The sequence below is a fragment of the Neomonachus schauinslandi genome, chromosome 1, assembly GCF_002201575.2.
Source record: "Neomonachus schauinslandi chromosome 1, ASM220157v2, whole genome shotgun sequence".
Taxonomy (NCBI): Eukaryota; Metazoa; Chordata; class Mammalia; order Carnivora; family Phocidae; genus Neomonachus; species Neomonachus schauinslandi.
Window position 1 is genome coordinate 129,232,032 of NC_058403.1, and position 72,089 is coordinate 129,304,120.

Genomic DNA, 72,089 nt, shown 5'->3' on the forward strand with positions numbered 1-72,089 from the left:
GCAGAGGGAGAGGGAGAGGGAGAAGCAGGCTTCCCACTGAGCAGGGAGCCCAATGCAGGGCTCGATCCCATGACCCCAGACCATGACCCGAGCAGAAGGCAGATGCCCAACCAACTGAGCCACCCAGGCGCCCCTTGGCAGCTTATTTTGAAGGAAACTACAATGACTACTTTCCTCAGGATCAGTTGTGTGCCGGGCCAGAATTACAAAGACCGAATTAAAGAGCATTTTCGCAGAACGGATATTTATAACCACCTCCCAGGCAACAAGCCTATGAGGGGGCTCATTCTTTATATAGGGTTTAGTGCTTAGCTACTCACCGATCCTTCCCCAGGGACCACTGAGTCTGACTGTTCCCGTCCAGGTCTAAGCACTTCGAAGTTAGCTGTGCACACGGTCTCCTCGAACTGGCTTTCCTCTTCTACCCGCCGGAGACACCGCAGTTGTATCTCCCATCCCACGTGCTCTTACGCAATATTCCCTTGCGGGTTCTTCGGCAAGAGGTAGTCTCTTCCCCCTCCCATTGCATCTGGGCTCGCTGTGCGACTGGCTTTCACCAGAGGAACATAGCAGAAGTACTCGATGTAAGAGAACAGCAGCTTCCTTCTTCATTCACCTGTTGGAACATCGCTTCTTGGAACCTATCGGCCTCAAGGTGAGGAAGTCCCATTAGCCACGTGAAAGGCCCAAGTGGATGAGAACTCAGGTCTCCAGCCGGCAGCCTCAGCTGAGCTCCTGGTTGACAGCCAGCACCAACTTGCAGTCCTGTGAATGAAGCCACTGCGGACCTTCCAACCATCCCAAGTACCCCAGGCAGCACCAGCAAGGCATATGCAAGCCCTGGTCACTCCACAGAATTGTGGGTAATAAGAAACTCTTTTGTTCTAAGTCCCTATGAGGTAGGGTGGTTTTGTGCAGTAGTAGTTAACCAAAACAGCTCCTAAATTTCGACAGCATTCAGAACCCTGGTGTAAAGGAGTTGTTGAGGGGACAGCAAGTGGGTTATATCCTATTGCATTACACTTGGCCTTAGCAGAGCTTCAGCATCAGGTACAGGTAGCTAGGCCTGAGAAAATAGAAATCAAACTTTTAATTATACTTGGTAATTGCCTCTCTTTGGAGTATCATTGGAAAATTCTTTTATATCCTAGCTACAAGTGGCCCAGGCCACTCTTTTTTTTTTTTTTTTTATTCTTATGTTAATCCCCATACATTACACCATTAGTTTTGAACGAAGTGTTCCATGATTCATTGTTTGTGCATAACACCCAGTGCTCCATGCAGAATGTGCCCTCCTCAATACCCACCACCAGGCTAACCCATCCTCCCACCCCCCTCCCCTCTACAACCCTGTTTGTTTTTCAGTCCATTGTCTCTCATGGTTCGTCTACCCCTCCGATTTCCCCCGCTTCATTCTTCTCCTCCCGCTACCTTCTTCTTCTTGGCCCAGGCCACTCTTGCTTGGGATCCTGCTCTGGTGTTGGTGACAATTTAGGAAGAGGCTGCAGGGACAGCCAGGAGGGAAGGAAGACGGCAGGAGAGGGTTCAGTGTGATGGGGAAAACTGAGTCTGACATTTCGATCTAAAGGTTCAGAATTTGATACTGCCATTTTTTATAGAATCAGAGAAGTTTACAGGGATATTATTTTATTTTTTCAGATGCTAATTCTTCAAATGATGAAATGAGAAACCTCTGTTCTCTTTCCTCTTCTCTCGCTCTCTCTTTAAAAGAAGAAACAACAAAGATATCTAACCTATTCCTGAGCTCTGGCCTGAAATTCAGATATTTGGACTTGACCCAATGTCAATATTTTGGGAAAAGTTTGAACTAAGTCATTCATGCACTCCTGGGTTTCAAGCGTGAAAAATCCCCACAGTTTTCCACTTAAAGAAAAAATAAAAGGTCTGAAAACTATGTACTGAAAAGCCATCAAACGTTTTAGGCCGTAAACTTCAAACTTGGCAGGATGAAGTGACCACCAAACAAGGAAATTCAAGTCAAGTGTGAATCAAGGAGCCAAAGCTTGTAATGTGTTAAAGGCACATAGACCAAAGCCTGTGCAGAGCATCATAGGGTGAAACTCTGCATCACAACTGGGACCTGTCACTGAGCAGGGGCCTCTAACCAGGGCCACTTTCTCTTGCCTGATAATTGCAATGGTCTCGTAACTGGTTTCCTTGAGTCACATCTGTATCTTTTTAAATCTGGTCATTTTCCTGTTTACAAACTTTGGGCGACTCCCCATTGCCCCCAGGATAAATCAACACTTCTCAAGACGCCTTAAGAGGTGGCAGGCATGATCCAGCTTCCCTCTCTGGCTATAGCTCCGGCCACACCCGAACTCACACCCTTTTCCCCAGTCATGCTGAATTCCGTGGTGTTCCAAGAATGTTCGCTGCTCTCCAACACGAGCCCTTGTACATGCTGTTCCTTCTGCTAGAGCTGCACTCCACCCCCAACTCTTATTTGTGCAACAAGAATCGGCTCAGATGTCACCTCTTCCCGGAAGGACTAGAGGTACCGCCTCTGTATTCCTAGGGCATTTGGGAGTTTGTCATGCTGTATGATAATCAGTTTACACATTTATATCCTCCATTAAACTGGGAACTCCCTAAGGGCAGTGACCATGCCGTATTTGACTTTTTAATCTCTCAAACCCTACATAGTGCCTGACTTCTAGTAGATGCTCACGAAATCATTGTGAATCAGACTAAACAAATAGCCTTAAACCCCATCTATATTTTTGCACCAGGGGAAGGAACCAGAGAAAGGTAGGGGAAGAGGACTTTGAGAGTGAGCCCTACAGAACTGAGACTCTGAGATCTGAAGAGAATTGTATGTCCAAGTCATAATTTTGCCTCTAATGGATCCATCCCTATAAAATACCTTCCACATCCACTGCAACTTAACATGGCAATGTTCTTGTTTTCAGAAGACTTGCCACAAGGACTCTGTCACAGAGGTTTGGAATTTACTTATTTAATTAACAAAGATAATTTGAATTCCAACTGTGCCAGGCCTTGTGCAAATTTAAATATGAAGACAACATGACTTGTTTTCTTCAAGGAGTCTGTAGTATGGTGGGGAATTGGCAATGGGAGTCGGTTTTGATTTGATGCTATTGTTGTTAAGACTTCTGCAAGTAAAAGTTTCTTTCAGGGGAAGGTTGCCCCAATTACAGGGAACTCAGCTGACTGATGTTCATTCTGCTCCAAAAAAATGTTTTTATTCTTTTTCCAGAAGAAATAAATGAAGAAAGCTCACCCAGGAGAGTCAATATGGATGATACTCCCCACCATGGGAACAAAACATTTTTTTTTTTAAACAAATGACACATTAACAAGCAGATAAGAAGCTACTGGATACAGACATGTAGAAGCAAGGAAGTTCGAGCTGCATACCTCTGCCGTAACTGAATCACAAAGAAGGAACAGACTTTTCTCCCTGGAGACATGATCTGTGCCTAGAATTCTTGAGAATCATGGCCCTAATTTTATATGTCGGGGGTGAAATGTCCTTGGGTGAGATGTTTAGAATGGAAATGGAGGAGACGGTGAGACCCTGGAGTGGGCCCTCTGTCCACTAGGTCAGGCTTCAAGTTCACCTAATCATGTTTGAGGCCTGCAGTTGATGCTGGGAAGGATCCCGATATATAGATGACATCAACCAATGGACCCATGCCCATGGATCACAGGAATTTACAATGGATATCATGGGGCAGAATTTGACCTAGAGGTGTTGGGAGGAGAGCAGAGAAACAAGCCTGAAATTCTCCTCTGAATGCTGTCCATTTAGTCAACTGTCCAAATTGGAAATATCCACTCACTTCTGCTTTTCTTCTGAACGTTAAATTTCTGAGATCTAGAAATGTATTTAAAGGAGAACTTAAGAAGAGTTGTTTGCTTTTTAATAATAATAATAATATTGTTAAATATGATAAATTATTGGCTCCGGTTCTTCCTCCTCTTTTTGTCCATACCCTCTGCCATCTATATTTGCCATCTATATTTGTACTTCCCTGACCTTGACTTGCACTTGGGCCAATGGAATGTGAATAGACATGATGGTATGACAGATCTGAGTCTAGGTCTAAAGGGCCAGTGCCAGATTCTGTTTGTTTTTCTTGTGCCTCTTCCATTACCAGGGGAAGAGCTTGTGCTTAGTAGTTGCCTCCTAGCAACACAATACACATGCAACAGACATAAGCCCCAAATCAATGAAGATTGAAGCCCAGCTGGATCTTCAGCTTGAAGTAGAGTCACCCAGCTGATGCTAGCCTACATCTGCAGACCCACAGATACACAAGCAAAAATTAATCAGTGTTGTTTAAATCACTATTTGGTGGGGCGCCTGGGTGGCTCAGTTGGTTAAGCATCTGCCTTTGGCTCAGGTCATGATCCCAGGGTTCTGGGATCGAGTCCCACATTGGGCTCCTTGCTCAGCAGGGAGCCTGCTTCTCCCTCTGCCTGATGCTCCCCCTGCTTGTGTGCTCTCTTTCTGTCAAATAAATAAACTAAATCTTTAAAAAGAAATAAACCACTATTTGGGTTAATTTGTTATGCAGCAATAACTAACTGATACTCCTACTACTATTACTACTAATAATATTAGCTCAACTTGCCTGTAATTTGTCCAAGGTCACTCAGCTGGTACCATCAGTGAAGATGGAATTCAAATTCTGGACTCTTAATCACCTCCTTATATAACCTCGAGAAATGAACCTGGTTAATATTCTGGTGAGTTCTTCTCAGGCAAAGAATTTTTACCCTAGAATGAAGACGAGATGAGAAAATACATAGGTTTCTTTTTTAGATGGTTTGCAGAGAAGAGGAGAGCTATAATCATACCAGGATAATACATTCATGGACCACAGTCAGAGGTCTTCAGTTCTCAGAGAGAGGGAAAAATATATTAAAAAAAAAAAAATAGGAAAGTAAACAAAAGCAGGATTCAGGATTAACGAATGGCAGGTCATAAAAAAATAAGGATGAATGAAGGACTGCCTAGCATTATTGCTGTGTGTTAGGATTTACCTCTCAGTTACTAGCTTTGTGATTTTCTCTAGAACTCAGTTTTCTCATCTGTGAAAAAAGGATAATGAAAGCAACTACTTCATAGGGTTGTTGAAAGGTTTAAGTGAATATATGTAATCAATATATGTAAATGCTTAGAAGAGTGTCTGGCACTAAGTAGTACGGAGATATTAGCTGAGTGGTGCCTCTCCAGTGGAGCACCGTAGTTAACATCTGCCTGGTATTTCTGACTGCACCTCTGTGATGGTTTTGTATTATGTTCACCTAACTACCAGAACCACATTTCCCAGAATCCCTTTTCCTATACGGTCTGGGCTAGAACTGCCATATGAAAAATTTGCATGAGATTTGGAAGCTGGAGGTGAAGCTGCAGCCACCATGCTCTGAAGGTTAGTGTAGGGTGTTGCTGTAGCTCATTATTGATCTACAGGCTGACTCAGCTGGTGCAGGGCAGCAGTGGGCCGCATGTCCTCCACTCCCTCTGGCCCTCCTCTTGCAGCTTCTCTGAGCCCTGGCCAGGTGTGTGTGCAGCTCCATGATGAAGGGTCCCAGCTTCCATGTAGTGGAAGTTGAGATGATGGGAGACAGATACGTGGTGCCGTTGGTCTTCATGGATTTCAGATTGTCCTTGTAGATTACTGTTTGTTTCCAGAGGTTATAGTAATCTTGCCCTTGCTTTCCTCCACTTCATGTCCTACCTTCCTTCCATTCCAGGCCTGCCAACCTACAGCGACTTCAGGACTGACCCCCACCAAATGAGCGGTAACAGCTCTGCACAGACATCTTCACTAGCTCTCACCATTACTCAAGGTCTAACCCCTATACCAAATTTGTGTTTTTCTGCATTACTCATCAAGGTTCTGCTTCCCTGACTGAACCTTTACTGATATACCTCCAACTCCCAATTAACTTATGAGTTGGGAGGGAAGACATTGGCATCACTGAAAAGTCATGGTTCTTTTTAAAAATTTTGCATTTACCCTAACTATAGGCATTTTGGCTCTCAACTGCACCTCCCCTTCACCCACCACCTTCCCAGAACTTCTCTGTAGAAGGACTTTGAGAAAGAGTGAATGAATATTGGCTGCTGAAATCCTCACAGAAAAAAACAAAACAAAACAAAACATTCAACTCCTGGCTTCAGAGCGCTGATGGGTGGAGTTAACCACAGATTTGTCATCAGATTTCAAAATCAAAGCAATAGGATTTCCCTAAAAATAAAAGAAAAAAAAGAACTCTATCCACCTTAGAATTGCTATTTTCACAATTTCCCAGAGCGAGTTGTACAGAGTAATACAAATGCTATGAAGATAGGTCCAAATGAAATACAGAATCCATAATAAGGGGATGTTGTTACTCAGAAACAAGGCAACCCAATACGCTTTGGGATAGTATTGCAGCAATGAAAACAAGCTCAATGTTCGTGTCAGATAAACAATTGTACTCATAGCACTGGAACATTAGGAAGTGACTCATCTTGAGGAATGGGCACCGAGTGAAGGCAACCGTTTGCCTCAGCCCTTTGGAGTTTGACACAAACATTCTTTTTTTGTGTGTGTGACTTTGCCACCGGAAGATGCTATTGCAGCCATATACACCAGCATCTCTGTTTCTAGTACATACACCATTTACCTTTTCTGCCCCGTGATGTCTGTATTCTCTGTCCTCAACCTTTCTCTGTCCTTAGGAGTAGCTGTTCCCCAAAGCCAATGGATTTCTGGTAGATGGAAAGAAAATACTTCAGAAGACTCCCCTTGCATGGAGGGCCCATGGTTAAGGACTTTTGGTCCGAGATGCGTTGGCTGAGCCCAGTGGACAACAAAGAGTAGAGTAGGGTCCAGTCTTAAACCCAGTCAACCAGCAAAAGAAGAAAGGGACCAGAAGGGAGTTCAGAGACTCTGGCTGGGGACAGGTGCAAGGCCAAAAAGGCCAAAGTCAGTGTGAGGGGTGTTCCTGAACACAGAAAGTGATGACTGGGTCAGGGCCACAGCAATGTCAGGGATGGAGGCATGGGGGAGGGTTTGGGCAGGAAAGGTCGAGAGGCCCCTGATTCTGAAGCTTGGACTGGAGCTGGGGCAGGTTAGAGGGTGCATCACAAGTAGAGCTCTGCTGATTGCACTGCTGTCCTATTTGCCTTCATCTGACCAGGACCAGAAAGTTCTACTGCCATAGCCATAGAAGGATGACCACTCAGGTAGCCGTAGGGTGCATTGGAGGCACGCCATCCAGAGAATCACATGTCCTTTTACAGCAGGACATATGATCAACAATGTTCCTAGAGGCATTATCCATAATTGCTTCCAACCTGAAATATCCAAACTACCTTAACTCCAGAATGGATCAAGAAATGGTGGTATATTTATAAGCAAGCTGGAATACTATCTTAGTTTCTTAGGGCTACCATAACAAGTTACCACAAACTGGGCTGCTTAAAATCACAGAAATTTATTTTCTCACAATTTGGGAGGCTAGAAGTCCCAAATCAAGATGTCTGCAGGGTTGGCTCTTTCTGAAGGCTCTGAGGGAGAATTTGTTCTGTGTTTCTCCCGTGCCGGTTGCCAGCAATCCTTGGCATCCCTTGGCTTGTAGCTGCATCGCTCCAGTCTCTGCCTGTCCTCACTTTGTGTTCTCCTGTTTTGCTCTGTGTCTTCAAATGGCCTTCTTATTTATAAAGATTCCAATCACTGGATTTGGGGTCCACTCTAATCCAGTATGACCTCATCTTAATTGATTACATCTGCAAAAAAACCCTATTTCAGAGAAAGGTCACATTCTGGGGTTCTAGGTAGACATGAATTTTTGGGAGACAGTGTTCTACCCCATACAAATACGATACAGAAGTGAAAATGAGTGGGTTACAGCTACATGCAACAATACGGACAAGACTCTCAAATGCAGTATTTAGTGAAAGAAGCTAGACACAAAAGAGTATATCCTGTAATCTTACATTATTAAGTTCAATGGTAGGAAAAACTAACTGCAGTGTTTAGCGGTGCATACGTCAGTGATGATACTATAAAGACAAGCAAGTAAATGATTCTCCTAAGAATCAGGACAGTGGTTACCTTTAAGAGGGAGATGGGGAATGGGGCATGAGAGGGGGTTTTCTGGTGTGCTGGAATGTTTTATTTTTTGGCATGACTGGTGATTCAAGAGTGTTCATTTTATTTATTTATTTTTAAATTTTTATTTATTTGACAGAGAGAGAGACAGCAAGAGAAGGAACACAAGCAGGGGGAGTGGGAGAGGGAGAAGCAGACTTCCCGTGGAGCAGGGAGCCCGTTGCGGGGCTCAATCCCAGGACCCTGGGATCATGACCTGAGCTGAAGACAGACGCTTAACGACTGAGCCACCCAGGCGCCCCTCAAGAGTGTTCATTTTAAATATTTCATTAAGCCATTTTATTTTCTGTATGCAGGCTCTCTTCCCACAAGGAAAGAAAGAGTGGTTAGAATCCTGTGGTTCCAGGTTCCGCCAATAGCTGTTGGGTCTTGAGTTGAGTTTCCCGGCTGGACCTCTCAGTCTCCTCATCTACAAAATGAGGAGGTTGGACAGGATGATCTCTGAGGGCCCTCCCAGGCCTACTGTTTTGGGTTTATCACTCATTTGGTTCTCCAAGTATCTCTGTGAGGAGGGGAGAACACCCAGCTTTGTGTTTACAAAGAAGGAAACCGTTGAGAGAGGCTCTATGGCATGACGGTTAGACCTGTATTTTAGTCTCTGCTCTGCCCTTCCTCTAAGAGACCATGGGCAGATTACTTCAGCTCTCTGGGCCTCAGTTTCCTCAGCCACAAAATGGGTATAATAAAAGACCCTTCATCACTGGGTTGATGAGAAGGTGATAAAGGAGGATGTGTATAAATTACCTGGCTCAGTGCCGGAGTCCAGATAGTCCCCGGTAACTGGTAGCTAGCTAACCTGGCAAAAGCCGAACAAGTCAGATCAGTTCAACAAATTGTTCTTGAGTACCTGTTGTGTGGCTGAGAGCTTTTACATCACATGATCTCTTTCACTCCTCACTGCAGTGCTGTGAGGGTGCTTATCCTGAGTTTTTACAGATAATAATGTTGGGGCTGAGAGGGAGGGAGCAAGTAATATGATCCAAGCAATTCTTTAGGAAGGTTCTTCCCCCCTCCCCCACCCCGGCAGCTGCAGGGCAGATGAGAAGGAGCAGACAGAATGCAGGTGGGGAGACCTGTCGCTCAAGACGGGCCTTGATGGGGAGGGAGGGCAGGGAGAGTCACAGTAGTGCCCCTCACTACTGTGGTTAGGTCTCATTGCATGTTCGCTGAGGGAACAGGTGACTGAATGTGTCTGAGACCTTGTGGATGTAAGATGGGGAGGCCAAGGGCCGGAAGGAGCCAGTGATGACTCAGGGGCTTCCAGATCAGTCCGTCAGGGGGTGCTGGGGACAATTCAAGAGGAGAGGCTGGTGGGGTGAGGTGAGGCTGGATGTGTGATGTTAGTGCAACACTGCGTGGAGAACCTGGCAGGCTGGAGTAGGCATGGAGAACTTGAACCCAAGTCCTCTGCTTCATGGCCCGGGATGGGTCCCACTTCTCTCTTTCTCTCCCTTCCTGGAATCTTTACTAATTGGGAGTGGGGGTGGCTTTGTAATCTAGAGTCAACCCTTCTACCCTTCTTTCTATCTGGACGTGTGCGCCTCACCAGTGGCCATTGCTGGTTCTTGGGCAGTAATGCTTCTGGTCTGCGGCTGCTGGAGGACCAACTTTATGAATGGGTCATCTAAATGGCAGAACCCCAAACACCACAGTGCCTCAAATCCCACCACAAGTAATTATATCTGTTACATGAAGCATTCTTCTCCTTATGGCTTTTTAAAGAATGCAAATGTCCCAGACCTCCTACATGGCACAATTCTCCAACCCCCAGTAGGATTGACATCTTAGATGTTTCCCTCTGTGACAGGAGAGCAGGATACAGGAAAATGCTGGCCATCTAGGAGGAGAGGGTAGTGAGCAGTGAGAGGGACCAGTAAAATGTGTTCACAAAAGGCCGGCTATCTATGGACAGAAAAGATCCATCTCACATACTTAAATTTCCTGAAAATTTTCTTATTCAACACGCATCTTCCACCACTTCTCACACACTCACTTGGCTGGAGAAAAAGGCCTTATGAACCCAACATACAAAGTGAGGCTCTACAAACATTAACTCATGCAAATGTCAGAATAACCCATTTTACAGATGAGAAAACTGCATCTCAGAGGGGCCATTTGTTCATCCAGCCAGTGGGAGGCAGCAGAACATGTTGGGAGAGCATTCAGCTGTGGTGGGTTCAAATCCCTGCTCTCTGCTTCTTAGCTAAGTGACCTTGGGGGAGTTATCAACCTCCTACTGCTGTTTCCTCCTCAGATTCTTAGGGTGGGAGTGAAGATTAAATGGAGAGATGCATATGAAGGGATCAATGTGAACAGTAGCTGTGCTTTCAACCATGGTAGGCAGTGGCTTGGGTTCAAAGAGAATGGGGTGTTCCAACTGAGCCTACACTGGGATTCGAGTCTGGCTATTTGTGGAACTGGTAGGTTGTGACTTCTTGAAGGCCTATCCCTGGGTCAATATCCACAAAGGTTTTGTTCTTTGGCTGAAGGAGGGAGAAGGATGAGTTTCTTTGGAAAGGGTTGGGAGGGGGGCTTCAAGATGGACCAGAGAGAGACTGTGTTGCTGTCTGTCCCCCTCCTCCATCCCAAACACACACAGCCATGAGCTATAGAGCCTGGACAGGAACCAGCTCCACCACTCCACGTGACCATGGAGGGAGAGATGCACAAGTTAGGAGCATCTTACTCCCTCCCCTCATTCCCCTGCTGACCCAGCAACCTCCAAGTAGCAGGACAGTGTCCAGAGCCAAGACACTCATATCCAGATGACTGACTGACCTTCCCAACCCCAGCCCCACCCTGGTGTGAAAGAAAAGACCCATTGGCACAATCAATAGCTAGCTATTCAGTGGCAAAACAACCATCCCCTTGATCAAGGAGGCTGATTTTCTGCCAAACACTGAGAACACTTCAAGGCATATTCTAGTCAATCTTGGTTAGATTCTGGGCCAGCATCTGGTTTGGTTTTCTTCTCCTTGTTTATTTCGTTCTATATGTGTGGCAGGGATCCATTCCATATCTGGGTGCCCATATCTGGACAGGATATCAGACTGGACTGGCCACAGGAATCCATTTTAAAGATTTTATTTATTTATTTGAGAGAGAGAGAATGAGAGACAGAGAGCATGAGAGGGAGGAGGGTCAGAGGGAGAAGCAGACTGCCTGCCGAGCAGGGAGCCCGATGCGGGACTCGATCCTGGGACTCCAGGATCATGACCTGAGCCGAAGGCAGTCGCTTAACCAACTGAGCCACCCAGGCACCCCACAGGATCCATTTTAAATACCATCCAGCATGGCTGGAAGGAAACTGATGAGCCCCTGAATATAAAAATTGAGGTCTAGCCCCTGATGGAGACTTTGGGCCAGAAGACAGGACTCATGTGGTTGGCTGGCCCCCCAGTGGCAGTCCTCATATTGCCTAGGCATGTCATTTTTATTTAGATGTCCAGAAATGTCTAAAGCACTCTTTCAAGACTGCATTCAAATATTTGGGGAGGTCTGTGGGAAGCTGCTTTTGTGCATGCTCTTGAGGTACAGCTGTTGGGGGTGCTGATAATTCCCCTGATGAAACGGCCCCTTGCTCCTTCGCCTGGAACCAGCTGTGTCCAGCCCTGGCAAGGGTGTATTTTTCCACCCTCCTTGGTGTGAAATTCTGGGGTTTGTTTTGTGTCACTTTGGACCTTGGTGAAACAACATGCAAAGGGAAGATTAATGGAAAAACTCTGCTTCCAGCTGCCAGGAAAATATTTTTCCCTTTGCATCATGAAAACAAAGAGGCGTGTCAGCTGAGTGGTCTGGAGAGAAGAGGAAGCTAATGTTCCCTGTGTCTGTGCAGGTCCCTGCTCTGCCCTTTTTACTGGGTCCCTCTCCTGGGCAGGACTTTATTTATTTTTTTTTCCTCTAAGGGCTTCTCATCTGACAACTCTAAAATAGATCCAACGTGTCTGCAAGTGACCTCCGTCCAGTATGCACAATGTGCAGGCCCTGGGCAGGTTGCTTTCCTGACACAGGTCCCCTTGATCTGTAGGACAACCCCCACCACTAACCCCACTTTACAGAAAAGGAAACTGTGGCTCAGAGCATTAATTAGATCCCTCCAGGTACCCAGCAACTAACTGCTGGAGATAGAATCCAGATCCAGGCCTACTTGCCATGGCTTCCTTCTATAATGCTGCATGCGTCAGATCCTGGTACAGTGCCTGGCACCTCCAATGCTCCAATGTCTGAGAGAATGAAGGAAGGAGAGAACCCGGGTGACCTGGGTGGACCTCATCTTACTACCTCTACGTCCCACAAGGCCTTCTCCTCAGAATGCCCCCGTTTCCTCACAGCAGAGCTGACGTGAAAACGTTTGTTCCTGCCTACAAATTTGGTTGGTGATCTATGGCAGGCCTTTGAAGGAACGAGGGGGGTCTATACACCAGGACTGTGGAACACTTAGCTGTGTGACCTCACCCAGGATACTTGCCATCTCTGAACCTGCACGGAAGGCTGGAGGAAGCCCTTCACCTTGGCATTTTTCCCAAAGATTCAATAAGATGTGGTTTGTGAAGCTCCTGGCCCAAGGCAGTATTTATTAACTATTTCGTTTTTGGTTTATTTTAAAGACTTTAATTCAGGGAGTCTCAGGCCCGGGGGAGGAGAAGATGAGCAGTGTATAGACATTTTGCTTGGTTGTTTATTTGTCTGGGAGTTGGTCCACAACATTCATTTGATTCCCGAAATGGGTTCATGATCCCAAAATGTTTAAGAACCAATGCAGTCCCATTTGATTTCTGACCTGTGGTTAGAAACTGCTGAGCTAAGACTATATCGTGTTCCCATGTTCCTGGAACAATGTTATTCAAATAAACAGAGCAGGAGGACTCTTTGCCTTTTAGAAGTTCACAGTTCAAATATGAACAAAACTGTCAGTGGGCACACTGATGGTATTATCCTGTGTGACAGGAGAGGATGCGGTGGCTGAGTCAGGTCCGCATGTGGATAAACATCAGGAACCATCTGGAGGGAGTTTAGGAAAAAAATTGTTAAATATTCACCAGCTATGTAAAAGCAATCAATATTCATTTTCTTTTTTTAAAATTTTTTAAAAATTTATTTATTTATTTGAGAGAGAGTGAAAGTGAGAGAGATCACAGAAGGAGAGGGAGAAGCAGACTCCCCGCTGACAGAGAGCCCGATGTGGGGCTCGATCCCAGCACCCAGGGATCATGACCTGAGCTTAAGGCAACGGCTTAACTGACTGAGCCACCCAGGCGCCCCTTGTAATTAATTTTTTATTCTATTTCAACTTTTCTTTCAAGAGCATATCTAATAGCCAAGTATTTAGTGGGCACCCACTATGTGCCCGGTGGTAGGTTGTTCCTTCTAAATACCTGACCCTATTTAATCCTTATGACCATACCATGGAGTAGATGCAAGTATTATCTCTATTTTACATATGAGAGGTTAGATAGCTAGTCAAAGGTTACACAGTTAGTAAATGGCAATTCTCAAAATCATGAGCTGTCCCAGGACTTATCTTTGAAAATGTCCTCATTCCTTTGGCATCTTTCTAGTCCACGGAAGTGAGTACATTAGTTGGGTTGCATTTGGCTAAAAGGAACAGAAATCCCCAGCTTGGGCTATATATCTTAAATAATAGGGGAATTTTATTCTGTCATATATCAAAGACACCGGACAATAGCAGACTCCAGACTGGCTTCATGTTTCTGTGAGTTTTTCAGTCTTGCTGGGAGATGAACAAGGTGGCTGAGGAACTTTTTGGCTGTTGGATCCAGACTTAGCAATGTCCAGAGGAAGAGTTGGGCATGGTTTCTTCTTGGGTCTTGTTTTAAGGAACAAGGAGATATATATATCTCAGAAGGGCCCAGAAAATTTTCCCTCCTGTCTCATTGGCTGGGACACAGACACATGCCCAATCTTAAACCAGTAACTGTCAAGGGGGATGGGATTGCCATGATGGGCTTACTACCCACACGGGGATAGAATAGATACTGGGAAGTCAACTCTACAAAGTAGGATTTTTGCATCAAAAAGTTTTGCATGTGCTCCTTGGTCTTTCCTGAATTGTGCCTCGGTTTCTTCAGATATATGACAGATTTACCTCACACCTGTTCTAAGGACTGAGTGAGATGGTATTTTGTTACCTCAAGGTACCAGAATACCCAGGAAACTGGATAGTTTGGGAGGACAACTAAAGGGCGTGCCTTGTTCTACCCTTGCACTAAGGTGGGCATGTGATCCAGGATATGGATTTTTTTTTAATCTGAATCTTCAACAGGCAGAAAAAAACCCTTGAAAATGGTTGGAGTCGATTCATCCTGAGACATGCAGACTGAAGAGATCAGACTTCAGTTCCTTTTCCAGAGCCCTCCAGGGCTCCTGTAGGTCTTGTCCTCTTTCAGTTCTGTGGGCTTCCCAATGCCATTTGGTCTCAGGTTGGGGTCCCTAGAAACAGAGCTTCAGGTGGGGCCTCTTGGCATATGGATTATTGGTGCCCTCAGGAGAAATCTGGAAGGAAGTGAGGGAAGCAGGATGGGTCAGGGAAAGAGCTAAGATGCTTTCTCAGCAGGGGTCTAGCCTCAGCCTAGTGGCTGTGGGTGTGAATTGCACTCCAGAGCAAATCCTGCCTTGAGGCAAGTTGGTTGGCCTTTTTTGACCCCCAAAGCAGTCAGTCATTGGCCCTGGGCTGCTGGGAGGTGGAGGGTAACCCCCCAGGTGAGGAGACTCCTGTTGGCAGAGGCCAGTTGTTTGGAGAAGGGGACAGCTATGCACTGTTTGTAACCAACATTCACAGTGGCTGGTGGATGAGTGTGCCAAAGATACCCTGAGGGAGGAGTTCTGTAAAGAGCTTGACAGCTATTACCATGCTACTGGTACTCTCATTATGATCATTACTAGATACAACCTCCAAATCTACTCAGAAGGTACACGGCTTCTAAAGAGTAAGGAATTGGGGCGCCTGGGTGGCTCAGTCGGTTAAGCGACTGCCTTCGGCTCAGGTCATGATCCTGGAGTCCCGGGATCGAGTCCCGCATCGGGCTCCCTGCTCGGCAGGGAGTCTGCTTCTCCCTCTGACCCTCCCCCCTCTCATGCTCTCTCTCAAATAAATAAATAAAATCTTTTTTAAAAAAAAAAGAGAGTAAGGAATGAAGAAGACCCTGCTATAAATCTTATGTCTCCAATTCAGTATCAGACTCTTTTTAAAAGAAAAATTACTGAGAAAATATGAAACTCTGGAGTTGGTTTGTCAACATTCCACCGGAAGATAGAAGGTGAGGAGAGAAGCTAAGGACGTCCACCCGAGACAACCTCTCTCAAGCCCCCTCCCGTGACTAATATAATTAAATGATAGAACTACTCTTTTTTTTTTTTTAAGATTTTATTTATTTATTTGACAGAGAGAGACATAGCGAGAGCAGGAACACAAGCAGGGGGAGTGGGAGAGGGAGAAGGAGGCTTCCCGTGGAGCAGGGAGCCCGATGTGGGGCTCGATCCCAGGACCCTGGGATCATGACCTGAGCCGAAGGCAGACGCTTAACGACTGAGCCACCCAGGCGCCCGATAGAACTACTCTTTTAAGTGGAGATTTGATCTGTTTGGGTTCTCAGAGTTACCCTGGACCCCATGTCCAAAAAACAGGAATTGGAATATAAATATTATTTTATTTGATGCCTCTGGTACATCATCTATTCGGCAAATACGTTATTTGCAATTTCCAAAGGTTTTTTAACCAGACATTGCTTTTTTTCCCTGTCTGTGTGAGTCTACCCTTTTCTTTCATTCAAAAACACCCCACATGCCAGGCTCTCTGCCAAGCAAATTTGAAGAAACACAGTTGAATTACTGTGGTTTAGCCTTTGATGAACCCATAGCCTGGAAAAGAAAAGATGAACATAAATATGCATATCTCAGAGAAGAAGGCAGCACGTGCGTGAGCTGAGAGGGATACAGACAAAAGCCTACAGCATTTCAGGAGAGGTTCAGAGGCCGTCCAGCGAGGGGCTCAGTGAAGGCATCAAGCAGTGGCTACATGGTACTGTGGCTTATCAGATGGGCAGTCAGAGAAGAGTCACTCGTGGTAGAGAGAACAGCATGAGCAAAGCCATCAAGGCAGGACATTACGAGTGTGTTTAGGAGCATCAAGGAGCTTGGCTCAGCAAGTAGCCCTCTGAATAGAGATGTGAGCAGCCTGTTCATCTAGTGCTCGTCTAGCTGAGAGATACCCATGGTCTACCATCTGCCATGATGGAGGACAAGCAAAATTCTGTGCAAAAGACAAGCAGAGAAGGATGCAGGTGTATAAGATCTAAGGGCAGTGGGAGGGTGGAAGGGTCTTCAGGGTCTTTCCTGAGGAGGTAATGAATTTAGTCTGTGCCACAAGTGGGCAGCTTTTCTCGGGAGAAGAACCCACTTTGCAGTGGAGAGTAGGGAAGGAGCTGCGTTTTGGAGACAAGGAGCACAATCTGGTGTCCTGATAAACTCTCCCTGGGCTGTCCATGGGGGCTCACAACCCCAGGCCCGAGGTCTAGGATAGGAGTGTAGCTACAGAACAGGATTTTAATCTGTGAAGCTAATGAGAACTCTGTGGCACAGAGACCCCACAGAGCAGTCCCTTCCTCAGCCAACCCAGCCGACCAGCCCCATCTTACCTGTTTGTCTAATGGAATACCCCACAGGCTTTTCTGTTTTCTGATGCTCAAACTGCAAACTTGACTATCTGAGAGCTCGGGCAAGCTACTTAGTCTCTCTGTATCTCTGCTCTCACTTGTAACCCAGAATGAATAACGAGATTTGCCTCATGGAATCTCGAGGATGGAGTGAGCTAACATCTAGAAGGGGCCTAGCACGGCACGTGTTGATCTATCTATTTATATATCAACTCCAAATTCAAGCGGGGCAGCTGCCTGTCAAGAACAGGCATCCAGAGGGATGAGCTGCATCTCCCAGGAAGGGGTGTCCTGAGAGCACAGGAAGCAGCCAGCTCCACACCTGGCCCTGGAAGGCCCACGCCCTCCCGTGCAGAGACACTTCTCCTGTGCCATTGACCTCACGCAGCAACTCCCATCGGGAATCCAGGCATGGGATGAATTTGTGCACAGGGCAGGGAAAAAATGTTGGTGTCTTGTCCTTTTCCCACACTATCACATCCAGCAGCTCTTCGAACATGCAAGAAAATGGGTGGCTTCCTTGAAAGGTTTTCTGGCAGAAAAAAAAAAAATCTCTTTTTTGAGGAGACACAATAAAAGGGTAGATGTAGAAGCATGTGAAGTGCAAGGCCTGGGGTATTAAAGGATCCAGGTTTCCAGACGATATCCTCGGGGCTGCGGGCACCAGCAGCGAGGGCGCTGAGGCGCTGTCAGAGGAGGTTTGTCCATCTGTGCAGCTGCAGAGAGGAGCGCACCGACATGACTAATGGAAGGCAAGAGGAAGCAAGAAGGGGGTGTCCAGTGATGCCGGGAGGTGAGCATCTTGCGGACCGCAGTTGACAGGATTGCTCGCAGCCTTGGAGCCCAGCATCACTGAAATGCATAAGCCTCGCTTTCCTGGGGGCTAGACGCTGACCTACTTCTCATGGTCCATTCTCCTCCTGAGATATTTTCCCACTCTCGAGCTGACATATTCTTTTCCAGAGCCCTCCAGGTAATGGGGCACGAAGCACAAATGGTCATCGTGCCCATGATGAAGATGAAGATGAAGATGCCCATGAAGAAAAGGCATCTTCACTCCCTGTTATTCTAAAGAATTAACATTTGAATTGCATCTTCTCAAAGGAGAGGCAGGGAACCAGGGGGCCAGACCTCCAGGTATGCAAAATCCTTCTTTGCCCATTTGTTCCAGCATCATTATTAACAGTGTTCCCCCTCCCCCCCTTCCTTTTCACTCTTCATAGGTGTCCTAGTTCGGGCTATAAGTTACACGAGCTCCTGTCTTAGCTCAGTTTCCCTCAGAGCAGACGCTGAGACGAGGATTCAAGTACAAGTCATTTTCTTGGGAAATGCAGGGACCATGCTGCTCGGGGACTAGAGAAGTAAGACGGGGAAAAGAGCACAGCTAATAAAGTGCGCGCTGTGAAGCCAGCCACCACAGTGGGCACCTGGAGCTTAATCTTGGTGGAAACTCTGAGAAATGGTGCAAAATCCAAGCCTGAGAATCGCCCCACCCCCGGGGCAAGGCAAGAGAGGTGGGGTGTTTATACACCAACTCTATGTCCAAGGGCTGCTTCCAAGAGCTGTTAATTCCCTACCACTTCTGGCTTGCCTCACGGGCAGAGTAGCCTTCTGCGGTTCTGGGGGAAAGATCCCTCAGGCTCAGAGATGCAGATTCCACACGGGAAAGTCAGCAGGAGCCCAATGGAAGATGAAAGGAATGGGGGTGGGCACTGGCAGCAGAAGACCTTACCCATAACTTCGCTCCACCATTTGGCTGGCATTCTGCCATATTGAAGTTCCTTCACCAATAACTTCCTGCCCCTCCAATTCAAACAGACTTCTCTCTCACCAACTTCCTTACTGGCGTCACTGGTTAGTTTTCACTACTGCTCAACCTCTCCCTCTTTAAACTCTTTGCTTACTTGGCTTTTGTCACCCTGCTTTCTCTTAATTCTTTGTTGCTTTTATTGTATTGACTAATTGTGAGCATTTATCCAAGACTCTTCCCTTCTTTCCCTCGAGAATTTTCTACATCTATGACTCCTATTGTTACCTCCATGCAGAGAGCTCCCAAATTAATAATATTCTCTTAAATTCACAAACCGGTTTAATCAGCACAAAAGCCCTTTATCCTTGAAGTCTTTTTGACTCTGAGTGCAGCACTCTTTTCACTAGAGTTGCATCAGCTTTAATTTCTCCCTGTAGACCCACTTCCACATCCTGTTGCCTGTTCAGTGTCTCCATGGACACTTTCCGCTCTAGTCTCAAATTCAATGTGCTCAGAGCTTGGTATCTCACTCTGTCTTTATGCAGATCCTCATCCCTAGAGACCCTGCCTTCTTCAATGTTCCCAAAGAAGTCTTGCATCTTCCCACTTTCCCTGTAGGCTCCTTTAGTAGCTTCTGCCTAAGAGAGGGTGGCTTCCCCTCCCCTCTCTACCTATTGCCTTAGGCAAGACTAGGTTTGCCAGTGACCCGAGCTCCACTTGACCACCACTGGAAAAGAGAATGATTAGCTCAATGCAACCACTGAGGCAGAGGCAGCTGGAACCACATTCCCAATGCCACCAGAACTCTCTTGCCCCATCACTCATCTCAGCTGCCTTTTCGCAGTCAATCTCTTCCACGAAGCAAGCCCCATGGTCACCAGCAGTCTCGTGCAAGCAGGACTGCTTCCTTCTCTTAGTTCCAGTTCTTTTTTTCCCACTAAGGATTCGAATTGGCTAGAACAAGTCTCATGCCCACTAATGGCCAAGGTGTAGGACGCTATCACTGACAGCCATATCCAGAATCAATCTCAAATGACTGGAATAGGGGAAGAAAGGGGGATATGTTTTCAGAAGAATAAGGGAGGGGTGCTGAGCAGATAAGACAGTTTTCTTACATAATTTTACTCTCTTTTCTGAAATCCCAATTCCTCCATCCAGCCTACTTGGTGTTCTGGTTGTTGTTGGACTGTAGGACTGTGTCTTAGTTTACTTTTTACCCTGTAAGATACCCAAGCATGAAACGTTACCCACACTGGGCTCAAAAGCAGTTAGTTCGACTTGGTTCCCAGTGGACTGTCATCCACACTGAACCCATCTCAACCTGGGAGGTCCGGTGGAGAGCAAGTCCTATGCTGAGAGTCAGGGGGCCTGGCCTCTGATTCTTACACGAGCCATGAGATGTTGACCAAATCACGGCTCACTTTATTTCATGGATTTTCCGTCTGTGAAATGACAATAAAACGTGCCCTAACTCTTAGGAGTGTTGTGAGAACACAGTGGGAACAATAAAAAGGAGAGTGCTCCATAGAAACGCAAATTCTATTTGTTCACCCTGATAATTTAAAGAGAAATCTCTGATGTTACTGATAAGGTATTGTTTTCTGGGACAAATCTTGCTACCAAGTTTGCATTTACACAATTGTTTCCTCCCCGATCTCACTCCACTTCATCTGCTGGAAACATGAACCAGTGGTTAAGCCAACCATTTAATTAACTTGTAAAAGCTTTGTGGAACTTGAAAGAAAATCTAATAGTAAGCTTTGGTTTCCAAAACTTCTAATGAGAAAACTTATTTCTTTGGACCCCTTTGGCCCCAAAGTTCCAAACTGGCAAATTATGACTCTACTGCTAGGTGGGGTTTTTTGTTTATTTTATTTTATTTTTTGTTGTTGTTGTTTTTGGTTCTTTTGATAAGTGTTTAAATAAGTACATTCTGTCCTGAAGTATTGGTGTAATGGTCTTTTTTTTTTTTTTTAACATCAAACTTTTCTTTCTTCTATCACTAAAATGCCCAGATTTTAATTCTCTTCTCTTAATCAAGCTGCAGATAACCAATTCAGATTTGCTGACATGCTTGGTATGTACCAGACACAGGGGAGGGCACTGTGGCTCAAGAGGGCCCAGTCCTTGCCCTCAAGGAGCATCATTCAAATGGGGAAGACAGTAAGCAACTCTTTATAATTATCTACAATAATGCATGTCTCCATTCTCTAAAACAACGTGTGAGTCAGGGTGGGCTAGCTTCTATAACAAACAGCACCAATTTTCAGTGTCTTCACCTGGTAAAAGTTCATTTTTCACTTACACAAAGTCTGATGTGTATGTGCCTAGTTAAGTGGCTCTCTTCCAAGGGGTGACACAAAGATCCAGCCTCATTCTATCCTGTGAGGTCATCGTCTTCAGCCTTTGACCTCCAAGGTCACCATGAAAGGGGATGATCATGCAGGCAAGGCACACACTAAATACACTGGTCACATTGGTCCATCTAGTCACGTGGTAGACAACTAGCTGCTCCTGCCACATGTAAGTCCTATTTTTACAGTTGACAAAATTAAGGGGTTAAGGTACTTAACCAAGGTCACACTGCCTGTATGTGGAGAAACAGATCTGAACCCAGGTTTGCTTGATCCAAAGCCCACAGTCTCACTACTCTGTTAAACTAACTTCCTTGCCATGACAGTGTGACAGGCTCTAGGCCATTGGACCCATTGTTCTTGCCTTGGGCCTGTGTGGAAATCTGGTCTTGCTGCTGCCCCACTTTTTGCCCTGATTTTCCAGATGGCCCTTGGCTGTCACTGGAGGCCTGGCTAGTCTGCCATAATGCTTTCCTTCCCCAGATGCATTCATGGCATGGGGTAAAGTTTCCATCTTTGTGAGACAGAAAATAAATAAGATTAGAGCTTTCACAACTGCTGTTTGAAGAGGATAACAGCCAATTTGCATATATAACTTAAGGCATCTTTGGTTATAATATAGTTGCATTATTTCATGGTTCCATTTCCCACAGGCTAGCAAATGCTTAGTGTTAAAGAACAGACAGGGCTCTAGGAGTTTGCATATAGGAAATCACTTTGAGTTTGAGGAATGGAACCAATTCACTTTGTGAGCAGGAACATGTACACCAGGTTCTAATCACAAGCAACAGGACAAATGTGTGTAGCAAACTCTCCCTCCACCTTTGAGGTTTAGATGGACCAAAGCAGAGAGCTGTGTTCACATTCACTTGGCCTGATGCAGATGTATGTGAGAAATGTCAGCCCCATCCCACAAGATCCTGATTACACTGAGCTCCAGTTGCATGGTTGTATAACAAATTACCCTCAAACTTAGAAGCTTAAATAAACATGTATCATGCTCATGGATTCATGGGGTGGGAATTTGAATAGGGCGCAGCAAAGTTGGCTTAAATTTGTTTCCCAATTTCTGGGGCCCCAGTTGGAAGACTCAATGGCTGAGGGTTAGGATCATCTAAATGCTTGTTCACTCACAAGTCTGGTGGTTGATAGTAGCTCATGGCTGGGGAGTCTCACTCAATTCCTTTTCCCATGGGCCTCTCCACTGAGTCTCTCTATGTGGGCCAGTTTGGGCTTCCTCACAGCATGGTGGCTGCTTCCCTGAGGAGATCATCCTGAGAGAGAGAGAGTGCTAAGCAGAAGCTGTGTTGTCTTTTTTCATCTTTCCTTAGAAGTCATGTAGCATTGCTTCTACCCCATGTCACTTGTTGAGGCAGTCACAAAGTCCTGTCAAGTTCAAGGGGGATGTGGGGGTGCAGGAGACACTGCCTCTTGATGGGGAGTGGCAAAGTTCTAGAATGAATGGGACTGGAAACATTGCCCTGGCCATTTTGGAGAAGTTGATCTGCCATACCCTGTTTTTATTCTGATCTTGAAATCTGACTTAAATATTAGCTATCATATATTTGGTGCCCATGTGTCAGGCACCTTGTAGTCATTAAATCTAAGCCTCACCCCAACTCTGCAGATTAGATCACATTACCTTTTTTACAGTTCAGGAAACTGAGGCCTCAAGAAGTTAACTAACTTACCCAAAGACACAGAGCTAGCTAATGGTACAGTCAAGTTGCAAAGCCAAGCCTGGCAGACTCCAAATCCCATACTCTTTCCCACAGATCCTATATGATTCCCGATGGGGATGAGTCAGTCCTTTAATGAAAGGAAAGTTTGGCAGGGGAAGGCCAGAGTGGTGGAGACAGGGTAAAGGGAAGTTCAGACACTTTGGATTAATGGCAGTTTCCATGAAGGTGTTTGTTCTAATAGTTTCCACCTTCCAGAATCCACACATCCTCAGAGCCTGTCAAGTCGAGCCGATGTAATTTAACACTTCCTGGTTCCCAAACAGCTGCAATACATTTACTGTGATTCTCCAGCCTGTGTAAAATATACCACAAAGGCCAGAAGATGGGATAATGTTAATGGACAGTGAAATCCACCCTCCTTCAGGTGGGCTGAGGAGAAACCCTGGAAGACTTTACTAGGGTGACTCATCTTCCAAACTAAGGTATTTTTGAGACCGTGTGCTGGAAATATTTGTATCTTGATCTGGGGTATGATGACATGGGTGTGTGTATTTGTAAAAAATCACTGGCCTGCTCTCTCAAGAGGTGTGTATTTTACTGGTGTAAGCTTTACCTCAGCCACGATATCAGTATGGTTACCAAATCATGATAATTATGCCAGGATAACAGGCATAAATGAGCTCTGACTTGAGCAAATTGGGATGTCTGGTCCTCCTCATCATTACCAGTTCCCGAGATGGCCCCTCCAGGGTTGCACAAGCTGGTGTGCATGCTCGGAAGTAATGGATGTTCAGTCAAGATCCTGTAAAGTTGCATCTTTGGATCCTCTTTCATAGTGAGTGCACACACTCAGAATTTGCAGTCACACACACACTCATAAACAATTTATATTCATACACGCAGACACTCACACAGCTTTCCTCACATGCTCACACAACTTACATTTACACACTCAGGCACCTAACACACACTCATGTTCACACTCATATAACTTATAGGCACACACTCGTACTCACACTCACACACTCATATTCACATAAATGACACTTATACACAAATACAGCCCCATTTACACGTACACACTCACATTTACACTCAGACAGTTACACTTATGCTCACACAGGCTTATGCATTCACATTCCCACTCACACACAGGCTTACACTCCTGTGGCTTACACTCACATGTGCATATGCACCCCCCACACACATTTAGAACACACACATGCTTTATCTCAGTTCTCTGAGGAGGACTTAGCTGGAATTAGAATGGAACCCATTAGAACTTTTTTCCCTTAATTTTACTGCATGGCTTTTTAGGGATCTTATCATTGCTGCATTACTTCTCTTGTGCTTATTTGTGTGTGTGTGTGTGTATGTGTGTGTGTTTCCAAAAGATCCTCTGGGCTTTTTGTTGCAAAATAAAAATTTCAAAATCATAGCACACATCTTCATATTGCACATGAAATTTGCATAAACACAACAGAGATTCTTGCTATGGCTGATAATATTAAAAACAAACAAACAAATCAATCATTAACCCAAATGTTCATAATTTGATTCCCTTTCAGTGCATTTACATCGTATGTTTTAGACAGGGGCTTTAAAGTTGGTGATTTTGATTTTAGGGACCGAGAATTTTAGAAACTCAAAACTCCTCAAGCTTCGGCATAACATGCCTGGCCCAGGCAGCTGGAGGCCTTAGAGACACAGGTCTGTCTGGGACCCTTTTTGTCACTAAACGAGCTCCCAGTGGCAGCTGCCCGGGGGGTGTTTGGGGTTGAATTCAGGGTTCCAGGCTGAATTCCTGGGTCCCAACTGAGCTGGGCAGTGTGTGGCTGGAGCATTGCCTAGGGAGCTTGCACAGACATGGGCATGAAATAGTTAAATAACAAAGCATGAAAACAAAAACTTCAGAGAGCTGTAGCTGGGGATGGGGGGTGTGGACAGTGCACCACCCAACTACCCGGGCTGGTGATGACTCAGGACAGGCCTTTCCAGGCTGTTTACATCACTTGCCACCCAATAAACAGGGCCGGCTTTAAAATCTCCTTCTCCTCATGGGGCACCTGGGTGGTTCAGTCACTTAAGCATCTGCCTTCTGCTCAGGTCATGATCTCAGGGTCCTGGGATTGAGCCCCACATCAGGCTCGCTGCTCAGTGGGGAACCTGCTTCTCCCTCTGCCTCTGCCCCTACCCTGCTTGTCCTCTCTCAAACAAATAAATAAAATCTTAAAAAACAAATCTCCTCCTCCTCTTGCAAGGCCGACAGAGAAGACCCAGAGGGGAGAGGCAGAGTACCCAGCCGCTAAGGCAGCACAAGGCATTCCTAGTAAACCGGGAGCAGGCATTTCACAGCCCACTGTGGGGAAGGAGGGCAGACTCCGTTAATGTCCCAATAGCAAAGGCAGAGTTAAAGCTACAAAGACAACTGAGCCTTCAGGTTGGAACCATGAGCAATTAAACTTGGAGAGAGTGGGAATCTCAGTGTAAAAGCCAAAATATCCAGGGCACTTTTATTCAAGAAAGTGTCCTTCTGACTGCCTAAAATCCGAAGATGTGGAAGGCATGACACACAAAGGGGGATCAGTGAGGATTGCAGAACCAGGTGATAAAAGGAAAGATTGGGTGAGGACACAGATGTTCTTGTCCACTCCCAAGTGAGGATTCCTTTGATTCATAGTTAGGAAAGGTGGGCAATTCATACCACAATCACATAGTGAGGACCAGAGATGTCTGCCAAGACTGATGCTTGAAGAAAGGTCACCTTGAAGCAAGGGCTGATGGGTAGAGAGAGACAGACACAGGAGGGTTTTAGAAAGCTGGGAAGCACGGGGCTGCTTCTCCCACTTCCAGCTCAGCAGCCATTCAGATTTCGGTCATGCTTCAGGAGAGGGCAACAGGGAAGGCCCTAGCACCTTCAAGGTAAAATCAAATATTCGACAGCTGACCCCAAGGGAAACCTGAAGAAAGTCAGAAACCTGACTGGAGGGATGAAGGGGGGAGGCTGGAAGAGAAACAGTAGGTGAGGGGAAGCAATAAAAGAAAATCGCTCTTGCAGATGCAGCCATGGGATCGGCAGGGAGTGCTGATGGGACTCCTCTAAGCCCTGTAGTCCAGGCCACCAGGCCGAGAGAAACCACAGCCAGAGACCAAGGAGTTGCCGCCACACCACTTCTTGGTAGTAAGAACAGGTCGTAGCTATTATTTCTTGTTGACAAATGCTGGGGGTTATCCGTGACAATCCTGTGGGGCTACCCTGAAGCCTGTATCCGGGCATTTTGTGGTGTAGTGCTTGCAGTGTTTGAGGAGGGGAGAAATGGGGGTGGGGGGATCAGCTTTGAGAGCTGAGGCCTTGGAAGCCAATGGGTCACCAGGGACCAGAGCCTTGAAGCTTTCTGCAGGGCCTCCTTGGCTCTCTGGCCTGGACTGGGTCTCTTTTTTCCTCTCTGAGGGGAGGAAGGACACAAAGGGGACAAGGTACAGGGCCCTGCTCAGGAAAGTGGAGAGGGCCCTGGGAGGAGTGGGCAGACCCTGAGGGGCCCAGAAGGGGACAAGGGATAAGTCTGTTTCCTTAGCAAGCCCTCTGTTGTAGCAACGGAGAGAACGGTCTCCCTGCCTTTCTATTTCCCTGAAGAGCTTGATAACCTTAGCCAAGGTGTCAGGGGAAAGCTGAATTAATGATCTTGTTTTGCCAAAGATTTCACACATTGGGCTCCCCTGGAACTGGGAAGGAAGGGGCAGGTTGGACCTGGTTGGGTAACAGTCACTTGGGGCAGCAGAATGTAGGTAACCACAAATATGGGAGAGGAAGATATGGAGCGCATTTCACCAACCAGCAGAAAAAGAGGAAGGCTTGCATCCTTAGGCCATTTTATTGCCAGGTTTTCATAGTTTACTACATTCAGAAAAGTATTCAGCCCTGTGGAATCTTCATCCATACTTCAGTCCCGGAATTATTCCTTCATTTATGGATTCATTCAATAATTATTGATGAAGTACCTCTTATGTGCTGGGAACTTACTAGCTGCTAGGGATACTGTTAATCATAAACCCCAACATTTATTGGATACTTTATTATCCCCATTCTACAGACAGGGAAACTGAGGAACAGAGAGTTTTTATGGAGGATTATGATGGTCAATGTGGTCAATCTGGTCTTGGCCTCTGGGAGCTTTTATTCCAGTAGGGGAGATGGACATCAAACAAATAATTGCATAATTATTTGATTATAATTGTGATAAATGTAATAAAGGAGCTAGGAGTTTGTCACAGTCTGAGGACAAGAGACTGGGGCATGGCTTTGAGGAACCTAGAGACAGGGTCTGGACTAGGATGAAGCAAGAAAGTCACTGAGGGCTGGAAATTAAAGGTCACACTCACAGGTGCCTTGTAACTCTCTCACTCCATGCTAGTCCTGGTGTTCCCCACGGATAAGGTGTGGGAGAGAAGGGCCACTCTTTTGAGAGATACTTGGGGTGAGCGTATGGCTTTGAGGTTGTCCATGGAGTTAGGGAGGAGGCCTAACTTCAGGGGTGACAACTTTGAGAAGGCGAGAGGGAGGTGTTGGCTTTAGACGGGAGCAGGGATACGTCATCCCTTGTAGCAGGAGGGAAAGCAGAGGTTTGGAGACCGATGTAGGTAGATTGACAGATTTGGTAACAGGAACATGGGAGAGTTTCTGACTGCTTACTATTTGTTCAGTGAAATATCCGCTGAGACTCATCTGGAAGTAAAGCCAGAGGAGGGCCTGTGGGCAGTTTGAGGACAGAAAAGAAAGTCCATGAGGGTCGTATGTCAAGAGTGGTGGGGTATATGTTGGCAGCTGTAGGATGCTGTCCAGGTAAGGCCCATTTCAGATCGTGGTCACCATGAATTTAAAGTGAGACCCATTGGTACAGTTGGTGCATTCTGCTTCAGCAGGTGCTGCTACTCAGATGGAGGTCTGGAGTGGGTGGAGGGGTGAATTCAACCTGAGTTACAAATTAACCATGTGAACACGGCAGGGAGAGAGGGTCAGAGAGCCGCTGGAGGTTGCCAGGCAGTGAGTGGAAAGACTGGATCACAAAATGTAATTTGGAGAAATAGGAGGGTAGGCTTTTGAGGGGGTAATGGATAAAGAGATCGTCACTTCTGGACTGAGCGTCTCCATGGAAAACAAAGTTGGTGGGTTGGAATGGGTCGTCTGAGTAAGTGAGCGGGAAGGTTTCTGGGGTGGTGCTTTTATCAGTGGTAATAAGGTCAGAATGACTATGGGCAAAGGTGGCTGGGGGTGGGGCATTGGAGAGAAGATAAATGCAGTCAAAGAATGGGAATGCCAAGTTGGTGGATGAGTCATCCATATATGTATCTGAAATTGTGGTTGCAGAGCCAGAGTGGAGAGAAAGACAGGGGGCCAGGTGCTGGAAACCTCCATGATTAAGGGATGATCCCATAGGGATTGTTAGAACACAGGACCAGAAAGAGGTTGGGCTTGTCTAGGTTGGAGTCATGAGCTTCAGAGGAGCTGGGGTTTTGCAGGTAGAAGAATGGAAAATGGCTTGGAAGTGGTAGTGGAGCAAGGAGGGTAATATTGAAGGAACAAAGCAGACTCCACTTGGTTGGGCTCAGGGGGAGGTGGTGTCTTCAGGGCAGACCTAGCTTCCAGAGTCAGGGCAAGAGGCGAAAAGGAAGGCTGAGAAGATGGCAAGGCTCTAGAAGCTTTTAACAATGGCAGGAATGTGAGACCTGAAGGGCCCAGTGGGAAGGTGGCAGAGCAGTGTAGAAGATTGGGGCGGACCAGTGCATGCCCAGAGTGGTGTGGGAGGGTGGTCTGGGGTGATAGCTGATCTAGGAGACAGACATCTGATGGTCTGTAAAATGAAGACAAACATTTTGGAGGTCAGGAAGCAAGAATGCTAATAGTTACGTCAGTAATAATTTATGTATTTTAAAAAATGACTTCCATGTATAATCCTCTGATTGCAAATGATGGTAGAAAACATTGTATGTTGAACTCACCTTGGGTTACGGTTTTCCTGAAATTGCTCAACTGTGCCCTTTTTGTGTATTTCACCAAATGACAGATTCCTTGGCCTCTGTCCCTCCAAAACTCACACCATCAGGATGAGCATAAGGAGTAAGTAGGGAGTACTGAATTTGCAGCTCTTTGTTGAAGCTGCCTCATCTAAGGCATGACTCTCTTTCAAAATCCACCAAAGATGTCAGCCTGGCTCTTTAGGCCACGTTGCTAAGCAGTAGTAATGTTCCAAGGAATGGAAATTCCAGGAGAATGAGCTGGTGGAAATGATCTGGTTGGAGTAGTCACAGCCATGCTCCACCATTCTCCTCCTGCCCAAGGTCATTTTTCTGAAACACATTTAAAAAAAATTTTTTTATTGTTATGTTAATCACCATACATTACATCATTAGTTTTAGATGAAGTGTTCCATGATTCATTGTTTGTGCATAACACCCAGTGCTCCATGCAGAACGTGCCCTCTTTAATACCCGTCACCAGGCTAACCCATCCTCCCACCCCACTCTTTTAACAGGAAGGAGAGGAAATTATGGCAGAATCTTACATTCAGGATCCCAAGCAAATTTTTATGATTTCATGATTCTTCCCCCTTGTCTCTACAATTGATACATTTATCTCAGGGGCAGGGATTCTTTTCTTCTGGGAGTTATATCCTACAATAAAGGATCTATGTTGGAAGTGCAAGGGAAAGAGATCTTATAGAACCCAAGGCGAGTTTTTCCAGGGCAACAGCTAGCAGGTTAAGGCAGGCAGCTTTGTGTGGGATTATAAACCATTGCCAACTTACTAGTGTAAAGATCATGCATGAGAAAGAAAATGAATGAAGTTGTAGAAACCCCAAATGCAATAAATATACAAGAATCCCACACACTGGGCCCAGAAGGAGAACCCAGGCTCAGCCTAACACCCTCAGAGCCTTCCACCAACAGTTCTTTGTTGCATATCCATGAGAAAGAGAAAGAAAGAGAATGCAGAGGAATGTAGTATGCAGGATCCTTGATTGAGTGTCTTGGAGGGACATTTGCAGAGTCCGCGAGTGCTACAGTGATATGCGTGTGTATATGTGCATGTGCATACGCATGCGGACACACACACACACACACACATTCTTGTCAAAACACCAGAGGCAAATCCTGCCAAATCTGGGACTCATTTAGCCTGAGCTCTTGGTCTAATCATAGCTTGGTTTTGTGATGACAACGTAAACAGGGAGCTGGAATAAAATCAAGCACCTCCAGGTCTGATCATCTATAATTTTAACAGCAAACTTTGTGTTTGCACACTTGGAGTTTATGTGTGTGTGGAAGGAGGACAGAGGGTATGAGAGGAGGGAACTAGTTTGAATAAATTTCTCACTTGCCTTTAATACCTTACGGCTTACAGAGGTTCCATCCAGATTACCCTTTTGATCCTCACGACATCCCTGCAAGGTAGATAGTTCCGCGTCCTCTTTCCAGAGGAAGAAACTGAGGTGCCAAGAGTTTAAATGTCTGCAGATCCAAAGGAAGGCCTGAGGTCTTCAGGCTCATTAACTTTCTCCCTCTTCACCCTTAATAATGAAAAAGTCAAGTACAATCAATTCTTTAAAGGCTGTAACCAAACCTTCTACCTGGGAAAAAGTCCATGGAAGGGTGTTGCACAAATCAGTAAATTGCACCTGATCTGTTTACACAAATGCCATCACCAGCTCTTTTGTTGCTAGGGAGCACATAGACAACAAGCTGTGGACCTGAGCTGAGTGCTTGGTGGACCCTACAAGATACTTTATTTTCCGGAACACGCTAAGAAGGGGTTAATTGCTAAATGCTCGAAGAAATTTAAGCCAGCTGAAACAGCTACTAAATCAGGCATAAAATGATGTGGCTGTTTTTGCCCACTGTGCCCTGACCTCCACCCTTCGGATGAACTTGTGTGCCTTTCCCCAGAGCAGCCAGTCCATTTGGAATTATCCACAATTCTTGGGGGAGGACATGGCATGTCAGTGCCTTTGCTACAGCATGTGCATCCCCAAGGGCCTATCTCCAGTGCTCTCGGCTGTCCATTTGGCTTTCTGAGACAGTTCAACCCTTCAGCTGCACAGACATTGCCCTGGGCCATCCTGGGAACTGACCCATCTTGGATGAAGACAAGTCTTGCTGTGGGTTGGAAGTAATTTAAATTAAAAGCTGCCCTGTGGGGGAAGCCCTACGAGTCCTTCCAGAAAGAAAGGCATCTTTTAAATTTGTGACCTCTTTCTCAGTGCCTGGCTTTCCCCTTTTCTTGCTTGTTCTTTGTTCCATCCTAGCCTAGGGAGTGGCCCACCACTGCATCTGCATTCCAGCCCTAAGAAGTGCGAAGGAGGAGAGTCACAGGGAAGGCTAGGCAGGTGGTCCCAGACAGCCGGGGTGGGGTTCAGGGGGGCTGGAGGAGTGGAGAGGGGACCTGAGGCTGTAGCCCATCACCTCAATGGAGGAAGCCCAGCAGAGGCGAGGGAAAGTGGTGCATCGGAGTGGTGCTCAGATGCGCGACTCACGCCAGCAAGACTCTGCTTGAGCTCTCCCGGTGCCCACTGGGAAGCTGCAGCTCCCCGCAGTCCTACGAAGGCAGCCACCGACAAAATGGGCAAGACCGTGTTCCAGTAAAACTTCCATCACAAAACCAGATAGCTAGCCTACAGGCCATGGTTTGTTGACCCCTGTTCCAGAAGAACATGTACAATGGGAGACGTAACAGCTGTTTTGAACAATACAATCTGCTACAGCTCGCCCTCTGCTCAGAGGGAAAGAGAATTGCTTCATGTCATATTGATGTCGTGGGTGTTGGAAAATTCCTCTGAGTAGGTCAGAGATCGGGCTGGCTCACAGGACCTTGGGAGAGTTGAGTGACATTTTGACACTTTAGCATGCCAAGGAGACATCATGAGTCCAGCCAAACACTTATTTAGGCCCAGGAAACTCTTCATTCGTTCCTCGCTCCCTTCCCATAGCGGTAGCAGCACACGTCCTGGGCCATTATCAGGCGAGACCAAGGAACCCATGCTACCTTGGCTGCCAGATTGGTGATCTTCATCCTTGGGGAGCCCCCAGGAGTCTGCCCTTCCTCTCTGGGGCTCCTGGCATCCTCTGGCCTTCAGCCGCCACTCAAGAGCCCTGCATCTGGAGCTTGCCACCAATATCTAGCCACCAAGAGGATTGCTTGCACCCTCCCCCGAGGGCAGAACCAGACAAATCCCAAAGCTTCGGGAAGGGAAAGGAGAAATATTTGAAGAGTAAGCAGCAACGTGGATCTTCACCAGGGGATGCCAGTGCTGGTCTCCGGTCAGCTTGTCTAACCTAGACATGTGAGGGGACAGAGAGCCGCCCACGCAGGAGGCTCCGGGACTCCATGCGCACCCCTGGCTGGGCTGCTCCAGCTCCCGGGTACCACCCAGTGCTCCCCCTCGGGGCTTCTCGCACAGCGGTCTTCTGGAGCTCAACACTGAGCTCCTATCCGTTGCCTCAGTTACGCCAAGAAAGGAAATGTCTTAGTTTCCTCTCCTGCCATCTGTCTCAAATGCTGCTTTAATTCTGCTTTCTATATTCTCCTTCTCCCACCCTTCCTCCTGCTTTTATCCCCGCACTCACACAAGAACGCATTCCGTCTTTTCACACATCTCTCACGCAGAACGATGAGCATCAGAGGCCTGAAGACTGCAGCTAAACCTGCACTAACACGCAGGAACTGATGATTTTTTAAAAAGCCCCGGTGTTGAGTCGGCTTTACTGCTGAGCAAAGACAACACACAGCAATGGCAACGCCCTATCAGCTTGGGAGTTCGTCTACTTGCCTGTGGTTTTTCTGAGTCTTTCCCCCTCCTACAGAAGTTTCTGGGACATACCGACTTCTTTATTTGATGACATACATTTTTCTCGACATCTGATTATACTGGCAAATATACGCAGTGGAAAAGACCATACAGCTCCTTCCCATCTGAGTCTGTGTGTGAGTGGGTCCAGGAAGAATGAAGACAAAACTGAGGTTCCCTTTCACGTGGGCTCTGGACAGGGACTTAGAGGTACTGGGATCTGGATCTTGGACACAGACCTATTACAAGCCAAACACCTATGGGCTGTGCGTCTCCTAGCAAACCACGCCCAGTCCCCTCTCGGGGAGGCCCCCTGCTTCCCCTTAGTAGATTCCACCCACAGATGGCAATGATTTATCAAAGCATTTTGGCTCAGGCCGGACGAACAGGCATTGATGTTGGGCTGGCGGAAGAAGCAGCCTCTCTTACAGCAGGATGGGTGGGACCCGGTGTGATTAGAAGGTCGAACCCGTGACTCCTCCTCCAGCCCCTCCGTGCTCTCCAGGGAAGTGGCTGCCGGGCATAGCCAGATGCACACACCTGTTGCGGGAGCCAACATGCTTAATTCCGGGGGGCTCTCCGGCAGTAACTCATCTCAATGATACTCTGCCACACTGGCTCAAGGACGGTCCCAGAGGCTGCTTGCTGGTTAGGCATCAACCCTTTAGATGATGTATTAGTCTGAGTTCTCCAGAGAAACAGATACCGATATCAATATCTCTATCTACCAAATTGAATCTCTGTCTTTCTCTCTCTGTATTTATCTGTGTATCTATCTATCACCTGTCTATCTATCATCTATCTATCTTCCAATATAGAAGGAATTGGCTCACGTGGCTAGAGAGGCTGAGTGGTCCCAAGAGCAGCACTCAGCAAGCTGGAGACCCAGGAGAGCTGGTGGTGTCAGTCCTAGCCCGAGTCTGAGTCCAAAGGCAGGAAGAGACCAATGTCCCAGCTTGAAACAGTCAGTCAGAGAGAAGTCCCTCTTGCCCAGACTTTTTGTTCTATTCAGGTCTCCCACTGTTTGGATGAGGGCCACTCACCTCAGGGAGGGCAATCTGCTATACTCAGTCCACTGATTCAAATGTAAATCTCATATAGAAATAACCCTCACAGACACACTCAGAATAAGGTTTACCCAAATATCTGGGCACCCCGCGGCCCAATAAAAGTGACATAAAATTAACCATTGCAGTTGCTGCATTGAGGGAATACCTTTGGGGAGAGCCGGGATTTCCTGGATGGTGGTGGGCACTGGGGAGCTGGGGTTAGCGATGACTTAACAACTAGTTTGGAAGGATTTCAATATTTTAACAGATGTGTTGGCTGTATTGTTGTGTTTCAACTAATAACAGCTCTGTCTGAATATGCTGTGTATATCAGTCCAGGTCAGTGGTTATGGATTTTCCTGCCCACTATGTAGCAATTCCCAGAACATCTTGGAAGCTCCAATACAAGACTAAGGCTTACTTAATAAGACGCATCCACAGCCAAGCTGAGAGATGGAAAAAGCAAAGATGGTAGAGCATTGATTTGGCCAGCCCTGGCAGGAATCGCCCATTTCCCTGGACACGGTGGTGACATCTAGTAGTAGTGAAGGTGGTAGCTGTGTTGAATGTCTACCATGTGGCAGGTGTGTTTCTAACTATGCTCACACCTGTTATGTCCTCGGGCCCTGCAGGCAGACTGACATCTGAATTCTCACTATTTGTTTGATCTTGGGCAAACTCCTTAGTGGCTACAGCCTTCAGTTCTCTGCTCTGAAAAACAGACATAATGATAATGCCTACCTCATGGAGAGTCACAGGCAGAAATAAGGATTTCGGCTAGAAAATAGTTGAGTCTGGGCCCTTCTGGGAGATCATCAAAATATCCCATCAGACTTGCCAGAGCTCCAACCTGACACTGATTATATCATCTGAGTCCAGGAATAGGGGGCTCAGGAGAGTGGGCAGCAATTTGTGAACACTGAGAAAGTATTATCTTTGATAATGAAGTATTATTCTGGAATTTATTGCAACGCTCTTTGAGTTTGGCTAGCATGTCTCTCCTTCCTCTTCTTCTAGTCACCTTTTCCTCCCACTTTTTATCTCTCTCCCTCTCTCTTTCCGCCTCTTGTTTTTTTCGTGTTCCCCCATGTGCACACCTGCACACACACACACAAACACCAGTTGCTAATTGTTACCTGCAACTTCCGCTTTCAATACACCTAGAAGATGAAGAGGAAGACAAACCACAGAAGCACTTGGTATAGATGCTGTTCAGTTTACAAATACTGAGGATTACTTTGTACTTTTTTCCAAGAGTACTTTGAGAAATGAAAGGCATGAGATATGATTATCTTGATTATTGTTAGCCATTCTAATCATGGCTCATGTCACTTTTGCACACCCTGGCATTTTGCTAGGATCTCCATACATCACCAACACCACCCTGGGCCCCTAAATTAAAGCCATTCTTTAATGAGAGTTCAAGAAGGGAGACAAAGGATGGAATTTCGGGTCACTGAGCAGTGGAGATGTGTGTGGAAGGTAGGCAGCTATTTATGTCACCTGCTACTGTTTTCCCTTTTAAGGGAATTTTTTGGGCCTCTTTGGGGTATAACAGACATTGGTGCATTCTACCTTGGCAAACTTTGTAAGGAGTTAGGTGAGTCTGGAGAATTCTATGCAATGGAAGGGAGACCCAGACAGCCATAGAAACAATGATTAACAAGATCTGAAAATGTGTTCACCTTTATGACCTTAGAAAGTCTGCCCTACAAGGGCAGATGGGGAAACTGAGGCTTGAAGAGGTTAAGTTTTTCAGCCAAGGCCATCCAGGAAACTGATAAGAGATGAAAACTCAAACCTAGGTCTTCTGATTCCAAATATTCTTATAATACTTCAAGTGTATTAGTTGAGATTAGTCTGAATGTACTATCCCAAGTGGTGATAGTACATGTTTTCAGCCACATGAAAGGAATCTGAGGAGGGGAATTCACCCCATCTCCAGCAGCTGAGGCCCTCTGATTCCTCTTTAGAGAACATAGAAACACCAAGGTGTCAGAGAGTAAGGGACTCAGTGACTGTCCAGCACAGGCCTGAGGTAAGAGACCTGAGTCTCCAGCACAGTGCTGCGTGGTCACTCATCAGACCTATCCTCCCAGGCTGGATGAAACAGCCCTCAGAATCTTCATTCCCCTCTTGTTCTGATTCTAAATTCGCCAATCTTAGGACAAATTTAGCTCCTCAAGAACAAGAGTATTGGGAAAGTGGAAACCTTCGTTATGGGATAGAAGCTATTCCATCCCTGACCTGGCGAGCTCCTCCTTGCTGGAAATGCATAGGTTTGGTTTACATCACTGTCTTTCTGCATCTGATTAATTCAGGAGCACCGACACAGTTGGGCTTCTAAAATTCAACAAGGCTGAAGACCACTCAGGGACCAGTGGCAAGATGGCTAAGCCTGGCACATCCTGGGGGCCTCCTGGTGGTCAGCAGGCAGGCCTGCAGGCAGCCTGGCTTTACCACACCCTTTTATGACAGTGTTTATAATTGCAACAATCTGGAAGCATTAGAAATGGTCAGGACTAAGCAAACTGTGGTAGAGATGGCCTGAGTTCACAGGAGACCCCCAGAGAGGAGCAGATGATGGAGGTGCTATGTAGACAGGACATTTGACTCTTAGGACAACTGTGAAGCTGCTTGAGAAGTGTCTGACATGGTGCTAAATAGAAAAAAATCAGAGCCTGAAATGATAATGACACATAATTAAATAGCACTAAAAATGCATATAGGCAGGACGCCTGGGTGGCTCAGTCGGTTGAGCAACCAACTCTTGATCTCGGCTCAGGTCTTGACCACAGGGTCATGAGTTCAGGTCCCACATTGGGCTCCCCAGTGGGCATGGAGCCTTCTTAAAAAAAAAGTATGTAGGCATCAGGATCAAGATCGGAAAATGGGGGTGTAAAAAAAACCCAGTTGATTATTATATTCTGAGTGACAAATGTTTGAAATATTTTTCATGTTTTATTAGTCTGTTTTTACTGTGATAACGCTGCATGACAAATAACTCCACAACTTCTAGTGGCTTGTAACAACAGATATTTATTTCTTGCCAATTAATTTGCAGGTGATTGTGGGCCAGATGTGGATCAGCTTGGCTAGGCTGGACTCAAGACTTTAGGTTAGGTTCTGCTTAGTTTCATTTTGAAACTCTGACTAAAGTCACCATGGTGACCCAGGGCATGACATCCTGATTGCAGGGATCAAATGATCAAGAGGAGCATGTGGAAACATGTAATGTCTCGTAAGAAATTGCCCTGGAATTGGAAACTGTCACTTCTGCTCACATTCTATTTGCAAGTCATATGATCAAGCCCTAAATAAGTGGGATGAAGAGGTGTATTGCACTCAGTGAAGCTGTTGAATTATGTCCACCAAATTCCTATGTAGACATCTTTACCCCCAGTACCTCATCATGTGACCTGGTTTAGAAATAAGGTCGTCACAGAGGTAATTGAGTTCAAATGAGGTCATTAAGGAGGGCCTGAATCTGAAATGACTGGTGTCCTCATAAAAAGGGGAAATTTGGACAGAGAAGCATAGACTGCGAGAGGACAATGTGGAGACAGAGAAGATGGTCATTTGCAAATCTAGAAGATCTGCCTTTCACGGCCCTTAGGAGGAACCAATCCTGCTAATACCTTGATCTTGGACTTCTAGCTTCCAAAAATGTGAGAAAATAAATTTCCGTTGTTTAAGAATTTTATTAATTTTTTTTCAAAGATTTATTCATCTATTTTAGAAAGAGAATGTGTGTGTGCACATGTGTGGGCACAAGTGTGGGGAGGGGCAAAGGGAGAGAATCTTCAGACTCCCTACTGAGCACAATGCCCCACGCGGGGCTCGATCCCACCACTCATGAGATCATGACCTGAGCTGAAACCAAGAGTTGGTTGCTCAACTGACTGAGCCACCCAAAATTTTATTAATTTTAAATTTTAAAAAATTTCTGTTGTTTACCTTAGCAGACTAATACAGAAACCATGGCAGGGGAAGAAAGGGAAGGAAGAATTAAGGACATGTAATGCAATTTGTGACAATGTGATCCCAATAACCATTTAAAAATGTAAAATGTAACATAGTAAAGAGCACATTGAAAGTCCTTCCCTCATTATCAATAAGTCTATAATAGTAATAACACAGCAACAATGAAACACTTAAAATATAAGCATTACCACATGCCAGGAATTATCCTAACCTCCATAAAGATATAAACTTATTTAATCCTCAAAACAAAATAATATCTCTGAGGTAGAAACTACTATTATATTTAACTTAAAATAAGGGAACTGAGGCCCCAAGAGGTTAAGCCACTTGCCTAAGCTCACATAGCCTAGTGGTAGAGCTGGGATATAGCCCAAGAGAGTTCTATTTCCAGAGCCTGAGCTCCTAACTGCTTTGCTATATGCCCTCCTTCACATTCAAAACGATTTTTTCCCCTTTGGTGCTACCCAGTACATTTGAATGATCCATCCCTTTCAGGCAGGCAAATTTTATTTCTTATCACAGTGCACAATCTTACATGATCTAGCGCCTACATGCTTCGTTGGCCTTCTTTCCTTTACTCCAGCCACACTGACCTTCTTTTGGTTCCTGAACACACCAAGCTGGTCCCTGCCTTCAAACCTTTGAACTTGCTCTTCTTTCTGCCTGGAATACCTCTCCCAGATCTTTGCCTGGATGCACCTCCTTGTAGTTTAAATCTGAGCTTAGATGTGACATTCCCCAAAGAGGTCTCTTCCTGCCACCCCACCAAAGCAGCTCGCTCCCACCTTAGCCACTCTTGCTCTCACCACATTGTTTCATTTTTATTCACAGCTCTTATCAACAGCTGGAACTGTCTTTTAAAATTTTATCTCTTTACTTGTTCTTTGCCTATCTCCCTCTCTCTAAAATGTAAACCCTATGACAGAAGGGACCTTGTTTATCTTGTTTATGACATATTCTTAGTAGATAGAGTGGTTGATGGCACAGAAATAGGTGCTCGCTAAATTGTTGTAAATGAATAAAGTTCCCACTAGGCCATGACAGTAAGTGAACTTGCCAGAAGCACTCAGTCTCAGAACTCTTGTCTTCTAGTCAGTACAAGGAGATCTGGAGACATATAATCCACATAGAGGCAGACTGATTCTACTGAAGCCAGATTTTATTCCCAAGCAAACATAGTCTTTAAGTCTTAATCATTGTGGTTAGAGGCAAGTGAAGTCATCCATTCCATCCGAAAAGAAAGGTTAGAGGGAAAATGGTCATACAAGACACATGAAGAACAGATATCAAGAGTCGAGTTTCCATAGCTTTGGCTTTGCAATAATTACTGCATTGGCTAAAGTTGGGTCAATCTGAGCCTGTCTAGAGAAGGTGCTGCCTCATTTATCTGGGTCTGGGTTAGGTTTGGGCAGCTGAGCCATCTGGAGAGGGTTAGAGCTCAGCGCCAAGGGTCTGATCTCTCCTTGGCTGCAAGCACGTCATTGCTCTGCCACCTCTGCTTCATGGGCTGGATATCTGTCCTCTTGAAGTTGTATGGGAGGAATTGGACTCTGAGTTGGTTTCTATTTTCTCATAAAGGCATCTAGGGGACTGGAGTGGGGGTATAAATCACCAAGCTTCTGAGAGCATAAATTTAACCACAGTCTCAATTGTCGGGGCTGATCATAAGACATCTCAGACTGTGAGTCCTGACACTGTGTTGGCTGATGATCCAGTCTCCAGCATCCCCATCTCACACCCCAGGCCGATGAGAGATGCTGCTTTTCCTTTGCGGAGGTAGAGCATTTGGTAGGCAAGTTTGTAGTTTATATTTGTAGTTAGACCCTGCCTCTGTTTTGGAGACACTTGTTAGATGAGATTTAGTCACTAGTGGTTCACATTATCTTTTCTCAAAGAACTCAAGACTCTTAGCAGAATTTGATAAATGTTGATCTTGATGAGATGATAGAGATTAATAATTTGAAAATTACTCAACTTTCTGCAGAGAATAGAGTCATCTACTTTTGAAGATGACCAGGATGCGGGAGAGAGAAGGGAAGAGTTCTGGGCCCCAAATCTGTCATTAGGGAGGGCTGCCTCCCCGGAGGAGGGTCTTGGGGATCAATGACTCGTCCTCCAGCCTGAAGAAACCCACTCGAGATAGCTTAAGTCCAAAAAAGGAAAATTTAAATAAGGATCAAGCTTATCATTCTCTGAGGAAGTCTACTGACATTAGCAGACATTCATCTCCTGTTTCTATGCTCATTAAAAAAAATTTTAAGTTAAATTTTTATGGGCTTAAAACTTTTTATTGAAATATATATATATGTATACATACACACACACACACACACACACAGAAAGGTACAAATATCTCAAGTGTATGGTTTGATACCTTTTTTTTTTAAATGAAACACACCTATGTAGCTAGCATCAGATCAAGAAACAGAATTATTGCCTGCATCTCAGAAGACCTCCTCACTCCCCTTTCCACTCACCCCCAACAGGGCAACAGCTCTCCTGATCTCTAATACTTAGATGAATTAAGGGCTGCCATAAAGTAGACATGAGTGAGTGAGTGCTTCAAAGTCATCCCAAGATAAATGTGTTCTGCCTTCTCCTAGTTTAATTGCTATTTCTTGTGTTTATTATTACTTATATTTACTATTAGACATATGATCTATGATAATAAATAATATAATGCAACTGGAATCTCACCCACTGCCCAAGTTGCTCAAGTTCTGCTGAATTAACAAATCTGTCCCTTTCTGCTACTACTAATAATGGTTAAGACTTCCACAGCGTTACCACATGCCAAGCATTATTCTGATTACCTTACATAAATTGACTTATTTCATCTTAATGACAGCCTGACGTCGTGTTTTTATCATCATTCCCATTTTATAGGCATGAACTTCAAATGTGCCCTTCTTGTTTCTGCCAATCACACCGTATTTCCTAGTCTATTTACCTTCACACAATGATTTCACATCTTTTTCTTTCTTCTCAAACCTCCAATTCCACCCCCTCCATCCTCATTCTTAGCAGATGACCTTGTTCTTTACAATTAAAGAAGAGCTTCTATGAACTCCCACCAGCCACCATCTGCTTTCCCACCCAATACTATAGATGGATTATCTGTGTTCCTCTAGAAAGAAATACCTTGTTTTAAGAGGAATTTGTATACATTTCGTATACTCAAAGACCTTACCCCAACCATTTGTCTCTTCTCCTCTATATCATTAATTTTCACTATCTTAAAGATCATTCTTATTTATACAAATAAGCTGTTATTTTCCCATCAAAAAAATCTTTCAATTATATCTGCTTTGCTTCCCTTTGTAGCAAAATTGAAAAAATTTTTCTAAACTCACAGTATCTAATTCTTCTCCAACCATTCTCTCTTAAGCCACTCCAAACAAGATTTTGTCCCTACACTAAATGAAAACTGCTTATCAAGGACAGCAATGACTGTGTTGCTAGATCTAATTCTTGATTTTTAGTCCTCTTTCTTGAGCCCTGGGCACAGTTGATAATTCCCTCCTCCTTGGTGTCCCTTCCTATGCTTGGATTCTAGGCTGCCACACTCTCTGATTTTCTTCCCATCTCTTTGTTTGCTTCTTTTCGTGCTCTTCTGCCCGCTCCGCCACTTCACTCTAACCTTTTAACACTAGAGTCCTTAGAGATCCATCTTTGATCTTTCCTCAGTCTGCATTCACTCTCTTGATGACTTCATCCAGTCTCATAGTTCTAAAAACCACCTCTATGCCAGTGACTCATAAATTTATATACCCAGACCAGATCTCTCTCCTAACCTCCAGAGACATACACACAAATGCCTTCTCCACATTCACCCTTGGATGTCTAATAGACATCTTAGACTCAACATGTATGAAACTGACTGTCTGAGGCTACAGCAGCAACAAATGGTCACGGTTGTCTTGTGACTGAGAGGAGCTAGCATGGAGGCAATGCTGCTGTCACATTGAGAAAGACAGGGTAGAAGATGAAAGAGTCAGTGCCCTTGAAAATATTGTTGGACTGTTCTGTGTGAGATTATAAATTATTTTTTGAGTTGGCTTTTCGGTTATTTGTGGCCAAAACCAGCCTAATTAATTACATAGCCCAAACTGGAGGGCAATTTAATGGAGATCTCAATATTTCTTTTTCCTGATTGTCTTCCTTACTCTGTTCCCCATCAAGAGACTAGAGACAATGCAAATACTTTAATGACAGGAACATTTAAACAAATAACCTATAGGAGGTAACCTGAGATTTCCTGGGGACACTTCTTTCTTTTTGAGAGAAGGTCGCCTTTCCTTATTTCCTTCACTAACAAAATGTTGCCAGTTAATGTGATGAGTTCATTTCAAAGGTATGGCTAGTGTGCTGGGTGTGTAATGGGCTGGTGTAATCCCAGAGAGGGAGCTTCACATAGGAATAAGGATTTATTCTAAACTCAATTTTCAAATATTCCCAGCCCCTAGCGAGTGGGGCAAGTTCTAAGTCAAAGGTAGGGGTTAAGTTCTAAGAATGGGGACTGGTGATATAATTCAGGAAGATAGTATAGCCACTAGGTTTAGAAAAAGGACATTGCTAAGGGACTAAAATATGAAAAATAATCCAAGACAGCAGTGATGGTATAACTTTTCTGGAAGCAGTTTGGCAATGTGTATCAAAGTCCTGAACAATGTTCATATCTTTTAACTCAGTAATTTCACTTTATTAGAATCTAGAACAAGGAAATAATCCTGATGAAGAGTCATGACATCATATCCATCCCCAATCTTCTTTGGGTCCACTCCTCTTGGATGCTCAGCTGGAAGTGTTCTCAGCTAATTTGACAGCACTTATCACAAGAGTAGCTGAAGACAAAAGATGAGAGGGGCCTTAGAAAGTCAGTAGAAAGAATATGTACATTTCTCATTTGAGTCTACATCCTGTCGTCTTGCAAAAAAATTATTGTTGCTGTGGTGAAATATGCTTTCCATTAGGTAAGTCAGAGGAGGCTGACTGGAGGTCTCATCACTGGAAAGGCTGAATGGGATTCTGAGCATTCTATTCCACAAGGTCATAAGACCAGAACCTTCCCAATCACACTTTAGAGCCTGTGACTCCTGAGCATAGCAAAGCCCTATTAACATCTGGCCAAATATGAGGCTCTAGGGCTTCAAAGACATAAGAAGAGACTGGGGGCCGGGAGGTGGAGTATGGGTGGGTGTGAGAGGTAGGACACCCTTGTTCTCCAAGCAGGCTCCTCAAGCATGCCACTTTATGACTCCAGGGGCCTTGAACTGTCCTCTGTGCACCTTCCTCACAGCTTAACTGGGATGTTTATGTGTCCATATAGGTTCCTACCTCACCCTCTCAACTCTCTCAATTTCCTGGGAACGTGCGGGAAGTTCTTACCACTTACTGCAGGTGTGTACAAAACATTAAAGCTTCTTACACCCTTTAAGGAGATTTGGAGTTTTAGGGTCTCTTTCTCAATGTCACTTTCTAGCTCCTGTTTGGGATTCCCACTGGTAGAATAACATAACATTAGAGGTTCTGGATTGACTGAAGTGACTATTGAACTTAAAGACAGGCAAGTGGAAACATCTGGGAAATCCAGAAAATTTGGTACAAGGAATAAGAAAGAGACTCTTAACTCTTGTTAAGAAAGAGGAACTCCTAAATAAGTCAAACAGAGAAAGACATGTATCATATGATCTCACTGATATGAGGAATTCTTAATCTCAGGAAACAAACTGAGGGTTGCTGGAGTGGGGGGTGGGGTGGGAGGGATGGGGTGACTGGGTGATAGACACTGGGGAGGGTATGTGCTCTGGTAAGCGCTGTGAATTGTGCAAGACTGTTGAATCTCAGATCTGTACCTCTGAAACAAATAATGCAATATATGTTAAGAAAAAAAAAAAAGAAGAAGAAGAAGGTAGCGGGAGGGGAAGAATGAAGCGGGGGAAATCGGAGGGGTAGACGAACCATGAGAGATGATGGACTCTGAAAAACAAACAGGGTTCTAGAGGGGAGGGGGGTGGGAGGATGGGTTAGCCTGGTGGTGGGTATTGAGGACGGCACATTCTGCATGGAGCACTGGGTGTTATGCACAAACAATGAATCATGGAACACTTCATCTAAAACTAATGATGTAATGTATGGGGATTAACATAAGAATAAAAAAAAAAAAGAAAGAGGAACTCCTAATATATCAGAAAATGCATCTTTCCCCACTAGTTCCCAGAAGAGGTATGTGGAAGACACTGGACATCTGTGCATTGGACAGAGCTTCCAAACCAGCCCACTCACCCTCCTTGGCAGCATTGTCTAGACTCCCCCATGTGGTAATGCAATAGACATGAGGGCCACCACAAAACTATGCTAGTCCCTCTCAAGGATCTTGGGTTTCTGCTGGGAATCGGGAAGTTACTAAGCGATTCCTTCTTTCCCTGCCACAGCCAGCTTCTCCATCCACCACAGAACCCACAACTTGGTATACATACAACATCCCCAGGGTTTTCTCCCTAGGAAGTTCCACCCCACATATTTAACTCACATATGTTCTCTGCAGGATTATCAGTGAGTCCCCAAAAAATAGGATTTGAAGAAGAGTATGTGGAGTTGCAGTAAATTGCCTCCCCGGAATTTGGAGACAAAATCAGGAAAAGAGAAAACTCTCAGATAGGAACTAGTACGAATTAATGTGGAGGAAAGTGGCCTTTTCAGAAGACTTCAGAAAGATGTAAGGTGCAGCCTCTTCATTTATAGACTTTAAGAGTTTGGAAGGAATAGTATGTGAAAGTGTCTGAGCAGTACTGGGCACATTGTAAGTACTAGACAAGTGCTAGCGTTTTTTCAGTTGCTTCTAATCCCAAATGCATCTGAGGTGTAAATCATTTTGGACCTCACTGCTAGAATATTCTTTTCTTATAGTGAACATAAATATATTTCTCTGTAGTTTCCTTTTATTATCTTATATCTATTCCTGGAGACTTTACAGAATAAATTTTATCTCTTTTCACCATAACATACTTTAAAACATTTGAAGGCAGTCATTTTGTTTCCCAAATATTCTCTTTAATGTTAAAGTCCCCAAGTCCTCAACCATTCTGCTTATGACCCCCTTTTGAGGCCTTCATCACCTCATTCACTCCCTCTGAATACACTTGTGTTTGTCTTTGTCTTTCCTAAAAGGTGACCATGAAGTGGACACTATACTATGGAGGAATGTCAAAACAGCACAGAAAAAACAGGACTATCACATTTTCTCAGTCAGCATAAAATTTGTTTCACTGTCTAGTTTGTTTCAGAAACTATGTCACTATGATAACTCATGCTATCTTACTATCCATAAAAATCTTCAAAGATTTTTAGCCATTTTCCCCATCTGTAAGAGATTGCTAATCATTTGCCAAAAGCTGTTTTCCTTTTCTTTCACTGTAGTTGGATACCTGCCTACTCAGGTAGAGATTATATTTTGCAACCTCCTTTGCAGTTAGGGGTTATCATGTAACTATATTCTTGCCAGTTGTATATAAGTGAAAATGATGCTCTCAACTTCCAAGTTTTGACCTTTAAATATTACCTATGTGCTTCTCCATGCATTTTTCCTCTTCCCAAAGATGATACCTGAACAGGCCTGTAATGAGGGTCCAAACATGCAGATCAGGATCATACTCTAGGGGTTGGTAGAACCACAAGATTAAGGAGACTGAGGCCTTCAATGATCAGTGGAGCAGAAAATTGGCCAATCAGGACCTTTAACATTGAGATTTGTATCAGTCAGCTACTGGCATAATAATGTTGTGTAATAAATAACCTCAAAAATACCAGTGGCTTAGAATAAAAATAAAGGAGACAGGATCTTGAAATAAAAGCATGACAACCTAAACTCATCTCTTTGGCAGGATCTGTAGATAAGAGGCAATTGCAGAGAAAATGATGAGGCTATATGCACCCCAATCACAGTGAATTTCTGGAACTGCAAAGTCATAGGCCGGATATTGGGTTATGCATCCTTACCTAACCTACCGACAACTGGGGAGACTCAGCCTGCACAGCTGCCCTGCTCTCTTGGGGGTAGATTGATACATTGGTGACCTCCAATGAACCACCCTTGGCATTTACACGCTTGTGTAGTCCCCTCCCACACTCTTTCTGCACTTGACCACAAGACTTGGTTTCGTCATTGAGACATTAGCAAAATAATGCCAAGAGAGGCTTGATAATCGAATTCACGTCGGTGCTTGTCCTCTTGAAATGCTCCTTCTTGACAGTCAACTGCCATGATATTGAGAAGTTTGGGCTGAACTACTGAATAGTGAGAGGTCCTGGAGGATGAGAGGCCATCTTGGATGTCCCAGACCCAGTCAAACTCATGGCCGAATATAGAAGAACAACTCAGCTGATACCAGTCTGTCCACAGAATCATGAAGAATTAGAAATCATTGCTATTTTAAGTCACTGTTTTGGGGGTGGTTCATAAATCTACAAAGAATAACTGAAACATGTCTCCTCTCTAAAATTTTCTTGGCTACAAAACTCATCTGGAAACCCAGATGTCTGGCCTAGGACCCTTGAAGAAAGTTTTCTGGCACTGGGAATGTAGCCAAAGGGCCCTGGAAATGGAATCTGGAAATGTATTTGTTCTCTCCTGTTCTCCTGAAAATTAAAAATATTTTACTCACAAATCCTGAGAAGAAAATAAACCCTTAAACCATGAGGTATAAGAATGTTCCACCAACTAGCCAGATAAGACCAAGCTCTCACTCAGTTCCCCACATTCCTTTCTCACATATCTAGTTTCCCCCTCAATAAATACATCAGTTTAAGGGAAGGCCATAGATTTTTTGGTCCTCCTGAGACACCAAGAGAGAAAACTCCCTTCAAATGCCTCCTGTCTTATTGCCCAATCTCTTGTGAGGTGGCTCAGTGAGTGAGGGGTTGTATGTCCTTAAAGACTGAAGAGGAGATTTTCCTGGATAATGCCAGAGAAAGTTACCCAAAGAGATAAAAATTACCATCTTCTGAGGTCATTAAAAGTAGTACTGGGTATGACATTTCAGGAATATTTTCGGTTTGCCCTTGGCTGAAGGTATATGACTCCCTAGTATCCCCAGTTGCTTATGGATTCCATGACACTAAGTCAGGATGTGTGGTGCCAAGTATTGTTAAACGCATCAAGAGGTTTATATTCCAAAGCACCAAGACTGGCATTTACAATCACTTCTTTTTAAGCATATGTACTGAGCAAGCTCTGAACTTCGCCCAGAAGTAAGTTTTCATTTATTCACTGAACAAATGTTTTTATTGGGTAGCTACCCTGTCTGGATATTCAGCAGGCATCAATACAGTGGCCCAGGAGATACCTTGTTTGAGGCTAGGCAGCACACATTCTCCCCTTTGGAAGAGCCAACCAAAGCTTTTTTTTTTTTTTTTTTTTTAGAATAGAGATTACTTCTCTCTTTTGGATCCAGTCCAATGAGGCTTCTTTCCCTCCCCAAGACAAGGGTGAGCCCATGATCTAAGTCAGACCAAGTAAGTGTTCTCACTCTGGATTTTAAATCAAAACAGATTATTAAAGAGACTGAAAACAAGTTGGCACTCAGGGATCTCATACCCCAATCAGGCTGTTTTTACCAGAACATTTCCTGCCATTTTAGCTTCCTACTTTTTAGAGCTGCCTTGTTCCTGCTTGTTTCCAAGCCCTGTTTTTTAGCCTGACTATTAACTCCAGATGTCCTTCCAATGAGTTTCCTTTTTCTTACATTAGCCAGACTGATTTCTCTTGCTTTCATCCAAAACACCCTGACTGATACAAAAATGAATGCAACAGAGCCTATCAGTTGTGTCGGGAAGACATACACCAAAAGAATGAAAAATATGTATTACAAAGAGTTGTGAAATAAATGAAGGAGAATACTAGATCTCTGGTTACCAGCCTCAAAAATACTGCATCATGCCTTGGGGTTTCCCTACAGTTTGAAAATAGTACCTTTATCAACTCTCCTCATACTAAGAAAAAAAAAGTACCTAGGTTCCTGAAGGACTTAATGATGAACAGTAGAAAGCTGCCTTCCATTATCAAAGCAAAAATGGTTGAATCCATATTCCAAGGGCAAAGATGGCTACTTTTCTCTTTATATAATCAATAGCTAGCACCAAAGTAAGCCAGCCAGTAATCAAACCACCAAATATTTTATCCCATTTTCCTACTCTGGCTGCATATTCACAACTAATCACGTTAAGGGAAAGATAGAGGGCAGTGTTTGTCCAGGCTCAGCAAGAGATCAGTAGCACATGCCGTGCACTCTGGGAGAGCACATGGCTTACATTGGTGACATGTGACTCAAAGGTGTGCTGCATTACTCCAATCTTTTAAATGTTGAAAATTATGTGAAGTGGATTGCAAAAGAAAAATCTTTATCACAGCCTACAAGGCCCAGCCTGATCTGGCTATGCTTTGCTCCCTTAACTTCAGATCACCAGCCCTTCTTTTAGTTTTTTCAAACATACCAAGCTTCTTCCTGCCAACAGTCTTTACACATGCTGCCCCTCTACCTGCAATGCTTTTGTCTCGTTCTCCACTCAAATAGCATGTGTTCATCTCTCAGGTTTCGGTAAATGTTACTTCCTTGGAGAGTTCTTTTTTTTTAAATTTAAATTCAATTAGCTAACATATAGTACATCATTAGTTTCTGATGTGGTGTTCAATGATTCATCCGTAGAGTTCTATTGGACTCATCAGTTGGGAATGTGTTTTACTGCAAGTGAGCAAACACTAAATTTCTCTAGCTTAAACAAATAGGGCTTTATTTTTCTCACTTAAGAAGAGGTCAGAAGTACATAGTTCAGAGCTGATGCAGCAGCTTGGTAATATTGTCAAGAACCAGGCTCTCCTGTCTTTCTACCCCTCTACTCTTAGGGTAATTGACCTGTGGCCTCATGGTTGCAAGATAACTGCCATTCCTCCAGGCATCATCCAAATATTTCAGTCTGAAAGAAGAAGGAAAGACAAAGAGCAAAGGCCATTCCATCTGAGTCTGTCCATTTTTTATCAAAAAGCAAAATTTTCTTTTTTCCTTTATTTTATTATGTTATGTTAGGCACCATACTGTACATCATTAGTTTTTTTTAAATTTAATTTAATTTTATTATGTTAGTCACCATACATCATTAGTTTTTGATGTAGTGTTCCATGATTCATTGTTTGTGCATAACATCCAGTGCTCCATGCAATACATGCCCTCCTTAATACCCATCATCAGGCTAAACCATCCCCCCTCCCCCCTTCCCTCTAAAATCCTGTTTGTTTCCCAGAGTCCATAGTCTTTCATGGTTTGTCTCCCCCTCTGATTCCGCCCCCCTTCATTTTTCCCTTCCTTCTCCTAATGTCCTCCATGCTATTCCTTATGTTCCACAAATAAGTGAAACCATATGATAATTGACTTTCTCTGCTTGACTTATTTCACTTAGCATAATCTCCTCCAGTCCCATCCATGTTGATGCAAAAGTTGGGTATTCATCCTTTCTGATGGCTGAGTAATATTCCATTGTATATATGGACCACATCTCCTTCACCCATTATATGCACCCCGATGTTCATAGCAGCAATGTCCGCAATAGCCAAACTGTGGAAAGAGCCGAAATGCCCTTCAACAGACAAATGGATAAAGCAAAATTTTCTAATAAGGCCTACCCGGCAGACTTTGACTATCTCATTGGCCACAAATGACTTTAATTTCATTGGTAAATAACCTCCCTACAACCAAGTCACTGATCAAGGGAGATGAGAGTTCACTGACTGCTTAGGACCACTTCAAGTCATTTACTGGTCCTGGAAAAGGGCCTATATGCCTGAGATAAAAGGGTTTTCAAGCACCTGAAGTAATCAATCACATTAGTGACAAACGTCTGTTACATATCCTCCCTGGCCACCCAATGTAAAGCAGTCATTATACTCTTAAGGCACTTTCTGCAATTTGCCACTATATGTCCACTTCTGTGTTGCATGTATAATACCTAATTTCACCACCAGACTTAAAACTCCAGGAGAGAAGCTACTATGCTCGCTTTGTTCATCACGCAGCACCTCGAGTAATACCTGGAATGTGGCAGGCTCCACAGACATATTTACTGAATGGAATTTATTGAGTTTCATTATTGAATGAAAGAGGCCATCCATTCAACACATAAATAGCTTTGGTGATGGAAAACTCCTCTCCTTTGGCAGTACATGATGTCTCTTTTCAGAGAATTCTCCTGAATATTGATTTTACTCCTATGTCTTCCACTTCACGTAGAAAACTAGTCTAATCCCTCTTCCCCATGGCAACCCTTCACATACTCCAAGGTATCTTATCAGGTCTGCAAAATCTTTTTTTTTTTTTTAAGATTTTATTTTTTTATTTGAAAGAGCAAGAGAGAGCATGAGCAGAGGGAGGGGCAGAGGGAGAAGCAGACTCTCTGCTGAACAGGGACCATGATGTGGGACTAGATCCCAGGACCCTAGGATCATGACCTGAGCCGAAGACAGATGCTTAACTGACTGAGCCACACAGGCGCCCCTGCAAAATCTTTTTTTTTTTTTTAAAGATTTTATTCATTTACTTGACAGGGAGAGACACAGTGAGAGAGGGAACACAAGCATGGGGAGTGGGAGAGGGAGAAGCAGGCTTCCTATGGAGCAGGGAGCCTGATGTGGGGCTCGATCTCAGGACCCTGGGATCATGACCTGAGCTGAAGGCAGACGCTTAACAACTGAGCCACCCAGGTGCCCCTGCAAAATCTTTTTTTATAAGCACATCCTGTAGCTGGATACCAAGTGAGCTCTCCCATACCCCTCAGACTTACATTCCTTCCCACATCAAAGTAGCCAAATGAAAAAGAAGGAGGGGGGGGATTCAATGTGCCCGTGCACAACTTTCTTTCCCTGAGATGATAATGACACTTAGTATCTTGCCTTCATTTGGACTGGTGATAGTAGACCAACGCCCCCTTGAGTGTTCTTCAGAGCACTCATGTTTTAGCATCATTTCCCCAAGTCTCACGAACAAGTAATAGCCAAATTCTATGCGGCTTAAAAATGTTGGTACCAAGATAGGGCTTATGGAAGTGTCTCTGAATAAAAAGAATTTTCCTTAATTAGTGATTTGTGGTAGCTAATGTCATAATGGTGATCCCGCTTCAGCAAGACCTTGGCTCTCCCCCTTCATGGGTGGTGCAGTAGTCAGCAACCATTATAAAGTGCTACATAATAAGCTGCTTCCAAATTGGTTTTAATGCCTGTGAGTTGACCAAGGTAGCTCTATTTCAAGCTGAGGATCAAGTTCACATCTACCCCCCATGTCTCCTTCTGAACATGAGATGAGGGGACTTGGGGCATGGTCTCTCATGGATCAGAATCTCCTAGAGGAACAGGCAGAAACATGATGTCCCTTAAGACATAAGCTTGGAATGAGAAAAGTTTTACTTACGCTCATATTTCATTGGCCAAAACTAAGTCACATGGCCAAGCTCTACATCAATGTGTGTGTGAGCAACTCCCTTCAAGGAGTTGGGGTAAAGGTAGTGAATATTTGTTCTAAAGTAATCAGACCTACCACAGGTGGTCAGTAGAGTCCTGGGCTAGAGGGCATCAGCCTGGGGAGGATCCTGGAGGCTAGGGTTCCATCAAATAGGGATGGGACACCAGGGAAGTTGGGAGTGGATAGATCCAGAGATGAAGAAAACCTTGTTTGAGGGAGGGTACAGAGAGTCAGAGCCAGAGAATTCAAAACTGTGCTGAAGTCCAAAAGGTCAATGGTATATCCAAGAAGAGTAGGGGCCTGAGCAAAGACATAAATACATCCAGGATTGAGCCTGGGAAGCCTGTAGCATTTTGGAAGATACATGCTGCCTGGTATAAGAGTACATAAACCTGATGGAAGGTTGTAAAAAATATTTCCAAGATTTTTTCCCCACACCGCCCTCCATACAGTCCTTTTCCTCATGTTTATTCTCTTTTTCCTCTTTTTGCCTTTCTCCCTGGGACCCGCTCTTTCTTCTTTTTACCTAAACCCGCTTCCAGATCACCCTTCTCCACTTACCTGTGCCCCTTCCTCCAAGCCTTGGTGACACTTGGGCATATTTTGGAGACACTGATCACTTGCGTGTGCATGAGTGAAGCTACGTGGCTGTCTGCTTTGTGACTCTATCCTGACTTGGAAGTTGGGGACGGATAGTCCCTCAGACTAACCGCCTTGCAGAGGCCCTTCGAGGCCCTGATATCAGAGCAAGGCTGGGGCCACCACAGTTGTTTGGGGCTTTATCGATTCTACCACTGCATGGTGGATACAGCACTCTAAAGCTCAGCAGCTTAAAACAACAAGCGTATATTATTTCTCATGAGCCTGTAGGTCAGCCTGGGGTCTGGGACAGGTCGCGCAGCTGGGTGGTTCTGCTGTTCTCAGTGGGGCTCACTCCTGGACAGCCAGCTGGGGGTAAATGGATCTAGGCTAAACCTCTTGGCAGGGGCCCTGCTCCATATATCTCTCTTTCCCCTCCTGGACTAGTGGGCAGCCCCAAGCCTACTCTTCCCAAGGCAATTGAATGAATGTAAGAGAACAAAGAGAAAAATGTTTAAGGCTTCTTCAAGCCTAGGCTCAGGATTGGCATACCGTGCATAGGTTGGAGGTCCCCAGGGCCACCCCCAGGTTCACCAGGAGTCACAGAACTTAGCAAAGCTGTTATACTTATGGCTACAATTTGCCCTAGCATAAAGGATACAGAGTAAATCAGCACTAGCTCACAGGTCAGAGTCTAAGAGACATCAGGGGCAAGCCGCCAGTGGAGCTCCACAGACGGTGTTATTTCTCCCAGCAACCATGGGTGACAGCATACATGGGACATTGCCAATTAGATGGTGCCCAGGGTTCTCACTGGGGGTTGATCACACAGGCTCGGCTGACTGCCCTGCGACTGAGCCTCCTTTCCTGTCCTTCCAGAGATCAAGCTGATACCAGGGAGCCCAAGGACCCCATCGTTAATAACATTGTTAGCATCACTATCTGGCCCGGCCCCAGGCCTCCCTCCTATCAAGCAGGCTATTCTGAGGACTTAGAGGTTTACCTCCTGGGAACCAGGTACCAGCCCAGGGCCAAAGCTTCCTTTGCAACGTTCAGGGTTTGGACCATCGGACTTGCTGAGTTAATCCTTTATTGCACGCCTTCTCTTCTGTCTCATCCTATTGGTCAAAGAGAGCACAGGACTGGGCCGGAGTCACAGTGGGAGAGTACCCCAGTTTCATAGCAAAGGACAGGGCTGCAGGGGGAGGGGAAGAAGCAGCACAGGGGGAGCCAGGTACTTCTTGTGGGCTGTTCTCTACTTTCCCACCAGTCCTCACCGACCTGGAAAGTCTCCACTCAAGTCACAAGATTTCCCTCCCCCGTGAAGCCCTCCCTGACCACCCCCAGCAGGAGCCTCCTTCTGAACTGATGCTCAAGCTCAGGAATCATGGTTCTGCCTTGCTCAGGGCTCTGGGTTGGGGAGATGGCCGCTCTCTTTCTGATTCTTCCTCTGTCCCCTTCTCCTGACCATCCCTGAACTCACTTTCACCCAGGACAACAGTTTACCGAGCCCCAGATTTGCTGCTGAGGCTCCCTGGCCCAGCCATCTGCTTATGGTCCTGATAGACCTGCTCTCTGCCAGGAGTGGAAGGTGCAGACCAGTCCTTCTGCCGGCTGTTTCCAATCCCCAGTTGTCACATTACCCACTTGGTTCTTCTCCTCCCACATGTTGAAGCTATTTCTACCCCAGCACTGAATTAGTTAGAGCCCTTTACAATCCATGCCCCATTGCTCAGGCTTGTAAAATGCTTTATGAGCAAATATATTGCCTTCTCCTTGACGCCCAGGGTGCGGAAGTGGGTTTGCAGTAAACAATGTCTGAATCTGAGCAACTCTTGGGCCTGTCTCAAAGCAGAACCAAGCCACCTGGTTATTTTAGCCAACCCTGAAGATGTCAACTGCCTCTTTCCACATGTCACCTCCTCTTCCACGAAGCCTGCTTTAATTCCACACTGGGAAGTGATTTCTCCCCAGTCTGAAATCTCACAAATGTCTCCAAACACATTCTTCCTGGTGTTATTTCCTTCTCCATAAGTGCCTCATCTCCTCTTCCATGTTGTGGGTAATCGCCTAGTGCACGGTGGGTTCCCGATACTTGTTTGATGAATGACTATTGGATGGTAGCTGGTAGATGGCCCCAAATAGCACCCGCCCCTAAGCTGGAAAGAAAAAGAGGTCAGACGAGCTCCATGTCCGACCCAACCCTGCAGGTCCAGAGCTGAGGAGTGGGAGGAAACAACAGGCCACTGAAGGGGGACTCTGAGGCTGAGGTGGGGACCTTCCAAGGCCATGCAGGTGGCCAGCTGGGAAACAGAAAACCAGGCTGCAGGCTCCCTGACAGTGGGACTTTGCTTTAGTCACCTGCGTATCTTCAGGGCTTAGCAAAATGCTGTGCACGGAGAAATCCCAAGATTAAACGAGGCCATGTGTGAGGACCCCAAGCCAGAGAAGTAGTAAATATAAGGCACCCAAATTCAAGGTGCCTTGGAACTCAGGTGAGGGCTCTTCAAAATGACTTGACAAAGCTGAAGCAGGGGTGGGATAAGGGCGCAGAGTGAAGCTGGTAGGTGGTATTTTCTCCCCACTCCCTCCCTGTGGCCTTGAAGCCACAGCCCTCCCACTAGCATGGGCTTGGCTGGCTCCCAGAGACACCCGGCGCCACCTCACCCTCACGGGTGCCATGGGTGCAGAGCCACCAGGCGCCAGGTGTGGGAGAAGCTCCCAGGTGCTCCCGAGCAGCATTGCTCAGACTTGAACGTGCACCTGGATCACTGCGGATTTAGTTAAAATGCAGATTCTGGGTTGGTAGATCTGGGGTGGGGCCCGAGGTCCCCCCTTCGGGCCTGTATCTGAGTATTAAGGGGCCAGACTAGCGGCGGTTCTCGATGCTGCCTGCATGTCATCATCACCGATACTTACTGCGTTGGTGGGATGACCTTGTTCTCCAAGTTGGGAGGCTGGTCGGGCAGCATCAGTATCACCTGGGACCTCGTGAGACGTGCCAGTGCTCGGGCCCCATCCCGGACCTCTGGAATCAGAATCTACAAGGGTAGGGCCCAGGAGCCTGGGTTTTAACAAGCCCTCAAGGTGCACACAAAAGTTTGTGAACCACTGCCTTTCTGCCTCCTGATGTGATGTGGTGGGAGCTACAGAACATCACAAAGAATCACCTATGTGAGGTTCTTGCTGGAAATACCTGACCTGAATCTAATCACCAGGAACAGTGATTCTTCTCAGGCTTGGTGACGCTGTGTGGTTGTGTAAAAGAATATACTCTTTCTAAAAGGAGGCATGTCGGGGCGCCTGGGTGGCTCAGTCGTTAAGCGTCTGCCTTCAGCTCAGGTCATGATCTCAGGGTCCTGGGATCGAGCCCCGCATCGGGCTCCCTGCTCGGCGGGGAGCCTGCTTCTCCCTCCTCTACTCCCCCTGCTTGTTCCTGCTCTCACTATGTCTCTCTCTGTCAAATAAATAAATAAAATCTTTAAAAAAAATAAATAAAATAAAAGGAGGCATGTTGCCACATTTACGGGCCAAATAGCAAGTGTCTCTGGCCGACTTTTGAATGGTTTGGCTAAAGGGAAGTACATGTGATGGCGTGGGTGTGGCAAGATGTTAACATTTGGTTCATTTAGATAAGAAGTTTAAAGGAGTCGAATGAACTCTTCTTTGGAATTTTGTGTATTGGGGGGAATTAAAAAAAAAGGCATGAAGAAATATTAACCACGTTGGGCCATGCCTCTAGTGTTTTCTGATTGATTTGGTTTGGGGTAAAAGCTGAATATATTGTATAATCTCCCAGTGGTGATTCAAATGTGCACCCAGTATTGAGACCCTTGATTTTATGGTTGCTTTTCTTAAACGATGACATAAAATCACCTGCCTCAGAACCCAGGGGCTGCCAGTTTACAATGCAAATCCTGAGCCTTATTAGTGCACTGGAATCACGATCTCTTGGGTAGAACCCCAGGCGAGCACCAAGAGTATTCTGATCCTACCTTTGAGAATTTTTGTTTGAAGCGCTTTGTCAGAGTATTGAGTCACCAAGCCAGATTGCTATAGGGTCCAGGAGGTAAATTGAACAAGTGAAGCCAGCTGGGTGTCAGATAATAGGGAATGGTGGGGACTAAAGCAAACAGAAGAATGCATTACAGTTCCCAGCTGACTGAAAATGATGTGTTGTCAGTGTTGTCCACTGTTACCAGATCTTTCTTTCTTTTCCTTTTTTTAAAGAGACACCAGAAATCTAGTTTTTTCGAAAAAAGGTTTTATTTGTTTATTTATTTATTTGAAAGAGAGAGAGAGTGCATGCTTGTGGGGGAGGGGCCAAGGGGGAAGGAGAGGAACAAACAGACTCCACATTGAGTGCAGAGCCTGATTCGGGTTTCTATCTCACAACCTGGACACCACGACCCCGAGACCATGACCTGAGCTGAAACCACAGACATTCAACCGACTAAGCCACCCAGGCACCCCCAGAAATCTAGTTTTTAATCTCCCAATTTAAGTTGGTGACTAACTAAAAAAAAAATATTCAAACACCGTGCAAGCTAAACAAAACATGTCTGAGGGTAGTGCTCAGTCTACTGACCATTTCTTTGCAACCACTGACACGGCCTTAGCTCAATGAGCAGGTACTCTGAGGGCCACGAGTCAAGGGTTCTCTAGCTCAGCAGAGAAAAGCACAGCCTGTGTTCTCATCATGTTGCCATGTTTCCGAGCAATGGCTTCCTCTGCAGGAATCCTCCCAAATATCCCATCCAAAGCTCCTCTATTGCTCCTTAATGGTGTGATGTGTCCACGGTCTCCTTTCTGGGGAATTAGCTGAGTGAGAGAGAAACATTTAGCAAAGATGAGCTTCTGGCTGAGAGCTCAGGGGCACAGCATACCACGTCCCTCGACCAGCAGCACAGCAGTGATCTAGGTCGTTTTCTTTTCTTTGTTTCTTTTTAAAATTCTTTATTTGAGTATAGTTGACACAATATTATATTAGTTTCAGGTGTACAACATAGTGATCTGACAAGTTTATACACTATGCTGTGCTCACCACAAGTGTAGCTGCCATCTGCCCCCCCATGCTATTACAATATCATTGACTGTGTTCCTTATGATGTGCGTTTTATTCTCGTGACTTATTCATTCCGTAACTGGAAGCCTGTATCTCCTTCTCCCCTTCATCCATTTTGCTTATCCCCCCATCCTCCTGCCCTCTGGCAACCATCACTTTGTTCTATGCATTTATAGGTCTGATTCTGTTTTTCTTTGTTTGTTTGTCTATTCATTTGTTTTCCTGGACCACAAGGCCTCTCCCTCACTGTAACAATTACAGAACAAACCACTGGAAAGTTGCTGAGCCTGACCTGGGGTTGGAAGAGCAGGAGAACTTGTGTGGACAGCACTTGCATTCCAAAGGGTTTTCGCCTTTTCTCTGTGGCTTCCAATCCAACAACCATGTCAACTGCCCATAGATCGCAGGATACCAGGCTCTGGTCCTAGCAACTCCACTACGCTGCTGTGTGAACTTGGCTAAGTCACATTTCCCTTTCTGCATCACCAGCTCCTCCGCTGTGGAAGGAGATTATCATCACTGGCTTTTTAGCAATAGAACTCATTTTTGAAATGTTGATGAAATCGTATAGCAAAACCCAAATATAAAACAAAAGCAATACAGAGTTCAGTTCTTCCAAGGTTGATCGGGACATGTCAATTCTTGCCAATCCCCTCTTGCAGCCATAAGGTTCCAGGGAATAGAGTTTTAAAACTACGGAGTTTGCTTATTTTTAAGCAGTTTTTTCCAATTTGGAGATTGCTTATTTTTCCAATTTGGAAATGCCGTGTGAAAACTGTGCATGAGCAATTTCCTCTAAATCTCCCACTGGTTCATATTTTAACTATGACTTTAGGAAAGGCCACTTCTCCAAAGCATTTAGTGAAGCCTCCTGGTTACACAGAACTGTGCTAGATGCTATAAAAGAGCAGGTGTTAAGATAGTAAATCCTGGGAGGTAAAAGAGGAAAGGGACCTTGGACAGATTCTAATTCTATATTTCATGACCTATTCTCACTCATGACCTCTTTCTGTTAAACATAAAAATCTCACAGACTGGGAGGTTTGATGTCATTCCCACCCTCTGACTCATGAAAACTTTGGTCTCACTTTGCTTTCTGTAATTTATATTATGAAAACAATTGTTTTTCCATGTTTCAAATAAAAATTATAGAACAGTGTATTATCGATCTTGCTTTTTCCAAAACACACACGTCACACCAAAGAATGTAATATATGCCCTCTACCCTCTGCCTCTCTCCACTCATTGAGAATAACTGACCCAATTTATTCCTCCTCATTTATGCTTATAGCTTTGGTTTCCTTATGAAATGTGAAGACATTATATGGGGAGTGAGGCGGCGTGAGGAGATTGGTGGGGTATAGATGAAACAAGATTAGCCTTGAGTTGATAATTGTTGACTGGGCAATTGGTATATGGAAATTCTTTAAATGTTCTCTCTACTTTTGTATGTTTTGAAATGTTCCATAATAAAAGCATTATATGAAGAAAATATTACCTACTTGTGTGTTGAAATTGAGTATTTTACCCAGTTGCAAACCTAGAAGCACTTTGAACAGCATCTTCATTGGTGCAGCCACGTCTGACATTGGTTCCGATGCCCTGTCTCCACTGCCTGATTCTACCCATTTTGTTATAGCAGAAGCTCACACTACATGCCGTGAGGACAGACGAGGAACTGCAGCAGCCCAAATCCCAGACTGGAAGAAGCCTCTGACTCTGGGTACTTATTCCTTCACCCACCTCTCACCAGCTGCAGATGAAGCTGAAAGCCCTGTCTAACCCTGACTGCAAAGGGTTAACACTCTGCCCCTGAAATGACTGGGTTTCCTTTTGGTCAGTGTTGTTTTTCAGGCTCATGCCTTCCTGATGACTCAGTGCAGATCAACGTGACCATGAGTTTTTGGTTCCTGAGTATATGTAACTGACTCAGATTACCAAAAATTGAGAACTGATTGCATTTGCTTTCTCCATCCACGGTGAAATAGCTCACCTGTATCCTGAGTGGTAGAGAAAAGGCTTCTGTGACACTGGGTGCCTCAGAGGATGGGCAGTGCGGTCTCCGGGGTGGAAAAAAATCAGAGGCTGCTACTAAGTAAAGAATCTGTGGGACTCAAACACAGAGGGAAGGGGCAGGGCACCAAAAGGACTGACACCTGAATAATCCATCTGTAGCAAAATGGCTTCCAACTAATTAAACATAGAAAAACCTCTTTTAGAGAAGATAATCCTATTGGATCAACTTGCAAGATTTTTCCAGCCAGCTTCTGTCTCTTGGAGCTTCAATTAAAAGCTGTTTAGCAGATGGCAATTTCTGAGTCACAAAGTTAGACTCTCTGGCAACCATGTGTGCTTTTGGTTTCCCAGGGGATCCTGGCCACATATGGCCCTAGAAGAGGTGTGAGAGCTCTTCCTTGGCATACAGTAGAGGGCTCCTCCCCCACCTCAACACACAGATGACAGGGATTTCAACATAGCCATCAAGGGTGATTAACAGGAGGGATTTTCCAGATAATTCAGGGATTTAGGGAAGGGAGCTTAAACATCATCTAGTGCGACCCCTTCTTTTTATAGAATTAGGAAACCGAGGCTGGGGGAGGGGGGTTCTGTAATCTATCTAAAGTCACCCAGCAATGGAGAAGCAGGGGTCAGGACCAGTCTCATGCTTAATTACTAGAGAGACAACTTTTCTATTTCCTTTGGGGACCTAATTCATTGCCTTGTCCTTTCCTTAAACTCACAGAGCTGCTAAAGGATATTTTACTAACGATCTGACAAATTGGTCAGGAGAGGGGCTTGACAGGTCACTTTGTCTACCTCTTACTTCACTACAGGACAAAACCTCTGAAGTAGAACCCCATTGCTCTTCTCATCAGAGCTGTCAACTAATGTTGAAGTCACAGCTTCCCTTGGGTGCTGCCAAAGAGAAACAGCCAAACACTAGTGAAGGCAGCACGATTTTATTCAGTACTACTGCAGTAGGGGAGAGACCTCAGTTTGACTTCACAGAAATGAAAGGCAGGAGGGTTTTCAAGTGCTGGGGTGTACTTGAAAGGAAAAGTACTTTAAAAAGTTGGGGTCAGGGCAAGAAGACTGATGTGAATAGGCCACCTGTGCTTGCTTATTGTAGTCAGCCTCTTACCGTCCCACAGAAACTGGGTGACAGGGTCCTACCTTTCTGGTTGATGGTTACATTTCAAAGTGATGGCTTCCAGGTCCTTGAGAAAAACATTCCTGGCTTGTGGAAGGCACGTCACAAAAGGACAGAAAAAAGATTTACAGTTGCAAGTTTTTAAACTAATGCTTCTAAGAAAACGGAGGTCAGGAGCCTATAGTCTTGTTTTAGAACGAACAGTAAATTCTTTTGGCAGCTTTGAGCTTTCTCAAAGCAGGAATTTAAGGAGACTGGGGCCATCATTCTAGGAATGCACCCTTGAGCTGTTAGAAACTTGCTGGTGTTGTTTAAGTCTTTCAGTGTGAAAGGTGGGCAAATAATTTGTTCTGGAAGTCTGCAGTTTTCCTAGGCTGAGGTTGAGGCTTACTCAAGAAGAGGTCACAGAGGAGCCTGACTCAAGTTTGGTTAAAGACAGAGTCTTTGTCAATGTTGACGAGACCTCCAATGCCCTGCCGGTCAGAAAGTTGATTCAGAGATTTTCCCGTATTTCTCACCATGGTTTAAACCTATTTATTCCTGTTCTTTACTGGGGCTAGAAGTTGGTTCGTGCTCTGCTCTGGAATGGTTCTTCATATATTTACAACCAATCTTTCCCAAACTGGATCTTAAGTTGTTTGAAGTCGGGTCCATGTATGACATTTTTAAGAAACCTTCCAATGTACCTTGTAAGTAACTGACTTGATAATCATTCACTGACCCACCTGCCAGATTACATTCCATTTTCAATAGTGCTAATCAATATCTCACGGCCCATATCCTATTTCTATAACCACCTCTGTGATTTTTTTTTTTCTGAACCCTCCTCCAATGTAGGAGACCAAAATAAACCTCCTCTATTTACCTCTGTACATTTCACCAGCACGTTCTCTTTCAAAAATGTCCCCAAGAATTCAACTCATCAAACTTTTCCTGAGCCCCAGTAAAAGCCAGACAAACAATGTCCTGGAAGCTAGGGAGGAAGAGATCAATGGGTCAGGGTTTCTGCTCTCAAGTGGACAAATGGGGAGACTGACAAGTATTTCAAGGATTCCAATACTCAGTGAGAAGCTCTGCATAGTGGTGTGTGCCCAAAAGAAGGTCCCTAATTCAGTTTGGGTGGGAAATGGTTAGGGAAAGTCTCCTAGAAGAGACAACTCTGCTTGGGTTAGGTTCCCTTGAAGGAAAGTCTGAGAGGAGAAATCTTAGACAAGTGATTTAATGAAGGAGATCAGAAGAAACCTGTGAAGAAATGAGGGAAGCCTGATAGATGTACGCATACATGTGAATTCAACCGTGTAGTCTATCCTTAGTCTGATCCCAAAGGTATATCTGGAGGGAGTATAAATCACGCCAGAGTTGCCCCTCATGGGGTCAAAGAGGCCAGACTTCTGTGCTCCTTATCAGGCTACAGGCTGCTCCCGAGGGGGAGAGTACCTAACATCTTACATAATTCTGGGAGAAGCTCCTGCTGGCAGCTGGTGATCTCTGGAGAAGGATGTAGTTTTGAGCAGCTGGGGTGAGTATACTTGCCAGCTAACAGGGATCTTGGTGGGGTGCAGGTGGTCTCTACTACAATACCTGAACTGACACTTGAAAGAGGAGAGCAGTAAAGTTAACTGTAAGAAGTATACGGGAGGGGGAAATGGTAGGGCATTTCAAGGCAAACTTACAGAGGGCAGAGAGAACACAATGAGTTTAGAAAGGACAGAGGTTTGGTAGATGTCTTAGCTCAGGCTGCTATAACAAAATAACCATAAACGGAGGGGCTTATAAACAACAGAAATTTATTTCTCATGGTTTTGGAAGCAAGAAGTCAGAGATCAGTCCAGTATGGTCAGGTCCCAGTGAGAGCCCTCTTCTGGGGTTGTGGACTGTGGTTTCCTTGTTGTATCCCCACATGGTAGAAAGAGGGCAAGAGAGAATCTGGGGTCCCTTTTATAAGGAATCCTAATTACATCCAAAGGCCCCACCTCCAAATACCATCACACTGGGGTTAGGATTTCGACATATGAATTGGGATTCAGGCACAAACATTCAGTCCATTGCACTATAAATGGGACAGATAGAACACTGGATTTAAAAAGAAGGGGGTGTGTGCATCACCAGCTAATATCAGTGGACGAGGACCCCTTTCCCATCTTGGGTATTTAACATCTACCCTTCTCCCATCTCAAAGGAGACTAGAGATGCAGTCCCTGGAGAAACTGAGCCAGAGGATGGAAGAGGTATACACAGAAGGATGAGCAGTGCAAGTTATGTGACATTTGAGTGGCTCCAATTCACAAGGCTGTCTATTTCTCCCCCAGTAGTAGGAGATCTTCACCAACTCTTCTCAGGCCCAGCGCTTTGAAGAGGTATTTGATTTGTTCACCTGCAGACAACACCCGAGAAGCCCAAATACAGTCATTCAGACTCTGCCATTGTTTACACAGCCTGTCACTCCCATTGGAGACAGCTAGCTGGTCTTGGCTCCAAATCCATCTTCTTCTAACCAAGCTGGTTGCTCAGGACCTCGAGTTCTGCCTGGCATTCACAAATTGATAAATTGGTGTTTTGTTCTGTTTTTCTCCTTTCTTTTTCTTTTTTTTTTACTTATTTATTTGTCAGAGAGAGAGCACATACAGGGGGAGCTGCCGGCAGAGGGAGAAGCAGGCTCCCCACTGAGCAAGGAGCCCCATGTGGGACTCGATCCCAGGACCCTAGGATCATGACCTGAGCTGAAAGCAGACACTTAATGGACTGAGCCACCCAGGCACCCCTCTTTTTTCTTGAGATGTTATTTATTTTTTTGAAAAGATGGACACTGTTGTAATCTTCCCTGCCTCTGGGACCTCAGTCTTCCACATGTTCTCAAAATTAATAGCTAAGTATTTTGCAATAACACTTGTCAACTCCTTGAGTCTCCTACTTTGCCAGTTTGAATATACCCACCTTCAAAAAAACTCTCTTCTGTGGAGTAGAGTCTGACACACACCTTCCCACCCATGAGAGATGATATTTGTTTTGGTATGTGGGTACAGCTAAATCTTGTATAAACACATTAATGAAATTGGGTAAACCAAGAATCTACCCTGAACCCAACTCTTAAAGGTGTCAAAAGATTACAAAAGGCTTTTGTTGAGATAGCATGTTAGTGTGCACCCAAGTGTGGATGGATGGTTGATAAATGCAAGACTGCAAAATGGCAGCAAGGCTCCTCAGATGTCTTGTATGAGCAATATATCCTTCCTCACTTTTCTAATAAGCAAAATAATTGTTTTAGATCCTCAGGGACTGTTCTGATTTTCATTTCCATCTTTTTGGCATTCCTATGTACTTTTCAGGCATTTGTATACACGACTCATTCCATAAACATATATAAGAGCCCCTGTTGTATGATCAACCACTGTCACGTGCTGGAAATACAACAGTGGACAAGGCACTCAGGTTCCTGGCTCTCATGGAGTTTGCAATTTAGGAAGACAAACAGACATTTAGCAAATCATTTAAAAAATATTTATATATCACAATTGGGAGAGTTCTAAGAAATAAAAATACAGTGGTGTTCTGATTATCTATTGCTGCATAACGAACCATCCCAAAGCCTAGTCTTAAAACAATGACAATATAGTGCATCATGTTGATGAGCACTCAAAGGGGAGAGCTCACCCCTGCTCTAGTTGGCATTGGCTGGGGTGGCTCAAGAGATAGGTGCTGGAATCATTTGAAGGAAAAGGCACTCAGCTGTCTGAATGCTCATGATGGCTATCTGCTGGGACCTCAGCCACAGCTATCCGATGGGACACATACGTGTGGCTTCTCTGTGTGGCCTGGGCTTTCCCGCAATATGGTGGCTGGGTTTCTAGGGTGTGTGTCCTGATAGAGAGCAGGATAGAAGTCCTATCATATCACACCCCACTTATCCAGGCAGTTACAAAAGCTGACCCATTTTCAAGGGGAGGGAATGTAGACTCTTTTTTTTTTTTTTAAGATTTTATTTATTTGTCAGAGAGAGAGAGCACAAGGAGGGGGAGCATCAGGCAGAGGGAAAAGCAGGCTCCCCGCTGAGCAACGAACCCGATGCGGGACTCGATCCCAGGGCCCTGGGATCGTGACCTGAGCCAAAAGCTGATGCTTGGCTGACTGAGCCACCCAGGCGTCCCGGATACAGCCTTCTTGATGGTGAGAGTGTCAATGAGTCTGTAGACGTGTTTTAGAACCACTACACCTAGAGTGACCATATAACTCACTGTCCAAAGCAAGACATTTTGAGAGCAAAAGTGGGTGCTTTTCAAGCATGAATAAAACTGGCCTTGGTAAGCCAAGACAGGTTACCTCTACTACTATGCTCTCCAAGCTCTCTTAAATTCTTTTGCCTCTCTGATGTTCATTGTGTCATTTTAAAACATACTCTTTACTCATTGAAATTTTGTGTTTTAAAATTTGTTTTTTGATCATTTATTTTTTCTAAATCATAATTATTACCTTGAGGTTGCTTGTTCATGATGACTCTGGAACTTGGTAGTTATGAATCTTGTCCCACTACATCTTTCCTGCTAATTGGGACAACTTCTGGCACTGCGGATCTAAGTGCTTAGAATGCCTTTTCTCTCAGATGAGGGAAACCCAAGCAATGGAAGAATTTGCTTCAAGGAATGCTTTTTTAAAAACCTCATTTTTTGGCGAAGTGGTAAAAAAACACAGTGATGACTCATCAGTTGAAATCAAATCCTTCATCCCAAAAAAGTGTTTTTATAAGAAGTGGGTGTTTTTTTTTTTTCTTTCCCCAAAGGCAGACTGCATAATATTTGGTGCTTCTCTTTTCTAAGTAATATATTCCATCTCAGTGGAAAGTGACAGTTTCAGACTTGAGCCAATAACATTTTATTTTCAGAGCTGTGCGTGATGCCCCCTTATCCTGGGATCTGCTTTTGCCTTCATCCCTGAGAGGAGTTCAGCCATGGACCATTCCACACCGACACAGTCTCCCTTTCCTCCCTTCCCTTGGCCAGTTATTAACCTGTTTTTCTAAAGACCCTTGAGCAGAATAAATGCCTAGAGAGAGCATCTGGAAACAGCACCCAGGTGTAAATAAGCATGGCAAGTTAAGTGTCCTTCAAGAGTGGACCACAGTCAACCACTGTCAATCTCTGTCTCACAATCCCGGGTCTCCACGCAGGAACCTTTATTCACAAATCTCCACCAGAAAACGTTTTCTTTCTGTCCTTTCCTTCTTGTGACTCTGTCACTCTGTGCCATGACTGAAAGAAAGCAGTGTGATTCTTTTCTGATCCAGGAAAGCAAACACCCCTTCCTGTTCAATTTGTCTTCTCAGAAGCTTCCACAAATATCTCCTTGCTAGAAAACAAAAATGCAACACTGGTATCCATTTCTGTTCCAGACTGAAATACACAGGACACTTTTATGAGTCCCGACCTATGGCCTGAGGTTCACGACTTGAGAGGGTATTCAAGAGAGCTACAACGAGAGCATCAGGTCTAGGAAACCCGAGCAGAAAGAGTTAAAAGAACCACCAGGGGTGGGAAGAGCAGCGTCCAATAGCTGCTCAGATGGCAAGTGGGCCTGGACTTAGGGTGACCCACTGTCCTGGTTTGCCTGGACTGAGGGGGGTCCTGGGGCTTTCCACTTTTTAATCCAGAAAGTCCTGGAAATGCGGGGACTGGCCTTCTCTTCCTTAATCAGAAGCTCCCCGCACTGCTCTGCTGCCCAGAGCCGGGTTCTGCTCTGGAACTGCAGGAAGGGGCAACGAGATGATCGTGGGCCAGGGCCTGGAAGGGAAAGGAAAGAGCCAGAGGCACAGCCAGGCTTTTAGGCTCTAGGTTCGGGGTGCTAAGTGATGTTTGGGTGAGAAAGTGGCAGTGGTGAAAGTGAACAATACTCTTCCTGGCACAAAAGCACCACGGTGGAACTCCACCCTATAAGGAAAGGATCACTCAGCTTTGTAAAATGTTATACGCAACTGATGAATTATTGAACACTACATCTGACACTAAGGAGGTACTCTGTGTTGGCTGATTGAATCTAACTTAAAAAAAAAAAATGAACATGTTCCACCTGAGCTTTTAAGGTCCCTCCCAGACAGCCTTCCAAGAATCCTCGGGAGTTAGGGGCAGTCTGGGCCTCTCACCAGATCCCAGGGCCCCACTACTGCTCCTCTCATGTGCTGGGGGTGGGGGGGCCCTCCCTCTCTGTCCATCCCCAATGGCAGGGCATTCAGTATTCAAAGCTCCCTTTCTTGTGCTCAAGGCTTCAAGCCCCCAAAACAACCCAGCTTACCGCCCTGCACTGAAATACCTAGAGGGGAGTCTCCTCTCTGGTCACTTCTCTCTTCAAGAAAAACAATATCCCAAAGTCAGAAATAAAGCAAAATAGACGCATGACCCTTGTGGTCAAGCCTGCCTCGGGGTCACTTGACTTTCTAGCAGAACATAACTTTGTTTAACTTACTATTTACTCTTGATCCGACATGGTAGAATTCTCCAAGATTAGCTATTAGTTCGTTGAGAATCATTAAGATACAAAGGGTGTTTATCCAATAGTGATACAAATGGGTTTTTTCCTGTAGAGATCAAAATGACTTCTGTTTGCGAGAAACTATAACTTTAAAGGTTAGAGTTTTGTGGCCTTGAAGAAAAAGAATTAGTATTGCACATAACTTAGTGAACTTATTCCACATTTTTGAAAAGATTTATTTATTTATTTGAGACAGAGAAAGAGAGAGAGCGGGGGGAGGGGGCAGAGGGAGAGGGAGAGAGAGAATCTCAAACAGACTCCCCACTGAGTACGGAGCATGACACGATGCTTGATCCCAGGACCCTGAGACAACAACCCCAGCTCAAGAAACCAAGAGCGGGATGCTCAAGAAACTGAGCCATCCAGGCGCCCCACTCCTTCCACATTTTTTCTTTTACTACCATATATGAGTCATCTTGTACATCTTGTACACCTGGTTCTCTTACTAATGAGTTAAAATAAAACTTTGGCATGTACTCATAATGTATTTGTGTGAGAATTATGCTTTTTTAGCATTTGAAACATTATGCTTTGGGCAGTCCCCCCCACCGCACCTCCATTTTTGGTTCTCTTTGGACCCACAACAACACAGTTTTAAGTCATGAGTCCTCTTCATCTTTCTGTTCTTTGTCACTGTGGTAAGTGGCACCTATGGGTAAAAAAATTTTTTTAAGGAATTACTCAGTTGCAGAGTTACAGATAATAGCAAAATCTGGACTCTAAGATGTCCGGCAACGGATAATAGGAAAATATGGTACATCAACATTAAATACTGTGCAGCTAGTAAGTATCATCATTGTCGAGACTATTGCAGCAACTCGGAAAATGCTGAGGTGAGCATGTGCGAATACAATATTTGCAATATAACCTGGAAGTTAAGACAAACATGAAGATATCTATATGGAAGTGCTATCAGGAAGATTTCTCATTTTTCCCCAAATTTTATTTAAGATGGTTTTTGTCCTTTCAATGAAAAAAAAACATTAAAAAGAAAATTTAAAACCCAAGCAAGCAGAACATTAATATTATGTGATCTTATTGATGTCATTATCACTGACATGATCGTGAAACTATGGTTCAGAGATTTCATCGAAAAACTCTCCAAAATCTCCCCAAACTTGCCCATTCTATCACTCCTTCACCTCTGAATGCTTAGGAGCTCCAAGGTCACTTTCAACTCAATCATGTTATGTGACCAGAGCAAGGAAAGGCAAAGCCCTAAGAAGTAGACAGAGCTTGGTGAGGTAAGATTTGAAGAGATGAGCTTCCAAAGGTTTATGAAAACACATACGAGACCTCAACCTTCAGCCTCCTGGACAGGGATGTTAATAAGCACTGCCCACTGACTCTCAGGTCCCCTTAGGGGGCTGTCATGTTCCAGCCCCATATCTACCCTTATGGCACTGTTCTTGGTGCCCCAAACTCTACCCAACTCACCCAACTCCACCCTTGGGGCAGAGCTGCTGAATATGCACCCTCTAGGCCCCAAATTGGGACCCAGGACCAATATCCCCTTTGCCCACCCTGCCTTCCACCACTTGGAACATCTATGCCTGGCCACAGAGAGCCCTTCCTGATGGTGAATGTGGCAACTAGCTGTCCTTCTGAAGACAGGCCTTTCCCTCCCCGCCATCTTGGAGAAAACGACAAAAACAAAACAGGAGCCAGATATGTTCTAGGGGGAATGTTTTCACCCTGCTGCCATTTCATTAAGCTCTTTGGCCCAGGACACAGGCCATGAGGCATTTGGGAGGCCTCCCAGAGGTACCCATGCAACAGGCCCAACTACCTGCCTGCTCCAACCTCATCTGAAGTTGCTTTTGGTTCTCTGGCAGCTGATGTTTTTAAGCTGGCTCATCTTCTAAGTGCATGTATTTACAAACAGACTTTACTGATGTTCCTTTCAAAACTCCCTCCTCCTGATTCCTTGCCCAGTCTCTATTCATTGAGTCAGAGTCATATTTTGTTTGATACATTGGTTTAGTCTTAGCTATTTTTCAAGCACAGACCCCCACGAATAAGCTTCTGATGGGCGGGGACATATTTTACATTCCTTTATAGCCCAGGAGCTAACATAATGACCTACAAAGAATAAATATCTCAGGGCACCTGGGTGGCTCAGTTGATCAAATGTCCGACTCTTACTTTTGGTTCAGGTCATGATCTCAGGGTTCTGGGATCCAGCCCCACGTCAGGTTCCACTCTCAGTGGGGAGTCTGCTTGAGGATTCTCTCCCTCTCCCTCTGCCCCCCCTCCCACTCTCTCTCTCTGTGTCTCTAAAATAAATAAATAAATCTTAAAAAAATACATCTCTTGGCAAACTGGAAACAACTCAAATGTTCATCAATAGAATGGATACAAATTGTGGCTTATTTGTACAACAAAATACTTCTCAGTATTCCCAAATACTTAGGTTCATTCCTAAAGGAATGAACCACTGACACATGCAACAACCTGGATGAATCTCAAAAGCATTACACGGAGCAAAAGAAGCACACCCAAAAGAGCATATACTATGATTCCATGTATATGAAGCTCTCGGACCAGTAATGCTAATCTGTGATAGAGGTCTATTATGGACTGAATTTTGCGTGCCTCCCAAATTCCTGTGTTGAAGCCTTAATCCCCAGTGTGACTGTATTTGGAGATGGGGCCTCTAGGAAAGAAATCGAGATTAGATGAGGCCATAATGGAGAGGCCCTGATACAATATGATTTGTGTCTTTCTAGAAGGGAGACCAGAGGGCTCATTTGCATACGAAGAAGAGGTCATGTGAGGACACAGTGGGAAGGTAGCCATCACAAACCAGTAAGAGGGCTCTCAACAGGAACTGAATTGGTCGGAACCTTGATCTTGGACCTCTAGGCTCCACATCATGAGAAAATAAATTTTTGTTGTCTAAGCCACCTAACCTATGATATTTTATTACGGCAACCTTAAGACGAGATGGAAATAGTGGTTGCCTCTGGGGAAGCTGGCATTGACTGGAAAAGGATACAAGAGAACTTTCTAGGGTGAAGGAAACATTCTACATCTTGATAGGGTGGTGGTCACATGGATATTTACAAATGTATATACAAAAAAGTATTGAGCTGTTCACTTAAGATATGTGTATTTTATTACATGTAAATTATAACTCAATAAAGAAATAAATAAAAAAGTCTGTTGGTAAGAATGGTTATCTCTTTGCTGTAGCTAACACCCTCCGACTGATCAACTTGGGATGAAGGTTTATCAAACACCCACTATGGGCAGATCCTTGCAGTAACCACAGATACAGCAACAGGTGGGGGGAATCGAGCCTGGGCTCTGGACTTGGGGAGACTTTTTCAACTCCAAAAGCAGTATCTGGAAGTCCTCATAGCCACTGAGGCAATTTGTACCAAACACTAACAGCTCATTAAGACACTTTTGACACTGTGGAAGTCACATTAACTCCTTCATGCTTCTACTGAGGCGGCTTTTGCCTGGTCCCTCCAAGAACCAGGGTGATTCTAGATTTGCTCGTCTGCAGGCAAATACCACCGGGAAAAAAAAAAAAAAAAGGAAATGGGAAAGTTGGTGCAGAAAGTTTTGATGACATATTAAACTGTGAGATTCAGACCTTAAACACTCTCTCTACTCAAACAAAAGAATCTGCAAACTATTTATGCCCACATTTCAGTAGTTCACTTTTCTGGAGTGTATAGTACTAATGGAGTTGTTAGCAACTTGCGACAAAAATGAGAAATTCGTCCCCAGGTTATTTCCACTCCTTTCTTTCCAGAACGTTGACAATGCCAATGAGAGGCAATCAGATAGAACTAAAGAAGCATTGTAAACCAGGGGCAAGATCTACATGTCCCTTCCCAGGGAGAAATGTGCCGTTTCCTTTCCAGGCTCTTTGCAATGAAAAAAACAAAAGTTGTTTTCATAAAGTCACTGACATTCTAGAAAATGTGTGCCACCTATCTTCCCTTCTGTGTCCTTAAGAGACACTGTAAATTGATCATAGCACTGTTAATCACTGAGCCCAGTTCCAGAAGTGCTAGCTAAACACAGCCAGTTGTTAAATTTCAGGAATCTTCCTAGCTGGTTATTGAACATACTCATTATTAAAAATTAAATTATGTAAATTTATACTTGAGTGAAGTATATTAAAAGAAAAGGTAAGGGATACTCAAAATCTATCACTTCCTAAGTATTTTACTACATTTTATTATTATCTATGCATCTGAGGTTATTTACATATATGGTATCTGGAAGAGCTTTATAATGATGTGCTATAACACAGTCTCAGGAGTTGGCCAGGCTTGTGAGTTCCTGAGATAAAGTCTCCCCATTTTATTGTCAGTTTTTTTTCATGATGGCACCCCTGGCAAAGGTAGCAGAAGGTAATTTATTGGGGTAGAATGAAGCCTTTGGGCTGGGGTGGGGAAGCCTTTGGGCTACATAATTTGTAGGGCCCAGTGTAAAATGAAAATGTGGGATGCTTTGCTCAAAATTTATTAAAGATTTCAAAATGGTGACAATAAACCATTAAACCAAACATGGGCTCTTCTGATCATAGGCCCTTTGTGAATGTCTGTGAAACCAACCCTGGTAACAGGTCACTATTTACCTGTGGGGATCCTGCTTTATCTGCGTGTCTGTAACCCAGGGACTGCCCACCTGATTTTCAAGGACAAAGCTTTCAGGCAAAATGCAGTGAGTCTTGAAGTCCTGTGACCTGACTTTGGAGGAGAGCCATGATCCTACAGGTCCAAAGTACAGATCTCAAGGTTTAGGGGAGTTCCACTTTCTCAAGACCCCAAAGGTTCCAGGGCCCAGGGCTCCTGCTGGAATCTGGAGAGGACACAGAGATGTCTCAGGGATATAGGGATAGAGGTGAAGGCAGAGAACCCTGCCATTGGCAGCCCTTCTAGAAAGGAGGCCACAGCTGACCAGATAAACATCCACAGAGAGCCAAAAACCTGCTCTGCCTCAGAACGAGTCACAAGTGTCTCAGGCCTGACTCTTCCTCTTTGGCCAAGTGACCCCTTTTTACTCTTTGATCCTGTCTTGAGAAGATGTCAGACTAACAGAATGACCAACTCATCCCAGGTTGCTGGGATTTCCCAGTTTGAGCAGTGAAAGCCCCATGGTCTGGTAAGCCTGGGAGAACTGAGATGGTTGGTCACTCTACAAACTAAAGCCACAGGAGGAAGCCCCATTCTGAAAGGGCTTAATTCCTTCTTGTGGGCAGGCATCCTCCAAGACTAACTGGCTAAGTTCCAACAATTTGTTGCAACAGGTCAACTCCTTTACCATCTCCAGGTACATTTTTTCTCATTGTTCACCAGGATCTTCCATCACTCACAGTCAGATATAGCAGGGGCATCTTACTAACTATGGCTATGATTGGTGATTCGTAGTAGCTACCCTGGGTTTTTCCCACCTGAAACAGCCCCATTCATGCCCTGGGCATTGGTCCTCATCTCTGACTATACATGAGGATCCCCTGGGGGACTGGGTTTCAATGTTGTTCAAAGCTCTCAGTCATTCTGATGGGCAGCCGGGGTTGAGATCCACTGCCCTAGGACCTAGAACACTGGCACTTGAATGCCCCTATGTCCAAAAAACAGTGTGCTTCTATCCACAGTCTCTTCCAGCCCACCTCCCTGCAAGTGTGGAGTGGATCTCCACACAGGCATAAGTCCTGGTGTGAACAATTTTTTTTCAAACCAAAAAGAATATAACCTTTATATTATGTTTTCTTGATTGTCAAAGCACTAACCATTGCTTTTAACTGACCAATATAGACATTTTCTC